The sequence below is a fragment of the Lepidochelys olivacea genome (assembly GCF_965140295.1).
Source record: "Lepidochelys olivacea isolate rLepOli2 genome assembly, chromosome: 14".
Taxonomy (NCBI): Eukaryota; Metazoa; Chordata; order Testudines; family Cheloniidae; genus Lepidochelys; species Lepidochelys olivacea.
In genome coordinates this window covers 10589827-10661915 of record NC_140424.1, presented here as the reverse complement: position 1 = coordinate 10661915, position 72089 = coordinate 10589827, and the positions used below count along the sequence as shown (strand labels likewise).

The window sequence follows — 72089 nt, the reverse complement described above, 5'->3', positions numbered from 1 at the left end:
GTTTTGTTTGTTTAAATGCTTTTGGACCCAACCAAGTTGATAGAATCAGGGAAATTCCTATTGGTCCCCAGGAAAATGACTAAGTTACTTATGTTAAAGAAGGCTCGGTACATTTTCATTAGCTGTCACTTTCTCCCACTCGATTGGACGCGTTTGGCACCGTTGCTGTAGTGCTGCCATGCCTGAGGTCTGCTGACCTAACTGACTAGACCACAGAGGACTTTTCCCACACACGCAGTCTAACAGGCTGACTGTGTTTGGATTCCTTGGGGGTTTATATACAGTAGAGCAGACCTCCCAGCGAGCTGAATGTGGTTCTGCCTCTCCTAGATCAATCGGTGGTGGTGGTGGCGGCAGCTGACCTCTTGTAACACAAGAGTCTAAATAAAATCCTCCTGCTCATTCATTTAACGTAGTAATGAACATGTTCCATTTTCAGAATGTATGCTGCTCAACAGTACAAGACTGACTTATATTTAGGTGGACTAACAACAGTGGGATTCCACTGTGCAACTGAGATGAGACACTCTGGAAAAAATTATCCCAGCTGCTAAGTTCCCATGACTTTTGGTACACTTTCATACACTGTAAGAGACCATTATAATAATCTAGTCTGACCCCTGCATAACAGAGGCCATAAAATCTTACCCAGTAATTTTTGCATCGTGGCAGTGACCTTATGGCTGAGCTAGAGCATATCTCTTAGGCTTCATCTTGTTTATAAGACTTCAAGCGATAGAAAACGCGTCAAATCCAATGCCTTTAAGGGCAAAACATCCATTGACTGAAGTACTCCTCTGTGGGGGTTCTGCTTTTAGTGGAGTGTGACAGGGCGCACTCACCCCGCATTGACCTGGCAAGGGTTAACCCTACATTGTGGGCTGAGGAAGCCATGCCCCCTCAACCCTACTGGGCATGCTCTAAATGCACCAGTATAAAAGGGAGCAGCTCAGCTCAGTTGGGGCTGATCGCCAGAGAGGAAGGACGCACGCTGCTGGCTCCAGCCAAGGATCAGACAAAGCCACAAGCCAGGGGAGCTGGAGACACCACAAGCCAGGCAGATGCCAGGCCACCCACAGAGGCCCCGCAGAGTCTGGAGTCACTGGGGACAGCACAGCCTGGGGAACCTAGAAGCAGCTGAGATGCTCAGACCACAGCAGCGAGAAAGACAGTAGGAAGCAGCTCAGGGAAAACAGATAGTGGCCTGGTTAGTGAACCAGAACATTGAGTCAGCATGTTTCAGTCAGATTCCCCCCGCCCCAGCGCTGACTCAGGGGCACGCACTTCTGCCATACCTGGGCTGGGGCCCGGTGGAGAGAGAGGGCCCAGGCCGCCACTACTCCCACTTTCTGGGCATGGCGGCCCCCTTCCCCGAATGAGGCCACTTGGCTGCAAGGTCTTACTGCCCTGGGAACTGGGACAAATCCAGTGGCTGTGGCCACTGGGCCATACTGCCCTCGAACTGGGACGAATCCAGTGGCTGTGGCCACTGGGCCATACTGGCCTGCGAACTGGGACGGTTCTAATTGACTTCGGCCACGAGACCCTACTGCCCTGCTAAGAAGGGCCAACCTATTGACTCTGGGCCCTGTGCTGCGCTTCCCAGCTAACAGGGGCAGATACAATGCAAGGCCTGGAGACCAAAGTCAGCCCAGCGAACTGGGGTGAATCCATTGACCCTGGCTGCCAGGTATTACTGCCCTGACAAGAGGGGGGATCCACTGACTCTGGCCATTAGGCCATACATTAGTCCCGCAAAGCGAGGCTAATACATTGACTTTGGCCATTAGGCCTCATTACCACACTAACAGAAGCGATTGTATTGACTCTGGTTATGGAGACATAGACTCAGGTGGCATACACTCTGTGCCTACACGCTCAGGGAGACAGGTCCCGCCAACCCTGTCACGCTGAGCTAAACTAAAATTGAAATTAAAAATACAAATTTTTGACCCAGTCTAGCTTTTAGATATATCAAGTAAAGCTATGTACAAGCAAAATAAATAGTACAACTACAAAGCAGAAAAAGTTGTCTCTAAAGTTCAATAGTTCTTCACGATGTGATTACTATTACATATGCAGTTAAATCATCAAAATCTGCCAAAGAGATGTTCTCACACACCGTAGTCAGATGCAGATCATAGCCCTTCGAGAACAGCTGTGTTTTCTGGAAATGACTTCATATTTCTGTGTGTTGTCTACCACACTGAATCTAACACTTTCAACAGCAAATAAAGCTCTTCCTTTCATCCCTGTATTCCATTTCCTCAATGTAGTAAAGGTGGTAGATAATTGTTAACTATGCAGTGAAATATTTTGGCTGCCTTTCCCTAAAACATTCTTTGCAATGGTTCAGTAGCTGCAAATGTCATGCAAGCCTGTGAAGTTTCCCCCCCGGATTGGAACAGAGGCTATGCACACTGGGTCTAATTTGCCTCCAATTTTCACCAGTTGCACTCTGGTGCAAGTCGTTTGATTTCAACAGCGCTATTCCTTCACACTAACAACTGTGGACATGTCTACACTGCACACTAAGTCTGAGCACTGGGTCAAGTTGGAGCCTAAGCCCTGCAGTAATCCAGACACAAATCAGTCTGACTCGGGTCACCAAGCCTCAGGACCCAGGTCCTAGGACCTTGCTAAGGGGAAAGGTCAGAGCCTGATTTCAACTGGGACTCATGTCCAATCCCTGTCATTTTGCAATGTGGATGCAGTTCATGACACAGACATGAGTCAGAAGGTCTGCATAGTGCAATATGGATGCATTAGCATGGCTGGGAGACTCAGGTCCCGCAATTGTAAGCCCATATTTACATTGCAGTGTGGACGTTCAAGTGTGGGCTTGGAAACTCTCTGAGTTCCCAAGCCAGGGTCCCACAGACCTGCGTTCACAGGGCTGAATTTATACCAATTGTGCTTATGACAAAGTGAAAAGGAGAAAATATGGCCTTCTCCACATGACTATGCAGGCTCCACAGGCAAGAGAACAGCTGCTGAGCAGAAGGAAGATTTGGGGATCTCAAAGAGAGGTCCATAACCCTCCCCATTAGAGTCTAGTTTGTGGTTCTGTGGCAGTCATGTGTGCGTGGGCACGCACTTCTGTGACAGGAAGAAGGGCAGAAATTTTACCCTCAGGCTAGGAATTGGCAGCGGGGCTTGGGAAATGGGGTTAGTTGGTTGGAAGAGGGTGCAGGCAGTGCAAAGCATGTGGAAAACTGTCCTGAGCAGAAGTTAGGGATTCCCCTTGAGCTGGGGACACTCTAAGGTGGGTTAGGGTATGTGCCCACTTCCATCAATCCTGGACCAACAAAGTGGCTCCTAGGGAACTATTCCAGTTGATGCAATTGCTTCAAGTTACAGCAGGGGCTGAATTGGCTCTGAAGAGCAAGGATGCAGAAAGTACAGTTGGGCTAGACCTGAGCCTTTGGTCCTTCATGCACAGTTTGCCATCACTGCCCCGAGTGGAGAATAGGTTACACGTCTATACCACGGATGGAGAGGGACTCAGCTGTGCCATTCATCAGAGAGAATGTCTATAGGATAGTAACTGTTTCAAAGTTGGTCCTTCCCTGCTCTTTATTAGTGTTACCTTGAAATTAATGAAGTGCACAGTGCATTCAGCAGCACTAGCTATGTGGATTCATGTATACCACCCGCCATTGTGGCACAGACCAACTGTGTTCTATCTGGAAAGCTGAGGCATCATCAACTTGCTGAAGCCAGGACAAATGCTGCGTTTAATTATACCTGTTCTTTCCCCAGCACCTTAACAGGAGTCAATGAGATTAGCCCCGCTACTTTTACTTCTTGCCAGGTAGCGACAGCTTTAGTATTATTCTGTCTTCCCCTGTCATTAGCTAAGTAGTCCCTCAACAGCTGACATAGCCACTACTTACACAAATGGAATTTGCTAGCTGGGTGGAATCCTCAAGCTTTCACAGCTGTGCACCATCTATGATCTCTACTGACAAGATCACATGGATGTCCTTTCTGCAGGTGTCCATCACAGTTCTAGCATACACTTAAGCAGCCCGTTCAGTCTGACAGATGGAAGTGAACGCGGAATTCCAACGACAAAACATTTCGTCAGTGCGGCTGCGAGAAAAGATATCCATGAGCTGACATTTTGTGGGTACTCAACCTGAAAGGGCCTAAGAAGAAACAGACTGTGATAAAGTGGCAGGAATGCAACGTTCCTTTGCTGAATTACCCTAAATCCAGGACCTAGAAATCAGAAGAGATGCAGAGTAATTACTGCTGACTCAAGCTGGCAGGCTGATCATGCTAGCTCCGAACAGAAGCTAATTGGGGCTGAGCATTGCTCTGGGACAAAGGAGAGCCTACACGGTAATCTTAGGACCAATCATGCTTTGGAAAAAAAGTCTAAATGTGTGGTTTATGTTCTGTTGCTTGAGTTATTAATAAAGCCACACCTCAAGAAGGAAAAAGTGGGGTTGATTCCCCTTTTACTTCCATCAGTGCCTAGGTACTGGAACTTGAGGTGGGGGGTGCTGCAGCCCCTGACTTGAAGTGGTTTCCATTATATGCAGGGTTTACAGTTTGGGTCAATGACACTCCCACTGTAAAAATTGTTCCAGCACCCCTGCATCAGTGTAACTCAGCACCCCTGGACCAACAAAGTGACTTAGTGTGCAGTATAGACCATGTCCACAGTTGTTAGTGTGAAGCACTCTCTGAAGTCAAGGACATAACTTAGCTTTAAGCTCCCTGCATCATTCTTATCATGTCTTGTTTGATGATCTGCTCCTTTTCCACCTCCTAATTGCAAATAGGAACTGCAAATGACTTCTCTGTTCTTTCTGCTAGCTTATGTGGGAGAAATTAATATGAATAAATGTTGCTTTAAATGAGGCTGTCTCCTGAGCATACTGCTGCCTCATACTTGGCATTCTGCCTCCTCTGATGGCCATTAACCAGGAAGGCTGCTGGATCCCTGTGAAAGCCAAATAGATTTGTGGTGAATGGAGATTTTAGAAGAGTTGAAGGAATGTTGTACTGAATACTCAGTAGCTTTATATGCAGGATTTACCCAGGGCTGCTAATAATCATCTACACTGGGTTTTAAACCAATGGATTATTTAGGATTATTTAGTCTGCAGAAGAGAAGAATGAGGGGGGATTTGATAGCTTAACTACTTGAAAGGGAGTTCCAAAGAGAATGGATCTAGATTGTTCTCAGTGGTACCAGATGACAGAACAAGGAGTAACGGTCTTAAGTTGCAGTGGTGGAGGTTTAGGTTGGATATTAGGAAAAACTTTTTCATTAGGAGGGTGATGAAGCACTGAGATGGGTTACCTAGGAAGATGGTGGAATCTCCTTCCTTACAGGTTTGTTAAGGTCAGGCTTGACAAAGCCCTGGCTGGGATGATTTAGTTGGGGATTGGTCCTGCTTTGAGCAGGGGGTTGGACTAGATGACCTCTTGAGGTCCCTTCCAACCCTGATATTCTACGATTCTGAGATCTGTCTTTAGTCCAGTTCAGTGCATGCTGGTCTTTATTCTGTCCCCCGGCCTTTCTAAGAGGACCAATGACCATGAGTTCTCTGCCTGAGTATACTGAAGGATAATTAGTTCTGTGTGATATTCACCTCTACCTGGGAGCAATAGAAGTGCATTCAACATTTTTTTTTTTTTAACCCAGTCACACTGGAACGTTAGGACCTTGAAAAGCTCTCAGCTGATTTAACTCAATTGATTTCTCTCTCCCCTTCCCCCCCACCTCAGACTATTAGATCCAATGGACCTTATGGGGCATATTTTTCAAGGCATTTTCAAGGTAAACTATCAACAGGAGATAGGTGCCTAGTGAGATTTTTCAAAGGTATCTAGGTGCCTATCTGCATCTTTAGGCACCTATGCTTAACAAATCCGGCCCTTTGTGACTTAGGAGCCCAAAGCTCATCAACTTTCAATGTGTTTATGCTCCTAACATTTGCCTTGTGATACCAAAGCATGTACCAATTCTCTACACTGAGAATAATGTCTGAGACTAGTGAGAATGGTGGCCTAGTTAATTATTAAACAACAAATGAATCTGTCCCACATACAATATCAGAGACACGCAGAAAGGACATTACAGAGAACATCTTGTATAAGTATATGTTCTATCTACTTTAAATACTAAGGACAGCAATGGGAAGGAAAGTCTCCACAGAGTAGGAAACACAGGCAGGATGGATAACAGAAAAGACCTACTGATCCTGACACCCTACACTATCGTGATTAGTCTTAAAGAAATAATTTGCAAAAGACTACGGAAGGGTTCGCAGAATGGAGACCCTAGATATTTGTAAGATACTTCATCCCAGTGTGATGTAGTGACCTGATCTCTTGGTAGTGCTGGCCTCCTACTGAAGTCAATAGTTGTGTCCAGACAAAACCTCTGAAAAAGCAGGCTATAAGCACCTCAGTAGAATAAATCACTGTTAAAGAGTGTACTTCCCCAAATATCCAAACTAATCATTGGAAGGTTTGCATTCACAGATGCTATTACAAAGTGGAAATAAAGCTCATGCATCATTTAAATGCTGAGTACTTTAGAAACAGAAAATAAAATATTTATGCTCAAGAGCACAAAGAGTGCAAGTCTTGACATTGTTTCAGATGAGCAAACTCACTTTATTGCTTGAGTTTGCTAAACAGTTGAAAAGTCAGTTGTCCACTGTAATCACTGTAGATGCCCTTCAGCTTGCATCCATAACAACAATATGGGGAGGATGCAGAAGTCCAAGCTCAGACTGTCCTATCAGAGACTGGTGTTCCATTTGGGAGCCTCATGTCTAGTTTTAGTGGCCAAGGGTCGGGTCTTGAATTGAAAAATATACATGTGAAATGCTCCTGGCCAAGAAGCAAGGTAAACAAGGAAGTGGTCAGGAATTGGGGCTGGCTGGGTATATTTTAGTTATCTAAGGTATTAACTAACCCAAAGGGTTTATTTTTCCTGTTTTAAAAAACAGATACAGTAAAATAAAGGTCAGCAGGGGAGTTGATTACATTCACATTTCTCTGATATGATTGCTGTACAAGATCTAGTCCTCTCCAAAACATTTTAAGGATATGTTTTACCTCCAGATACTTCCGCATCAATCCATGATCCTGGCTACACAAGTCTCAGAGAGAGATGTGCATTGTAGACACAAGATTTACAGTGCAAGCTGGAGAGTAGAATTGTGTACTATTTGTGTATTTAAATAATGCAACGTGGAGGTCTAATCCTATAATGTGATGAAAAGGTACTGCAGAGTTACCTATTGACATCAAAGCTGATTGCCTCATACTGTACAATACTCTAGTGCATTTCTAGTGATCGTGGAATGGAAATTCCCTGTTATGAAAAGATCTTATTGATTAGATGTCTTCTGTACCAGGGAACATGCAAACTGGAAAATAATCTAAAATTAAATGGAACAACTGCTCATTGAACATGGGACAAAATTGATTATTGCTTGGACTTAGTAACAAGGAATATTTAATCATACTCAAGTCTTCAGATGAAAGATTCTTGAAGAGACTTCTAATAATGGAATAAAAAAATCAATCTGACTTCCACAGCTATGGGAAGGCTGGGACGCCAAGCATGAAATCTTTCTTTTAAAATCCAAACTGAATGCTCCCTCCTCCCTTTTATCATAAAAACCACATGTTGCAAAATCTTTTTGGGTGGCTTATTCCGGTCCAGGAATTTCAAAACACATATGGAGACTCTCCAAATCTTCCTTGAAGGGCAGGAGATGAGAGTGCACTCTCATTAGCTTGGAAACTATATTTGAATCCTATGCCAATTCCTTTTGTAGCCTATAGGGAATAACACGTTATGGTTCACCCTTGAATTAGAAGGTTTAACTGAAAAATATCTGATCTGTAATTTAGTACATATCTCAGATGTATAACTAAAACTATTTTCTCTTCTCTGCATGACTGGTTGTGGTATCCTATCCCTAAATGATGAAGGTATGAGCATCAAGCAAGTTTTATTTGGGTGTAATATGCACTTGCTTAAGCCTCGATCCAGCAAAGCACTTGCTTAACTTTAAGCATCTGAGTATTGTTGGCTGACTCTGAGATTAAAGCAACATGATTTCTCAAAGTTCAATTCCTATAATGTCTTTTATCGGAACCAAATGCATTCCACAGTTTTCAGACCAAATACATAGACAAGGGAATAAGGGGGTTTGGTGTCAAATTTAATTCTGGTTGTATAAATATTAAAATAAGGTATCACTGTGGTACACCAGAGTGGCCCTCTGATATCTGTATAACAATATAAACCTCTTATGGGAGACAGCTGGATGCATGATAGATATTTTTATTTTTTTTAAATTATGGGTTCAGTTAACAAAATCTCCATGTTGTGCTGATCTATTAGCAATTATCACAGAGGAAGTTTGTCTAGGATCAGGCCCAGCTATCCCAAAACTGGGTTTGTAAACAGTCTGGAAGTTGATTTTCCTATTGGTGATAGAAAGATTGACATTTAACAGCAGGCTTTCCTTCAGCAATGACAAGTGTGATTGTTCTGCAGTTTCACCAAGCGTGTGGTGAGATTAGATTGTGGTTTTACAGGAGGCTGGATTTTTCGATTGATAGGTGGCCAAAACCCAAAGGATTTTCTGCATGGGAACAATCTGTATGGACTGTATTTTTTTAGTCTCTGTATCAAAGGAGCTTCCTATTTTTATATACACTTTGGACCTGATCCAAGTCAAGGGGAAGACTCTTATTTATTTCAGTGGACACTGGATCAGGCACTTGAGTGAATATACGTAAGATCTGTATTGCTAAATAATTTTTCAACTGGTATGTGAGAAACAATTCCTCTACTTTGATAAGGAAATTTGAAAGACTGTTAAAAAATTTCCTTTCCTCAGAGCCATAGAGCAGCCATGAACATCAGATGTCTCTTATAATGATAAAAACCGTTGGTGCCCACAGGGGAAAATATAGTGGATGAAACCTTGGCTCCATGGACGTCAATGTGAGTTTTGCAATTAATGTCAGTGGGGCCAGGATTTCCCCCAGAGAACCTTGTGTGTGATAGAAAGACCAGCCACACCACTTTACATCATACATAATGTAAAGAACAATTCATCTAAGGCATGTTTCCAGACTTCGAGAGTTAAGATGCACAACACATTTAGTTTATTGAAGAAAAGATTGAGGTGACACGATCATGGACTGTGAGCACCTATCAAGAGAGAAGATTATCCTTCATTTAGGAGAAAAGGGCGTTTAAAAAAAGCCAAGAGTTGGAAGCAAAAGTTAGAAATATGCAGACTGGAAATAAGATGCAAGCGTCTAACAAATCCTGTTTTTAATTATGTAAATGTACCCAGAAGCTTGAGCAATAGACACGTTTGGCAAATGCATTAAAATGTTCTATCATCTTGTTATGAAATTGTTATGCAGGGAGGGGGGGAGCCAGCGTGTGAAATGGCTGCCTATGTACGTTTTGTACTGTAAATAAATACAAATAAGGATGAAGGGAAAATACTAAAATGGAAAAAGATCTGGGGAAAAAAGGCACTTTCCAGTGTTCACAAATGCAGGTGACTTGTAGAGGAGACAGATACAGGGAGTGAGCTCCATTCATATACTAAAGAGCAAAAGCTCTGCATTGGAAATGTGATCCAATGTTTTGTCCCTACCTTAACCCCCATTTCTAGCATCTTCGAATGTTCTTCATACAGAATTTTAACTAGAAAAAAACACACTCTGGACGAATGCACAATTTTTATCTATTTATTTATTTTTAGCAGACTTTAAAATCCCTTTAAATATTCTCCACAGTGGAAATGGTAAATGACTTAAAACATTCCTTCTTCATTAGAAGTCTTGATGGTTTCTCTCCAGTTCATGGCCATCAGCTATCAGCTGCCACCTACATTATTACCCTCTTGTAACCCCACTCATTCAGGCATCCCTTAACGAATGCTTGCCAGTACTTTAAGTTACCCCACCCCAAGTGCTTCTCCCAAAGACAATTGTCAGATGGCCATGACTCCTGAGTTGTGATACAGTTCACGTGGCCAAGGAATGTGACTTGCAGGTCTCTGAACTGAAAGTTCCGAGTTTTGACTTCATGGTACTTAATGCTTTCCATATCAAACTTTGCTTCAATGGCATCCTTTATTTTGAGGTCCCCATGCTACGTTAGCCTGAGGGACATAATAGGGTTGCATCTGAGAGCTCGCCTTTAAAATGAACCAAAATTCCGCTTAATTAAAAACATTTATTGTATCCTCTTTATTTACACTTTCGAATGTTGACTTTTTAAAGTCATTCTTCTTCATTAACAGTTGACAAGAGCCTTGGTTTTATGCCTGACTTAAAATCACACTATACTAGATCACTGGACACATGATCTCTTCCTGACGATCAGTTAGATATAAATGAGGATGGCTGCTACTTGTAGGTTTGCAATACTTATCCTCCACTAAATACTTCTAAGGCAAAGAAAATAATATTTTAAATGACAGGTTTCAGAGTAGCAGCCCTGTTAGTCTGTATCCGCCAAAAGAACAGGAGTACCTGTGGCACTCACAAATTTATTAGAGCATAAGCTTTCATGGGCTACAGCCCACTTCATCGGATGCAAAGAATGGAACATATAGTATGAAGATATATATACACATACAGATAAGTTGGAAGTTGCCATACAAACTGTAAGAGGCTAATTAGTTAAGATGAGCTATTATCAGCAGGAGAAAAAAAACTTTTGTAGCGATAATCAAGATGGCCCATTTAGACAGTTGACAAGAAGGTGTGAGGATACTTAACTTTAGGGAACTAGATTCAATATGTGTAATGACCCAGCCACTCCCAGTCTCTATTCAAACCCAAGTTAATGGTATCTAGTTTGCATATTAATTCAAGCTCAGCAGTTTCTCGTTGGAGTCTGTTTTTGAAGCTTTCCTGTTGCAGAATTGCCACCCTTAAGTCTTTTACTGAGTGGCCAGAGAGGTTGAAGTGTTCTCCTACCAGTTTTTGAATGTTATGATTCCTGATGTCAGATTTGTGTCCAGTTATTCTTTGCGTAGAGACTGTCCGGTTTGGCCAATGTACATGGTAGGGGGGCATTGCTGGCACATGATGGCATAGATCACATTGGTAGATAAATTTTAAAAGGTTTGTCTCTCTTACGTTAAATGCCTGGTTGTTAAGTTGATGTAGCATGACTGCACCTAAAGACTCCAGCAGAGAGTTGTGCATGGTACTGTACGTACCTATATTGGAAGAGACTCTCCCTGCCCTGAAGAGTTTGCACAAGACAGACAAAGGGTGGGAGAATGCTATTCCCATTTGCATATGGGCAACTGAGGCAGAGAGAGAAGGGGAATCTATGGCAGAGCCAGGAACTGAACATAAATATCCTGAGTCCCCCTCATCTAGTGTCTTGACCATAAAACCACACTCGTGTTACCAGTGTTCCAGCCGGAGAGACAGCGAAGTACCTGGGATGAGAGGAATGTGACGAGTATCTTGGTAAGCAATATGGCCTTTCAAATTGCTCATACTGCCAGGTCCTTAGGTTTAGAATTGTGATTGAATTATGTCTAGAAACAATTAGCACTACCCAATCAATTAAAACAGGCATGATGGAGCGAGATGGGAGTAATTAATTGTACACAGAGAGGAGATTGGGGCATATCGAGCTTTGGAAGTTGATTAATCTGAATCACTTGGTCTCTCCTTTGTTCTGATAAAAACTGGCTACACTTTAAAAAGGCAAGGCGTGGGCTGGCTGGGGCTGCTGCTGACTGTATCAAATACAACAGTTTCACTGTTGCCTTCTCCCCTCCCCCCAATCTGTTTTATTTGTCTCAATTTGCTGCCTCTCACCATGTGTTTTAAATTGTAAGCTCTCTGGAACAGTTCTATTATGATATATGTACAGTGTGTACATGGGGGTCTGATTGGGGCCTCTAGCTGCTACCAAAATACTAATAAATAGGTCCAAAAATGCATGGTTTTTATTCCTTTCCAAATGACAGCTAAATAGAAGAAAGAGCTCTGTCAAATTAACCGGCAAAACTGCTGCTGGTTATATTTGCAGCATTCTAGTGTTAAACTAGGTGCATGGACCACACCTGGAGACAATACCACAATCCAGCCAAGGACCCGACACAGCCATACTTACAAATCTATATGCCAGATGTCCATGTTGTTACGTTTACGGTTACTGGAGTTCTTTTGTACTCCTTGCCCGATGGCCTGCGATGTGTGTCTCTCTGAAAGGCAGCTGCAGAGGCTCTGCAAGCTTGTAACACCGGTAAAAGAAAACAGACCAAAAGGGAAAAGTACAAAAAACTTGATTCAGCCACAGGAAACTGAAACTGCCAACACTCTACTTCAGCTAAATGAGTGACATAGTCAGAATCAGAGTTTTAGCAAAGTGTCAACAGTGTGTGCATAGATATTGATCAGAGTGGGTCATTTCTTGGGTCAGGTTATTGTCTTTCCTGCCAGGGCAAATTGACTAGGTGAATAGATGCAAAGGAATAACAGTGAGAGCTGTCACCTGTCCTGTGGGAAATTCTGAGATTTTGAAATGTTGCTTCAGCCCAAACTGGGACAAAAGGTTAAAATTTCAGATGTTTTTGCAAAACTAAATATTCTTGATTTTTATGGTTTTGACACAAAACATGACATTAACGTAAAACTCAGACCGATAACACTGAAACATTTCAACTGTCTCTAAATTTCCCATGCTGTTTTTTTTTTTACCAAATCGATTGTGTTTCTACAAAACATCTAGATTTTAATCAAATCACCATTTTCCAATGAAACCTTGGTCAGTCAGAAAACATGTCAACCAGTTCTAATAACGACACTCCGAAAGCTCCTTTCCCCCAAGGATATCCAAGCACTTTAGGAGCGTTTAACTAATACCCTCAACCTCCTGTCTGAGGGCAGGAAATAGTAGTCACTTTATAGTACAATTGGGAAAATTGAGTGTGTCTGTTTGTTTGTCTTCAGAAGTGCACCCTCATTTTTGTGCGCTCCGCTTTTTGGGTGCCCATCTTCAATGCCTAAAATTTGGCATCCAAAATTAATGGAGACTTTTTTTGAAAGTGTAAGACTGGCTTGGCAACGTTGCACAGGGAGTCAACGCATGGGGCGGCGGGGCACGCAGGGTCACGTGCCCACCGGATTTGCTGCTTTGCTTGTACTGAGCATGGTCACACAGACTGAGCATGCTCAGTAACACTACTGAAGCTGGCTGCCCTCATTCTGTTCCCCCCCCCCCACTGCATGATCCTATGGCTGTGCATGTGAGTGACAGACAGCAGAAAAAGACTGACCATATTGGAATTCCTGATCTCCTCCTCCCCATCAAACCCCCCCCCCCACTTGAAATCCTTTGTCCCTGTTGCAGGAGTGCTCTATAAACGAGAGGTGTACATGTATGTATGTAAATAGATGTCACTCAAGAATATACAGCATTGTTCTTGCACTTGGTAGGACCACTAGAACTTCTTGTGTGTAGCTCTTTATGTGCAGCTCTTAATAATACCAGCATTTTTGACATAGATGCTATATTACTTATTTTGTTGAAGGGGAGGGGAAGTGCCTTTGGTTGTGTGCTGGCAGCTCATATAGACTTCACTGAGATTCAGGGGGATGCTGCTAGTCGTAGAACTCAGCCCTATGTACCTTGTGATGAAAATATCTCTCGTCCCAATGTGTATGAAGCAGGCATTGCTAGGGTGATCAAAGTTTTGTGAGCATAGCTGTGTCTGGATACCATGTGTGGGTGTTTAAGGCATTCTAGTGAAACCGGTGGGCAGCTGAAAAAATTCTGTTCTGGACCCCAAAATTAACGACTTCTGATTCAAAGGGGTTCAGCTCATTGCAATGCAGGCTCAGTAGGGATTCTTCAACAGAAAAGCAAAGAGTTAGCAAGGGAATTTTATTTTTATTTTTTATTTAGGCCAGTGAACTGCAAGACTAGATGGAAAGCTGATCCCTCTGAGTCACTGTTTAGTGGCCTGTGCGCCCAGTTCCTATTGGAGAGCTGTCCCCAGCATAAAAGCAACCACCACAATTGGCAGTAGCAAATATGCCCTGTGATTTAGCCAGGCCGCACAAGAAGTCTAGCAAAGCTATGCATAGAAACCAGATCTCCTGACTCAGTCATGTGCTTTATTCAAAAGTAAAACCAAGCCTCTTCTCTATCCATGGATCAGGGACATCTTGAGCCGCAGGGCTGCAGGCCTCTCCAAGCTATCTGCCAACATGTTTCAGGACTTGTCTATAGTACGCTAAGCCATACTCCAGGACTGTCACCGTGCTATAGCAGCGTCCACACAGCAAGTTAGTGCGCCATAATCTGGTGACCTGTAGATTCACACCCTGGCTCGCTGCATGCTAACTCGCCATGCAGACAAACCCTCAATCCTGACCTGCACATTTCATTCATGGGTTAAGAAGATAAGTCTCTGTGCCCATTCATTTTCTGCTGAGACTGAACTATGTCTCATCCCATAGATGAAAATTTCAGGTCAGGACTGAGGCCTTCGTCTACCCTTGATAGCAGTAGGAAAGAGGAGAGCTTCCACCAGGAATGTGTTATTCCATAAGGCTTTAACATGGAAGATATTCCTCTGACTGGAACTTTTAAGTTTCCCCCATTGCTTTAACCATTGGACAACATTCTGTCCCAGTCAGTACATCTTTGCTGTGCATGCCACAAAGAGGTTTGAAAGAAGAACTGCAAAAATTTAGTGTGTTGCATGTTTTTGTTTGTTTGTTTTTTAAAAAAAATGTTGTAAACACCCCATTTGCAGAATTTTAAAACCTGTAAACATGTATTAAAACAAGTAGCTAGGGGAAAAATCTGTCCTTCCTTCTTCTTCTTCTTCTTCTTTTTTTTTTTCCCCCCTGTTAAGTCCTGAGCTCAGGGCTCTGTGCATCTCCTCAGCAGTTCTTCACTTTACAACCACTTGACAATTGAAGTGGATTTTTGAGTGTCCTGGGATATTCCCCTCTATTCCTGTCCAGGATGTTAGAACAACCAAAAAAAGAGGCTGACCGCAAAGATCCTATCTGACACTTTACTCAACTCTCAGAGTGGTAGCCATGTTAGTCTGTATCGGCAAAAACAAGGAGTCCACCTTAGAGACTAACACATGTATTTGGGCATAAGCTTTCGTGGGCTAAAACCCACTTCGTCAGATGCATGGAGTGGAAAATACAGTAAGCAGAATATATATTCTAGCACATGAAAAGATGGGAGTTGCCTTACCACGTGGGGGGGGGTCAGTGCTAACGAGCCAATTCCACCTTAATTGAATAGGCTCGTTAGCACTGACCTCCCCCCACTTGGTAAGGCAACTCTCATCTTTTCATGTGCTGTGTATTTATACCTGCTTCTGTATTTTCCACTCCATGCATCTGATGAAGTGGATTATATCCCACAAAAGCTTATGCCCAAATACGTGTTAGTCTCTAAGATGCCACAAGGACTCCTCCTTGTTTTTACTCAACTCTGTGCACACTGGGCCAGGACTTTAGTCAGCACTGTGTGAATAGCTCCTAGAGTGCCAGAGAGCTTTCAGTTTATGTATCTCACAATCCTTGATTTAAGAGGCTTCTAGTAATCAGGGAACGATAGCTATGGTGTGATCAGCTATTGCAATCAAAGACTGAGCCCTGGACTCAAGTGCTGGCAAATAGAGGGGGAAGTTAATTTTCTAGGATTTTATTTTAAAAGAAAAATCAAGATATTTATCTTCTAAAACTTTGAAGCTGATCAAACAAACAACTGAAATGTTACCAATGATGTGTCTAATCTTACAGTCATTGCAGAGGTTAAACACTCACTGCCTCTAACAGTTTTGCCTGCATAAGGTTGAAGGGTAGGGGGTGATTTGACTGTCTATTTCTAGCATGGATTTTATTAACCCTTTTGCATGTGGTAATCTAGCTGCACCAGTTTCGTTTCCGGATCAGGAAGCAATCGATCCAATTGTTGGAATTTCTTACGAAAACTGTCTATTTATAGTTAAGTGGCTATGACAGCAGGATGTCTATTTACAAACTTATTTCAATGATGACTGAAAGGCCTTTCTGCTTGCGTGATGGATACAGATAACAGATATTTAACTTAGCAGAAAAACTAAGCTTACTTTTCTTTTTAAAGGGCCAGATTCCCATCTGATGTAAATTGGCATAGTTTCACTGATGCCAATGGAACAACATCAGTTTACACCAACGAAGGATCTGGCCCCAGGTATTCTAAAACAATAGGCTCTTCTCTTGAGCGAAGTAATTGGAAATTGTCAGAGATCTTTGCTCTGCCATTAGGTGGGGAGCAGCACTTGCATAACCCTAACGGCAAGATACAGAGCTTGTCAGTTTCAGCTTGTATGGGGTTTTGGGTTAACTTTTTCTCAATCCATTTTGCTTTAGGTTTCAGATTCATTACATCCAGTTTGATGGAACAGACAAGTTTGCTTAAGCGTTGTGAGTTGTAGAGATGGGTAAGCTACTTTCCTGGTTAGAGGCAGCTTATTACACTGGAGCACTGAGAAGTAACAGTGAGGTACCTTGCTATGACAGCCCAGATGCCGCCTCCCACAGAGAAAGTCAGAGGAATGAACTGGATGGGCATAGAAACTCAGTGAGGCATAAGTCCTGGAGATCCCTACACACTGCCTGCACAAGAGGAATATGGGATGGAGGGGCCACGTCTGATCCCTTCTACTCATTTTCCCAGGTCTGCATGGACCAGTCTTGCCTCTGTACTGTTGCAATGGACTGTCACAGGAAATGCAAACCCATCAGATTTCCCGTGACAGTCTGGCAAGGAATTAGTAGGGCTTAACTCCCTCTGGGACCCCTCCTAGTTGTGTGTGGCCTGGGTTCCCAGTGGGAGTTAAGCCCTACTAATTCCTTGCCAGACTGTCACGGGAAATCTGATGGGTTTGCAGGAGAAGGCGCTGCAGATCAGGCCCAGCGCCTGCCTGCCTCTTTCTGCCCTCAACCTTGGTGCCAAAAGGCCATGGAGACCCAAACACAGCAGAGGGGAACCTCTTGGTTGCTAGACAGCACTTCACTGTGGGCATGGAGGAGAGTCCTGCATGGAAGGTGAATCTCCACTGCATCAGAACTTCAGATCTTCTGTAGTGTCTCCCTCTAGTCACGTGACCTTCGCTCATCTCACGATTTAAAGCGATACTAACAATATTTTTAAACTAGCAGACAGTTGCCTTTCCCTCCTTTCTTGGGAGACTGCACTTTTCTGGGGCTATTATGAACCTTGTTTTAAACGAGAAGTAAATCTAGTTGGTTGCACAAGGGATGGGGCGGGCTTGCAAAGATTGGTTCAGCTCGGAAGACCTACAATGTGACTAGCAGTCATAGGTTTTGTTATGAAACTAAGAAACGTAATCTCAGAAATGCCATGCCTGTCAGGAGACGGTAAACAATTTTGCTTTGCTCTTCAAGGAATGTTGTGGAGCGGGAGGTGAGGGGAGTCCATAAAAGACAAGCATGAAACTCTCCTGGGTTAGTTCCAGGTGGTTTGGCAGCTTTGAGATGAGAGGCTGGCACTATTCTAGCAGCACAGGAAAAGCTATGACCACTGGATTCCTTTGGGCAGAAATCTCATTGAAAGTGAACAGGAATTTTGCCAGAGGAGGGACTGTGGGATCAGCCAGGCTAAAAGAGGGAGGATGATTGCTGGCTTACAAACAAAGAGTTTCCTTTCAGCTGCAATCCCAGCGTGCCATTCCAGCGCGTCTTCTGGCTCCCGTCCACCGGCCCCGGAAATGAGGGTTCTTTTTTCTGTAGCACTCTTGTACGTTTCAGTTATTCGACTCCATGCATCGGGCTCCATGACTCCCTGCATCTGAAGAAGTGGTTTTTTTTTACCCACAAAAGCCCAAATAAATCTGTTAGTCTTTTAGGTGCCATCAGACTCCACGTTGTTTCAATTATTAGTTACCCGGCTCAGCTATTTGCTCCTCTGTGCAATCAGGGAAGCATGTTGTTTTTATTCAGCGTCTGAGGGCTCAAGATTTTCAAAAGTGACTTGTGACTTTGGATGTCAGAATGAGATGCCTTTAAAGTGGCCTGATCCTCACAGGGCTGGTGCTCAGAAGACCCTTCAGGCTCCTTCAAGGTATCCGAAGTCAGACACCCGACAACCGTTGTACCTCAAATCGGAAGCCAGTTTGGACCGTTTGGCTGTGTGCTCCAGCTTTATGGTCTTAAGGCTTGGGGATGCCATGATGGGGAGTTGTCACAGAAGAACCTAGATTGTGCCCTGCTCTACACGGGGACAGAGCATAAAGAGAATTCCTGCTGCCTTGTGACAGGGCTCTATCTAAACCTGTTGGGGCACTCGGGCGCTGTTCTCTGTTAGCACCCTGGCCTTATGGATGCTAGCTTGCCAGTGAGGCATGGCAATGCTGGCCAAGCATGGAAGAATGCACACTGCAGTGCACACGCTGAAAGGACCGGAGAGCGGCCACTGCCACAGGCTGTCTCCAGTAGCAATTCCTTCCTTGGCCTCTCCTGTAGCATTTCCTGAACCACTCTCCAGCAACAGCTGCAGCTTCAAAACCACAGTCTGGTCCTAAATCTCTCTTTCAGGGTGGCTTTCATTTCTCCCAGGAAACTGCTAAAGCTACCAATGACACCTGCTGCACTGGTACAGTTTCAGTTACCAGATTGATGACAAACAGCTATAAAATAGAGAATAATGGGTCTGAAAACAATCTCTGGCTGTAAGAGTTTTTTTGTTTTGTTCTGTTTGCTTGTTTTGTTTGTTTGTTTTTTCAACATGTTTGATATATTTCTTCATCTGCTGGAAAACTGGATCTTAATGGTGGAAATTGTTAGCTGCAGTTTTTGGGTTTGTCTTTGAGAATTTCAGCTCATTCAGACACTGATGGACCAGAAATTAGTATTTTTGTTCTTGTTTTAACTAGCCGTTGTATAACTCCCTGCCTTTGAGAGGGCAGGCAAAAGAACAAAGAGCTGCATTACAGTAATAGCCAGAGACAATGCACCACTGTCTCTTCCCATACAGTGCGGTTTCTGCAGCCCAGCCGGCTGGATGTTATTTTAATAGCTGTGCATCCCACCCATACATTTCTGTGGCCCAGAAGCCGATCCGCTGTGACGCCTTGCAAGCTCAAAACTTATTCATGTTCAGGAATGGGAGGGTCAGGGCCACTGACACACACCAGTATCCTGCTGCCTATTATTTCCTGCCAGTGCTGGCGTCGTACCAAGCACTAACATGACAGGTGGATGGAGTTCACAAGGAAATAATGTCATGGGCCAGTTTTCCAGGAAAGCTGTTAACTCAATTCACAAACCTGGGACCTTAGACTGAAGGGTAGCATGGCTGGGCCGAGCACTGGTGGCCTTTAAATAAATAAATAAAGTCTGTTAATTGTTTTACTGTATAAAGTGGCTCTGACTCTTGGAGATTAAATTGCAGTTTAGCTATGGCCATGTGTCTATTTCACTAGAACCTGGGACATTCTTTGTGAGTTTCAAAGAGCCCTGTGCTTGATTGTAATGAATTCACCTAGCCAGGGTGGTTATTACATGATGGTAGCACATTAAACACATTATGATGGGATGACTCTAGTGATTGGGGTGGGGGGCTGTTGGGAAATGGAACAGGGGGAGGAGGGGAGCAGATCTTAATCTGGTGGAAATGGTGAAGCCTCGTTAACTTCTTTGGAGCTGAGCTGATTTACACCAGCTGGTGATCTGGCCCAATGTGTCTTACAAACAAGACTTTATCTTCCATAAACTGTTAAATGTATTTCCTCCAGCTGGGCAATCTACACACACTTTAAAAGCTATGGTATCTTTCCATATTCTTACATATGGTGTAGATATTCTATATAAAATCAGAGTATCAATATAGTCTCTACAGAACCATATTTTTAAGGTGGTTTTACACAGTTTTGGGCTTTTACTGCACAAAGCACTTGGGCGTGAACTGAATTGACAGAAGAAAGGTGCTTTGTGAAACAGAAATGCAAATCTCCCCATAAGAAATATTTCAATGCATTGGCTAGCACACAAGGATTTCAATTTCCCTCACATAAGAGAGGTGATCGGTCCTCACTCGCGTTAATAGTGACATTAATTATCTCAATAAGAGCCTAAAATTCAAATCGATGCTGCAGTTTAAGCAGCAATTTCTGCCCTATGTATTCTTGTCTATAAAGGCTGGTCTACACACACGTTTACTGTCAGTTAGGGATGTGTATGCAGTGGTTGTGTAGCTGAGTTGGTCCCAAGATATTAGAGAGACAAGGTGAGCGAAGTAATATGTTTTATTGGACCAACTTCTGTTGGTGAGAGAGACAAGCTTTCACGCTTACACAAAATTCTTCAGGTCTGGGAACTGTATTCTTGTCACAGCTAAATACAAGGTGGAACAAATTGTTGAGCATAAGTATTTAACACATCTTTCAAAAGACAATTCAAGGTGAAGTAGCCAGTTAACACCTCTCCATTCAGAGGGGGGAAAGGAAAGGGAAAAAAAAAAGTGGGTTGTTTAGTGAGTTATAGATTGTTGTAATAAACCAAAAATCTAGGGTCTTCATTAAGACCACGATTTTTAGTGTCTGGCAAAGTTATGAACTTAAGCTCCCAGGCTTGTCTTTTGAAAGTTTTGTGCAGGTTTCCTTTGAGGATGAAGACTGATAGGTCAGATATAGAGTGGTCACTTCGTGAAAAGTGTTCACCCACTGGCGATATGGTGTTTTTGTCTTTTATCATTTTCCTGTGTGAGTTGATTTGAGAGTGTAGTGATTGTCTCATTTCGCCCACATAGTTGTTGTTAGGGCATTTAGTGCAGCTAGTGAGGTATGCCACATGTTGTGATAGGCATGTGTAGGACCCAGGGATCTTGAAATGTGAGTTGTGGTGGCTGTTGATCATCATAGCAGTGAAGATATGCCTATACATTTTGCATCTGTTGATCTGGTAGTGTCTTGTGCCGCTTCGAGTTGGTGTGTCCTGGTCTGTGGGGAGCTTGTGTCTGATGATGAGCTTGGAGAAGTTGAGGGGTTATTTAAAGGCCAGAAGAGGGGCGCAAGAAAGATATCTTTCAGGATGTGATGTCCATCAAGCATGGGCTGTAATTGTTTGTTTATATGCTGTAGGGGTTCCAGTATCAGATAGTAGGTGACAACTAGGGGTGTGTCGCTGGAGGGGAGTTTTAGTTCCATATTGAAACAGGTTCTCTTGGAGTATTTGGGTGGCCCATTCTATGTTGTGATCTACTTTTCTGGTGGAGTGTCCTTGTATGGTGAAGGTGGTTTTGTGTGTTAAAGCGTATGTCCTGGACTTTCTCATCAGAGCATATTCTATGGCATAGGTGCTGACTTCCACTGTTCCCGCGGGGTGTTTGACCCCACCCTGGCCCCGCCCCTGCACCAGCCTCACCCCGTTGTCATTCCATCTCCTTCTCCCAAGTCCCTGTCCCTGCCGTGCCTCTTCTCCGCCTCCTCACCGCTCCTCCCCTGTCCCTCCTAGAAAGTCCTAAGTACCATGGGAACTCCAGCCCCAAAGCACCCACGGAGTCGGTGCCTATGCTTATCTGACTGCTTGGCTGTAGATAACATTTATTGGTATGTTTGGGGTAGTCACTGGATCTGTGAAGGGAGGGGTGGTGATCCATAGATTTCTTGTATATAGCCTTCTGTAAGGTTACATTGCTGAAGCTGACTGTGGTGTCCAGGAAGTTGATGCTACTGTGGGAATGTTCTATAGAGAGTTGAACAGATGGCGGTGGTTGCTGAAGTTGTGGTGGAAATCTATGAGGTAGTTTAGGTCACCTGTCCAGAGGATGAAAATATCATTGATGTATCTCAGGTACATCATTCATTTCATGGTGCATTTGTCCACATTCAGGGATGTGATTGATTAATTAATTCATTAATTAATTTTTGCCAATATAGTTTTACCTGTAAAGCCCTAGCATGGATGCCATTAAACTGGAATAACGTGATCTTATACCAGTGTCGTTCATTTCAGTTCCCAAACCGGAATAAGCTATAGTATGATAAACACTTGTATTCCAGGGTAATGGCATCCAAATAGGGGGTTGTGCTGCTTTATTTATGGCAACGCTGTTAAAGTGGCAACTTTTAGATAAGTCCTAAGATAACTCCAGGCTATAACAGGCGTTGTGTACAATAGCAACACAGGGTGTAGTTACAGACACAATTTCCTGTACTTAGATTTTTAAATTATTATTTAAGATCCCCACGTTTGCTCTGGTGCACCAGAGCAATTCCCAATTAGATAATTTTCTATCCGTGTGAAGGCAATTTTTTTTTCTTGTGTGATGCTGCCAGAGCTTTCAGGAAGGGAGAGACAAGCAGTGGAGACAATAAAATTTGCATGGACTCCCACACAACCTCACCCAAAACTGAAGTATCATTTGTTGCATTCAATGTCTTTTCATACAAGAAGGGAAGGCATTTTAACTGGAAACTAGTGTTGATCTCTGAGGAGGCTTTATCCTGAGTTCTGGATTTCTAATGAAAAATGCCAAGTGGAATTCAGTGGAAATTGTTGAGTTTCAAATGGTTTTGATGCAAAACCATGGGGACTGCATGACTTTGGCATGACACCATACATCAAATCCTGATTAGCTCAAAGGGCTCACGGGCTTCAGAAAAATTTCTGTCAAACATAGGCAGAGTTTTGTGTGTGCAGCTGCCTCGTTTGGGGGGGGTTCACTGAGTGCAGCTTTGGTTTCGTCACAGAAGTTCAGAGCTACTTGAATGTAGTATCCCCATTTTCTGGTATAGTGAAAGTAATAACAACAACACTGTGGCCTTCTCTAGCCCTTGCCACGGAGGGCCCTTACAGCCCTTTGAACAGCATCAGTTATTTGAGTATTGCAACTTGTGGCAGGTAGGTATTGTCTCCATTTTACAGATGGGGAGCAAGCATAGAGGGAGACTGAGGAAAAGCTTTTCAAAAGTAGTCACATGCTTGTGTGCCTTTATCTTTGGGCGTGCAACGTGTGTTACCGACACGCCTCAAACTGCCCCAAAACTGAGCACCAAAAACGAACAGCCACTTTTTGGCAAAGGGTGGGCTAATCTTTAGGCCAATGGTACACAGTGTCTTAGTGATAAAACAGGGAACAGAACCTAGAACTTCCAGGCAAAGGAAGGAGTCCTCTGACCAATCCCCTGATAAACTCTGTCTCACTTCTGAATGAGACCAGAATAAGGGGCTTGTTTTTCCAGGGTATTATCTTTTTGCTTGCCTAAAGTAAGGAGAAATAGGGAAGAAACCTTTCCCTGTAATCATGTTACAGAGCATTAGATACACTTCCTCTCACCGGGGGAAGTCCAGATGCACCTTCTCAGGCTGCCTGGGTGATGACTGAGTTCTGCAGATGGAGCTGCAGTGGTCCCACGCTCAGATACCTCTTCCGGCCTCAGTGTTTCTCTTCTGAGACACTCCCTTGGTATGAGAACCTATGCTGTACGTGCACTGGTGAATGTCAGAGGGCTTGGTCCTTGTACGCTAAAGGTTTGAAATGCAGTCCACCATTGTCTCCCAGAAGGCTAAGGTCTTACTGCCCCTCTTAGTAGCAATGCAGACACTGGCATAAGCAGCCTGCTCCTGCCCTGCAGGTGCAGATCTCCCATTGACAGCAGTGGGAATTACTCACACAGGAGAGAATAGAATAGGCACTAGAGATTTGCCAGGCTGATCACAAAGGAAAATTCTGCCTCTGTATAAATGCCTACGGTCAATATGTGCCCTCACTTGCCCCCATCCAGCCCCCTTCATTTAACCACCATTGAATTTGGCCTTTTATGGATCCTAGTCTAGTTTGCATTTCTAATTTGCTTTCGTCCCGTGTGTGTCACATGCAAGCTCGCTTGTTGATACTTTAGTGTCTCCAAAGGAGAATCTATACCTTGAAAGACCTCTGCTGCTGAGAGTGAGCAGCCTGGGTGTCTTCTCCCACCAGTTCTATACCTGCGTGTCGCCAGATCTCAGTGCAGAAGCTGCCGAGTTACCCTAATGACACTGAAATCACTCTTGGACTTTCCATCTTGACCCAGACTCCAGCTGAAGCCATTCCCTTCACTGCGGTCCATAAAATTCCACTTTCAAAAAAGGGGCAGAAAAATTTATTTTCTTTCCCATGACACCCACTTGACAGGCCTGTTAGAGTCGTGTTTGACCAGCCCACCCCAGCTGCGCTGATGTCAATCACTTTTCTCATTTTTAACCAGGAAAGACACTTCTTGAATGCACCTGTTCAATTATTTAGCATGCTATAGGTTTCCTGTTAATTGTCAGTCATGCAAAGGCTTTATATTGTAAGGGGACACCCTAATATTTTTTAATGACCTTAAGCAAAGTGATTGACATTGGACACCGGTGTCAGATGTTCTGGTGACGCAACATGTTCTCCCAGTAGCAGGAAAGCTTCCTGCCGTGATTAAGTTGGTGCTATGAAAGTGCTAAAATGCGTTGTCAGCTTTCCTCTGATGGAAGCAGTTTTATTATCGTGTCAAGTAACCACGGAGTGTAGCAACGCAAATACTGACTCCAAACATCCCCTCCCACATGTACAGCCTGCTCTATTTAAAACACAGCGTGCGCTTCACAAGGCCCCAGATAAGTTAGGGAGTTTAGAAGCATAAGCCCTGCTAGGGAGGAGGGGAAGAAAGCTATCCAGGCATGGTCACTCCCAGGCCAGAGAGAGCCTGGGGAGGGATTCCCCTTACCGCACCTGTTCAACAGGTGTGGTCAGTGATCCCATCTATGAAGCCATCCTGGCATGTAGGGAGATGGGGGTATGTGGGAAGGAATGGGATCAGGCCAGGCCCTGGTACAGATGCATTTGAGGGGGAAAGGCCCACCTACAAACTCTCTCCCCTTTAGCATGTAGATGGAGGTGCTAGTTCAGTGACATCCCAATGACTTTAATGGGATTTTAGCATGTGTTTCAATATTTTGTTAAATTGGGGCCTCTGAGGGAAGCAGAATTTAGCCCATTATGTTGATTACGGTGACCAGGGGCTGGGTGAGAAGGGGGGGGGTCACCGTGGCCACCAATGGCTAGGGGTGCCATACTGCTTGGCTGCTGTGAGGCAGGGAGGGGGGCTCTGAAAATATTTTCCACTCTTGCCTTCAAAACACCTAAGGCCATCCCCTGACCCGGCCGTTTCCCCTTCCCAATGTTTGCAGTGTCTGCCTTTGCCTTGAACAACAGTCCAGTCCTAGCTGACTTCTGGTTGTCCTTTTAAAGCCCATTTCAGCCACTTGGGTCTCACAAAAAGAAATGAAAATTCTGCCCATTGAACTGTAAGTGCCTGATACTGCAACCTGTCTTTCAGGCAAACAGATCTGCCACTAGCTTCAAGAGAAGGTGTGGATCAGGGCTCTCACGTTGGTCCTAGATGGAAAGTCACCTGCATTTATCTTTCATGCTATCACTTGAGAATGTTTTGTTTTGCTTTCCTTCTGGACCAACCCACCCAATTAACCAATGGAGCAAGACAGCCTTGGTAGATAAAGCATTTCAGAGCAGAGAGCTGTGCCAGTGGGACAACTGCACCAGACAATGTCTATTGTCTCTGTTCCACCCAGTTTTGAACAGAAAATGATTTTGTGTAACCTGAGCCTGTAGTTGATGGCAGATCTTGCCAGTTATCAGTGATTAAGTTGCCAGTGTTTGCCTGTCATGAATAATGACCAAAAAATTGTTTGCAAGGCTACAGCCTATTCCCTTCTATTAACTCAGAAGGGAATAGGGTGCCAAATAAAAACTGACTGCAGAGTCTTTACTTACTGCTGTAAAAACAGTATGGTCTTCAGTTACAATCCTGTTTTGCTTCAGTCTTTTCAGCAGTGCAAGCTGTTTTGTAAAGCAGTAGATAGAAGTGCAATCTCCTTTCTTTCAAAGGCCTTGGATCTCTTGATGAACATTTAAGGTTAGAGGGCTGACCAAAGGGACTGTAAAAATGGCACCTTCTTAGTCCACAAATCTGCTCGCTATGTGTAGTCAGTCAAATCTTTGTTTTTTCTCATTTTTGAAAGCATTTAAACTCATGCTTAAGTCCAACCCTATTCACTGCAGTATTTAAATGTGTGCTTAAATGCAATACTGAATAGGGGTGCTTTCCTAAATCAGGGCCCTACCCTAATTCTACTAGATGTTGTACATACAATTGTAAAATATAGAGACCTCTTTTTTCCTCTACATTCACATGCACCTGGAGAAATTCAAGATAATGTAAAATGGTATTCTGTTTAAATTCTGAGCCCCATTGCATAGTATCAGGGACTGTGCCTTTAAGGACTGAGCTTCCCAGACAGAGTCTGGGCAGGATTGAGTGAAGCTCCTGTAATGGACAGCCAGTTGGAACCACACACTGAATAAAGCAGAGCACTTGCAAGCACCTTAAGCACTGAGTGACCACAGAATATCACACATCATATGTGCTTGCTACTGTGAGTAGATCCAATGACACCAATGGATCTACTTGTGGTGATGAGCACTACACCGGGTATTGAGTATCTGCAGGATTGGGCCCTACGTATCTAAACAGTGGTAATTGTGAGGCTGATCCTGTATATATTTATGTACATGAGTAACTTGTGAGTAACCTCATCGACTTCACAGTCTGAATGCTATTGCTGACATGCATAAGTCTTTGTAGGACCGAGCCTTATAATTTAGATGTAGCTCCATCTTTACTGAAGATGTAAATAAGGAAAACACATCAAATCAAACATAGGCTTTGTAAGTATAGATGAGACAGGACAGTCTGTGTTCAAAATTATTAACACAGCTATTGGTCTACACAGGGATGTGAAAAGAAATCGTAAAGCACGGGGATTGAAGCTGAAAGGACAAGCAGTCCTGATAACAATGAAAAATGCCAGACTTTCTAAAGCTCTAGCAGCACTGAATGTTTATTATTGTAAATGAACTGTACACTTTTCATCTTTTTTTATATCAAACTCATCAAAAGTGCTAAATCCGACCACTTTAATTTACAAAAAACTCACTTTTGTTTAAGCTATACTCATACCTCGTTATTTATGTTGGACAAATATAATTACAAATAGCGACCTACCTCTATTCAATAGTAAAACAAGTTTAATGTTACTGTTTTGTTTTTTGTTTTTTTTAAAAAAGTACCACCGATAACTCATTGGAACAAACCAAAATGACCTGCCATCCTCACATCAGCTTATTGAGCAATCACAGTTGTTTGTCCCTAGAACAACGTAAGTCAAAGGCAATCTACCACATGGGTTTTTTTTGTCATCTGTTCAAATGCTACAACTCCTCCCTTGGTCAGACCTCACAGTGAGTATTATTTTTAAGCAGGTTTCTGGCACATCAGATCAGGTTAAGTTATTTTCTTGATTGTTCACCGGGCTCCCTTTCCAATAGTATCTGAGTGTTGACTAATTCTCTTGACCGCAGTTATGACAAATTTGTTTTCTGTGAAGGAAAAAAAATAAAATCCACCTCTTTCCCCCCTCTGTCTTGGAAGAAATATCACTTTCTGTAAGTCTGTGAAATGACAGATACTAACAATTCCAAAGATGCTCCTAGAGTCTCTTAATCCAACCCTTTTTCACTCCAATCCAGTCAAAAACCTCCTGCAGTCTGACTTATCAATAAATAGTCAAATTGACTTACAAGGGAGCGCTCTTCTGTTCAATGTTTTCCTGGTAGTCTCTAACCAAACAAGCTTCTCTGATTCGCCACAAGCGCTGTCTGACTCTCACGCCTTTTGGCTTTCTTGTGCCGTTGCCTGATTTTCCAGCACAAGGCACTAGAAGCCAGCAAGAGGAGTCCAGATGACAAGAGGACCAGTCCAAACACTGAGATGATTGAGCCGTGGGAATTGAAGCTATACGCCACGGCGGTAACCACCACTCCAGCTATAAGAATGACCACGCCAAAGGGGATAGTGCAACGGTAACAGGACAGCTCCGCTCCTCCAGTTGCTGCAGTCAGCTGGCACTCACTGACCAAAGGGACAGTGGCTACCACACAGTCATTGTTATTGCTCTTCTCCATCGTTACGGGTTCAGGATACTTTGGAGCTCCCAGAATCTCTTTAATGGGCTCGTCTGTCATCTTGTGCTTCTGGACTTTCTAGGCAAATTCTTAGGCTAGACCAGGTTCTGCTGAATACGCCTTACACTGTGGAAAGAAGATGCAAGCATTCAGCTGACAAGTCTTTAACTATTACACACATTTAGGGTAGCACGGAAAGGTCCCAGTCCGGATCGGGGCCCAATTGTGATAGATGCTGCACAAACATAGCATCTTTGATTGTGCAAAGATATATGTCTGGGCTTAACTTTCAGCATGTGAGTATTTCCTCTTGATTGCAGTGGACTGGAGTTGATTTTAAATAGGGCTACCCCCAGGCCTGAAGTTAAGCACATGCATAAGTCTTTGAAGGAACTGAGCCACAGAGCTTGACAAATGCTTGCCCTGAAGGGTCTTGGGCCAAATCTTGTTTTCAGCTATATCTGTACAATCTAAAGTCAATGAGCTGGTGCAAAATCGGTGCGACTTCTTAGACTTCAGTGGAATTGGACCTGCTTATTGCTGTGGAGTTTGGCCCAGTGAGTTTGCTTGCTTGGTCTACTCTCTTCACCTTTTTAATATATAGGCATTGCTCATCACCACACCATCTACATTTACGCCCGGATTCTGGAAAGACTCGGGCACCCATTTAACTCTAAGCTTCTGAATAGTCCCACTGAGTTCAATGACGTTAGTCACCTACTTCAAGTTAGGCACATTAATAAGGCTTGGGGCATTAAAGGAAGGCGGAAGGTCTGATGCATTTTCACCCAAAATACATGAAGCATCGAGGCAGTTTAAAATAAAAATATAAACATAAACTAGGAAACAGTAATATAACAGCTTGATCCTGGGAGATTGAGGTTTTTTATTTTTATAACAATTATCTGCTCTTCCTTCTATGATTTTATTTATACATATAAATAAAACCAGGAAGCTTTTTACAATAATAAATCTGATCTTTATTAATTGTTTATAAGTTATTAGATTCCACATCCTTCTTGCTTTTCTTGCATCTTTTTTCTCAATATATAAATAGCATGTCACTGACTCTAGATCAACAGATATCACCCATCAGTAGGGAACAGGTCAAATAAGCAATACTACATATTTATTTAGTTTCATAACAGAGTGTTGCAACTTCCATAATTGTACTTAACTTGCATTCCTCCTGAGAGCCTTCTGTGTATTGGCTCTCGGAAATCATTTTATTACAGCTTCTTTGAAAGCAAATCATTACAAGCATACAAAAGGGCCACGTTCTTCCCCCTTTACTCACACTGAGTAATAACTGAGTAGCCCCACTGAGATAAGTAAGACTTTGCAGAATCAGGGCCTAAATGCAGACAAGAAGTCAGTAAGCAGTAATACCATCTGTCAATTTTTAATGGGAGTTGGGCATCCAAATCCCCAGGCGACACTGAAAATCTCAACCTAAATATATCTACAGAATAAACGCACAGTTTTGATCAAACCTATTTTGACAGTTCTAATATCTATTTCAATTTCCAGCCTTGAGTTGGAAGCAGAGTTTGAAGCTGTCCATGTAATGAATGAATAATTCAGAGAATAAATGTCTCATTTGATAGATCAAATATTTTACTTTTTGTTTTTGTTTTTTTAAATGAACGAAAGTTACTCCTTTCCTTCAGGCTCTGCCACTCACGACAAGTAGAACTGCTTGTCTGAGTAATATTAAGTGTATGTGTAAACTGGTGCATGCTCAGGGCCTTATAAATATTTTAACTCATCTGGGATTTTCAAAAGCAAATAAGGGAATTAGGTGCCCAAATCCCATTGAATTTCAATGGCATTTGAGCACCTAACTCCTATAGGCTCAGTTGAAAATCCCAGGCTGTGGGCTCTCTGGAGCAGGAACTGCATTTGTTTTTCATCTGCATGGGACCTAGCACAACAAGGCTCTCATCTCATCCTTGCTCAGGGTTCCTAGTCACTATGGCCATGCAGTAATGTGCAAGGTGCCTAGCACTGTGGAATCAGTGCTGGGAAATACCAACGAGCATCTGGTTTATTTTAAACTATTCCAACTCCTCCGTCATCCAGACTCTCTCAACACCCCAGCCCCAAATCCCTGCTTATTTTGTATATTGACAGCTCACATTTCTCACCCACTGAGGCTGAGTCTGTCCCCTATTGGCATCGAACAATACGTTGTCTCTGAAGTTAAGAGTTATTTAGAGAAAGGGGTTACTGTTGAACGTTTCTAAAAAAAAAACAACTGCAAATGCACCTGTATCGGTGAAGGCTCATTCTATGCCATAATCTTGCAACTTCAATACATCAGGCCTGGGATTGTCAAAGGGATTTAAGTTCCCATTGATTTTCAAACTCCCTTAGGCTTCTTTGAAAACTCCAGCCTAAAACTGTTAAACTGGCCAATTGATCACTACAGCAGTCCTTAATGGGACACAGTCAGCTTGCCTGCAACTTAGCACACTTTAGCTGTGTCTACACTTGCAGCAAGGGGTGTGATTCCCTGCTCCCGTAGACATGCTCACACTAGCGCTTATTGAGCTAATGCGCTAAAAATAGGGTAGCCACCGTAGCATGGGCAGCAGCGAGCAGTGACACGGGCCAGCAGCCTCCTAATTACAAACCTGCCTGACCCCCATGGCTACGTACGTGAGGCTGCCGCTTGCCATGGATCCTGCTACTGTGGCTACATACTATTCATAGTGCACTAGCATGTACATATCACAGTCACACCCCCCAGCTTCAAGCACAGAAGTAGCCTTAAAGGACCCCAGAGATTGTGATGAATCTGGAGTCAGTGTGCTCCAATTAATTAATTGTATCGCATGTACTGAGGCATTTTCAGACCATAAACACCTGGTGTACACATGCCCCTTATTTGTTTAATGAACATGTAGTTTCAGGCCCTATGCCTGTCCCTGTGTGCCCCCTGCCATTTTTGTGGGTTAACAACCAGACTCGCCTGTTTCGATTACAACATGTTTTCTTTCCTGAGGCCACGTGGCAAAACTTTACACGCACACCCCCCTGCCCTGCAGTGAGCAGGGCTTGGGCTGATCCCACTTGCCATCCATGGGCCTCCACACAGTCTTTCTGACCATTCAGGTGAATCTGACTCGACAACATCTGGGACGGTCAAAGGAGGCCATCGGCATTCGGTGCACACATCCCATTTGCTTTGAAGGGCAAGCTGAAGGAATGGAGAAACACCCACCTTTTCCTTTAATCTTGCTGTTCTGATTATCTTAGGCATTACTAAAAATTGCAAGCAAAAAGTCCTCTGTCTGATCCGCTGTTGCTCTACCCTGTGAGCAGTGACTTACGCCCGTGTAAAGATGTGAAATGCTCCTGCGTCAGAATGGTGCCAGTGTATATTCAATATGTACCCATGTAAGTCACTACAGGAGGAGCAGGGCAATGGAGAACACGACTCGGAATGTTATCTTTTAGCTTTGTTAGTGGGTCAAACCCTTTGTGTTATTTAGCTCCATTTCTGTCTTATTAAACTTCCCAGACATTATAAAAAGACATATTATTTACCACATCTCCCACAGTAATGATTTAGCACGTCTGGACTTGATCCATAGCCCACTGACAGCAGCAGGGAAGTTCCCATTCACTTCAAGAGGCTTTTGGATCAGGCCCGTAATAAACTTGTTCATTTTCCAAAACATTCATTGTACCTCTCTTTTAAATGCCTGTTGCTGACTACCTAGCGTCCCTGTCCCTCTGCTCCCGTCCCAGTCTGTTATGTACATTCCTAATAAGCATTGTATCACCCTGGTGCATAGTATCAAACTTCACAAAGTCAGGACAAATATGCAGATTAAAAATATTATGGGAAGAAGCTAATTTGCCTGCCCAGTAAGCAATCTCTGTGTCAAACAACAAAAATGAACAATATGAAACATAAAATCCTCCCTAAAAAGTACCAAAATCACCTACAGCCTAACCCTGACCCCATCCAACTCTTTAGCAAAACTCCCATTGACTTCAAAGGGGCAGGATATGTTTCTACATGAGAGCATAAGTGCACAAATATTCATTTACAAAAATATGGTAAGCCACCTTGAGTTACTGGAACACAAATAAACTGAAACTGTTCCAAATGCATGTAGTAAACGTACACACTCCTGGAAAAGCAAGGACCAGATCCTCAGCCTGTGTAAACTGATGAAGATCAAGTGAAGTCAATCCTGATTGACATCACCTGGTCAACACACCCCGGGTTTATAAAGTAGGAACTTCTAGGAAGGGCACACTAACAATACCAACAGGATTGGGCCATTAGTTTATTTTTAGTGAATACACATTTCTTTGTATTCAGTTTTTTCCCAAGCAGCTATTTTCACTTGGGCAAAGGTGTCACATCAGTTATTCTATAGGAAAAGCTATTAAAGGGGTAGAGGAATGTTTTACTTTAGTATCCACTAATAAATGTAAGAGATTTACTTAAAAGAGCTGAAAACAATATCCAGCTGTGTGCACCTACCATGTTCATCTGAAATCCATCACAGCAAATCACTTGGTAAGGGGCTGGGATGGGGGGGCAGGGGAGTCGGTTTTAAAAAGCCTCCTCTGTCACTCTGAGGTAAAGTCAGGCAGCAGAAAGAGCAGCTCCAGGCTTTGGGGTGCTAGTTGTTGCTGGATGATGAATTGGACATGATATGGCTCTAGCATGGAGGTTTCCTACAAGAACAGAGTTTGGGTAACATCAGCTCTTCAGAATAAGGCTCCTGCAAGGAAATAAGGGTCTGCTCTACACTGGCTTCTGAACAGGCTGGGGGACTTTTTACGACCCCTGCCTCTGCTCTTTAGTGCCTGTTTCCTTGGTGACAGCAGCCTCTTGCTTTTGACCCTGGTATTTTTCCTCTGACAGCGTGTCACCTTCAGTGATGAGCATTGGAACTCAGGACATCCTTGTCCATTAAAGCCTCTGGCAAAAGAGCTCGAGGGGAGCTGGAGTGGAATCTGAATCTTTACTGCCCAATGTAACCCTTAAACCGATATCCATGATGAGGGGTTATCCCACTTAAAGACAGCTTAAAAGATAGAGTTCTGGATGCGACTCAGGCGATGTGGGTTCTAGACTCAGCTTTTCGGCTGGGTGACCTTGGGTATGTCACTTCACAGCTTGGTGCCTCAGTTTCCCTACATGTAAACTGTGGCTAGTGAGACTGACCTCCCTTTGTAAAGCGCTTTAAGCTCTACTGATAGTGCCCTGCTCTTATATAGGTTTATTACACTGAAAACTTCCCCTTTTATTCAGTAAACTGAATCCTATGTCCTAGGCTGATAAATACTGTTCCATTGTATTTAATATCAGGCTGTCATTTTCTTTTCTGAATCCTTTAAATAAGATTTCTAAGGGCTCAGAACCTAGAGCAGTTCAGTGGGACAGTTTTGAGAGCGGCAGAATGAGGGAAACTGTTATCGAGGGCAGTAACAGCTGTGAGATCACCAGGCAGCTGGGTTACCTCCCAAAACGGCAAAGATTTCTGTTATGAGGCTTATTCACCATTGCTTTTCTATAGGCATGGGAAGGTGGTAAAGTGTTAGGATCATTTTAACTCTGCAGCAGGGCCTTTGAGGATGGCAATGAATACATGGAATGATAAAACTGAAGTTGTTTTTAAATATCCCATAAATGTAAGTGTGCATTTACACAGATAACTTCTGTTATTCTCCAGATCCTTAAGATATTACACCCACGAATATCTAAAATACATTTAGCTTATGTCAGTGATCAGCTAAGAAGATCTCCTTTCTTAACCTTTTGAATAAGTTGTTGTGCCTGATGCCTAACAAAGTTACCAGCTGAACTTTAGACACTCCCCCTCCACCCATGAAACCTTTAACTAGGTATAGCATAGTCCTGCTGCAGGAGAAAGAAAGGAATATTCTGAATTAACTACCAACTGTGTACTTGAAGGTATTTTTAAAAAAAGTTTTTGCCATCCACTGTATTCATTTTATAAGGAAGTCTATTCAAAAACCTCTAACTAAGATGTTTGTGCTAAACAAACCATGGTGCCTGTGGCATGCTTAGAAATAGATATGCTGTTCTGTGAGTGATTTGCATTTACCCTTGAATATGTTGCAGTGAAATAGCAGTGCCCCTCAGCAAACCTGAATCCACACAGCAAACTTATCTCCCATCAAAGTAGAAAAGTTGAGATGTGAAATCTATAAATCAAGTCTCATGTTCAAACTATGAAAGGTTCCAATGTGATGCTTTCTCAGGAGATCAGCTCCATGCCAAATACCATTGGAGAAGTGCAAATAGACGGAATGGGCCAGCTGCCACAGCCTTTGCACCTTTTTGCTTTTTATGCAATAGTGGAGGAAGGTGATTAAGACTTTTTGCATAGATGTTCTGGGCCTGATTGTTGTCCTGCACCTTCTGTAGTTCTTTGTAGTCACTCTGTGCTTACTCACAGGAGTAAGCCTGTAGGATCAGGACAAAAAAGGTAGCAGAGGTACATGTAATATACATGCAGGCTGCATCCGAGTGTGGACGGGGGTGCTGATATTGGTTGCTACACAAAATTCCTGTATGCAAGAATTACAAAAAGTTTATTGTAGTTTTTCATTTCTCAGCCATAATCTTAGGGGGCTAGGGATGGGGGAAGAATCTGCACTGTATGCGATTTAGCAATTGAAAATTTTTCAAGAGGGAGACTTTACAACATACCATGCACCCCTATGGTCCTGTAAACTAATAACCTGTCCTGTCTATAGTCAAATATAAGAGAGTGGGCATGACCAGGCACAAAACGGTGGTCATACACTCCCCTATGAGAGAAAAGAAGCAACTCTCTCCAAATACAAGAGTATTGGTATCAGAAATTCATACATCACCTTAAAGTTAAGAAGGATATGCGCTACACATTGTACCTTTATGGGGGAAAGTCCTCCTGAATGTAACAAGGATTAAACCAACAGACATTGAATAGGGTTCTGTAGAAGTTACTCTACATCTAAACAACTCCAGGGTTTATTAGCGAACGAAATCCTTTTCTTGGGGTCGCTCCCCCCCACCCCTGGCTTGACCAACCCCATAGAAGGTTACACCAGGTAGACACGTCCTCGATGAACCGCAGCTGACTGGATCAAACCCACCTCTCCCAAGTGGAGCGCGGTCGCTTACATTCGGGCGGACCTTCCTACCGGGCACGGCGCGGGTTTGTTCCAGCGGCGCTCCCAACAGTTGTGCCCAAGGAAAGAATTCCTGGACCTGCAGGACAGTGACCGCTCACCTGTACCGGCGCAGCAAAGACCCGCATCCCTCGTGATTCCCTTTACACCCAGAAAATCCCCCTCAACAGCGCCGCAGCTCTGGGTCCCATTCAACAAAGCGCACATGCTCCCGCTCCTCCAGGAACGCGCCTGAGCCAGCCGCGGGCTGGTGCACAAAACCCCGGCTCAGTACCCAGCGGGCGTGAACTTTGGGCCCGCAGATGCCGCTGGGTGCCCGGGCGGTCGGAGCCCAGAGCCTGGGCGCGCCGCTTACCTTCGCCTCGGCCGGAGTGGAACTGGGGCAGCCAGCCCCTCGCACCGCGCACACAGCGGAGGGGGGGGCGCACATCGCAGCGCAAGGGAGTGTAAGCAAAGTGCGGAGCCAGGCTGGAAGACCATTAAGGGACCGGGGGAAATTCGGCGGAAGGGAGCGTGGCTGGGAAGGGCTGAGCCGCTTTGGAGCAGGCGGGCGGGCCGGAGGTTTGGAAAGCTGCTTGGCTGGTTTCTTCTCTGGGGTCCGACTCTCCGCTGGGCAGGAGGGGAGCAGGCTCGGCCGTCCAGCCCCCAGCCTGGGCAAACGTGCCCCTGCGGAGATCCCAACCTGGCCCCTGGGTGCTCGGATAACAGAAATAATAACAACAATACTCCCTCCTCATCCACCCACCCGCTCCAGCACGGAACCCCCCTTTCAGGTCCTCTGAAATGCACTCAAAGACCATGGTGATGGGCGCCCTATATGAACGTAGATCCAGCAAGTCTGGGGAAACAGGTGCATTTTACAGCAGCTCCGGATATCTGACAAACCCAAATCAAAACACACACACACACACACACTCTCTTGTATGAAGTTTAATTGAAAAGTGGTGTAAGGCTCTGATCCAAGTGGCAGGACTGCTGAGGCAGTGCTGAGCCCTAGAGACTTCAGTGGGGCACGGAGGAGGGGGGGGTGTTTGGGGGGTGGGGGTCTGCTCAAGTGGAGTTCGTTGCAGGATCAGTGTCTTATGGTTGTTTAAAAGCTCTGCCGGAGCACAGTGCGCTTTGAAATCCAGAGGGGCTCCCAACTGGCTTCTACTTGCTCAAAAATCACGTTGGAAGGAATGCAGCTTGCATCAGGTTTAGAACGATGTTCTTAGTGCAATAAAGTTTGAGGCTGTTTATCAATCTTATTTAAAAACTTTTAAAGGGAATTTCTAGCCTTCAATCTGTCAGTCAATATAATATCAAGAATTTAGTTATTTTTAATCTTGTGGCTTCCTTTGTTTCCTTAGATATAAGCGGGAAATTTTGCCTTAAATGTTGGGGGAAGGGTCTGTTTGATTTTTGTGGTTAAGTTTAGCCACAGCTTACATTTAAAAGGCACTATTTAATCAATGCTTGATAGACCAGCAATGCACCGGAGGTATTTAATCAGTCTCTGTCGCTGAGAATGTACATGTACTTTTGACTCCCCTTTCTGGGGTGAAATCCTGAGCCCAGTGAAGTCAATGGAAATTTTGCCATTAATGTTTCTGGGGCCAGGATTTCACCCTCTTCCTGTTGTGTTAACTTCTTTCTGGTGGTGGAGATGCAATCCCTTAAATTATCCCACCATGGGTTGTGTCTCATTCAGTCAAAGTCAGGTCAGAGGTGTTCTGGAGAACTGCCACCAATTTATACAAGAAGTCTGCTATTTTCACCTTTTGTCCAGCACTCCTTTCTGATTCTTATGTTTGCAGCACCTTTCATCCACCCCAAAAGACAGGCCAGCTCCCTCAGAATGGAATCTAATGTAAGTGGAGCTTAGTGTATGAGACGTGGGGTGTATTTCACCCCAATGTTTTAGGCCAACGCTTTCATAGCCCTGTATGAATATATCACAAAGCAACGGTAGTTCTACCTAACCTTGTCACTGGTAGAATGCCTTGATGACGTGACTTCAGGACAGTCACTGGAGTCCTGGACAGACCTCAGGACCCCTGTCCTCTTCTCCAGATCTCAGGTATTTCATCCCATCACTCATCTCACCCGAGCTGTCTCTCTTTAGCAGAGCTGTCTGGTGTGAGCAAGATTTCCCCTGTAGCTTCTCCTCCCACCTACAGGGGACTACTTGGGTTGAGCAGGCAACCAAGGCTGCTTCCTCTTCCTCCATCCCCTTCTCCCAGCTTACTATCACAGTGAGTTAGAGATGGGGGAGAAGAAGATAGTAGACACTGTTTGCCCCACGCACTTTCTCTCATCACCCCCTTCGCTCATCATAGGGAGGGCTGATGGGAGTTCCATATGCTTATGAGGTAAAGAGAATTAAGACCTGAGGAGGGAACAATGGTAGATGGAGATGAGTGGGGAAAAAGGATCTAGGATGCAGAGATTTGGGGAAGGAGACAGAGCAGAGAGAGAAACGCAGGGCTGGCAGAGAACTGCAGTGGGCGAGGACCAGTGAAGTAGGGGAAAGAAAGACCAGGTGTCAGGCAGAGAAAGAGAGACAATGGCAGAGAATAAAAAGTGACAGGAGAGACTGGGACAGAGATAAAGAGGAGGAATCGCTGTAGGTAAATATAAAGGAAAGGTGGTTTTGTGGTTAATATAAAGGAGTTGGTGCCAGAACTCCTGGTTTCTATTCCTGGCTCTACTAGAGATTCACTGGACAACCTTGGGTGAGTTACTTCACCTTTTTGTGCCTCAGTTTCCCTAGCAGTGAGATACTTACCAACCTCACTGATCCTTGGATGGAAGGTATTAAGTAAATGCCTGGTGCAGGCATTCCTATATTATTATTAGACAAGGGGAGACCAGCTGAATCAGAAAAACCTAGTCGCAGCTATGAACAGGTTACTGGAGGAAGGAGTTCGGCTCCCATTCTGGTAGCCAGGGGTACTGCAGAGCCACGCTGACAACAGACTGAATTGTTCATGGACAACTCCTCTCCACACTTTTCCAGAAGATGACTTCAGCCTAGGCTGTCTCTGCAGCGGCTGACAGGAAACTAGAGGGGATTAGAAATGAAATGGCTGGGAAATGACAAGCCCCTGTCTGGCCTACCTTTGCACTCACGCAGCTGCTTTGGGGAGGTGCAGCCCACTGTTGCTGGAACAACAGGCGAGGAAACATCATGCATGAGTGTTTGAAGTCCTCCCAGTGTAAACTCTCATGGGCTTTTAAAAAAGTAGAGGGTGGTACCCCTAAATTGAGCAGCACTGTTGCTCCACTTATTAAATGACACACTTGCAATGCTTTGTGGCTGCCTTTGAGATTCTGACTGCATATTAACAGCCTCCCAGGCTCTACATCACAGCAAAGCAGAAAGTGATTCATTGGTCTAGCGAAGTATGACCATGATGGGTTCCATATTCAATTATCTCTTCTTCCCTTTTCCCCACCCTCTACTGCTTTTTTCCTTTTGTGGGTCTCCACCCTCCTCTGCCCCAGTTGATTTTGCTTTCTGGAACTTTTGGAGAATGATCTGTGATTTTAATATATTTAAATATGTTTTAAGTTGTCCTTATGCTGTTGTGGAATGTGAGTGCTGAGGGATGGAAAAGTAGCGATTAATAAAGTCCATTAATACTATGGGCTGGATCCTCACGGGGGACAAATCAGCACAGCTCCACTGATGTTAAAGCCGCTACATCAGTTTGCACCAGCTGAGAATCTGGCCTTGTTCATTAATATTTGCACCTATTTTATATGTCATCACACCAACAGTGAAATTGATGAGCTGCTAATTATAAAAGGATGCACCCTGGGATGACAGCAATATGTTAAGGGCTTTTCTTCATCTCCCTTAGATGAGTTATTCCATTGACTTCAATATACACAAGTGCTTTGCAGGACTGGGGCATTCATTTCTGCCTTTTTTGACTTTCACTTGCTCCTCTTGATGCGCTGGGAAGCACAGGACCCTTCATCTGTAACTGCACGTGATCATTCTTATGTCCAGCTACTTTTATAATGACACACATTTGCATTGGAAGAGCTGCATTCCTTGTGTGTACAGTTTTAATTAGCAAGGGCTGCATGAGGGTGACCAGAAGCTAAATCCAAAACCTGATAGAAGTAGGTTGCAGAACGTTCTGACTCTTTCACTTCCATTGCCGCTCTCCAGTTGGTGGCGTTAATTGAGCACAAGTATTATGACAGACAAGCAGATTACATGATTTCAGTGCATTTTCGATGCTGCTGTAAATTATTTTATTGCACTACAGCACAGCCTAGAGGTTTCAGGTGAGATTAGGGCCTCACCGTGCCATTGTTGTAAAAAAACAAACCAAAAAAGCCACATAGCAAGAGACAGTGCCCGCCCTGAAGAGTTTACAAGACCAGGGCCAGCTCTACAGTTTTTGCTGCCTCAAGCAGTGAAAAAAAACTGCCACCGTGGATGGCGAAAGGAAGAAGCTGCCGCCGAATTGCCGCCCCGACCGGAGGAACTGCCGACCCAAGCACCTGCTTGGAACGCTGGTGCCTGGAGCCGGCCCTGTACAAGACAGCCAAAAGTAGGAAGGGAACAGAGGCACAAGGAGGTGAAGTGCGTTGCCCAAGGTCACACAGCAGGTCAGTGACAGTCTGGGACTAGAACCCATGTACCTTAGCTCCCAGGCTGCTGCCCTGTCCAATATGAATAATAAGATTGGTCCCACTAGTTAACACTAAATAATAAAAATGTGCAAGTGATGTTATACTCACGCTTCTTCAGGACATAATCCAATCACTAATTACCTGGATTAAGGAAGAAACTTCCCCGCCAGACATTATATTACAAAATTGCCCATAATAGAGGCTTTACATTTTTCTTTGAAGCATCTGGCCACTGTCAGAGACTAAATGGATAAACTCTGGCTGTTCCTATGTTCCTAGAGGCTGGCAGAAGCTCTGCTGTAGAAACCCTGTGTGCTAAGTAACAGCATTTTGGTGGTGTGTGAGAGCAGCAGCAAGGGCTATTGATACATAGATTCATAGATTTAAGGCCAGAAGGGACGATTTTATCATTTAGTCTGACCTCTTCTATAACACAAGCCATAGAATTTCATCTGATTACTCCTGTGTTGATCTCAGTAACTTCTGTTTGGCTAAAGGTATCTAGTCTTGATTTGTAGAATCCAGCACTTCCCTGGTAGTTCATCCTAATGGTTAGTCAACCCACACTGTTAAAAAATATGTGCCTTATTTCTAATTTGAATATGTCTGGCTTTAACTTCCTCCCATTGGTTCCCATTATGGCTTTCTCCTGTAGTTCCACTGGTGAACACAACCCCAGACAGGATCTGTCAGAACGAACAGGCACACTTTCTATAGTTCAAAAGGAGACTTTTCCTGTACTTAATATGTGTTTTCTATGTAAACAGTCAAATGCTCAACACAAGGAAAGCCTTTTAGAGCAGAAAGAATTGTTTTAGCAGAACACAGGACTTCACATATGTTTGTTCAGAACCCTATCACATGCTATAGGAAATGTTTAGAAATCTTTCTCCATCCATTTCAGAGTCTTTGATAGTTATAGGATGTGGAGCGGGAAAGAGAAGCATCTGCCAAACCAAATCAAGATCTAAATCGACTTGTTTATCTTTTGGCTAGATGGCTTTGGACAAGAGAGAATACTTTTAACCCTTTCTTTCCTTGCCCTAACTTTTTAAGTGACCCTCCTCTCTACCAAGCGGCTTGCGCCTCATAGGCTCCTGTTTATTTACCCAATAAGGGAAGCACACAGGAAGTGGACATTATTTTCTTTAGAGTCTTTGAAAAAGCACGTCACAGATTAGCACCCACAGTGAAAGAGAGAAACCCTACACACACAGTTCAGCCAACTAAAGCCTCCAGGAGAGACAGAAATACTTAGTACTTAGAGGCAGCAGCTAGTCAGTTACAGCTAGAGTGCAGGCCCTGATTCTGCACTGAGCTCTGTGCAGGAGGATTCTCTATCTCTATGTTTAACCCCATTGAAGCTAGATACTTGCATATGGATTTAGGATGATATTCACTCCTGTGTAGTCTTATGCATCACTTAAGTTCCACTTAAAACCTATTTTGAGGGCTTAAATGGTACATACGCTTTCTGCTGGCTCTCTACAAAGAAGTGAAATTCACACTCAGGTGCCTAAATGTAGGTGACCTCTCTGTCTGTGTGAAATGGAGATGGCCTCAATCCAATAGGCATCTGCATCACATCTGGCACTACTCGCTTCTCTTGATGACAATCCCAGCAGAGAAGCCAGTGACTGAATGGGCCGTGGGGACCGAATGACCCATTCACTCTTAGAAGTGGAACCTTGGGAGCAGGGTGTAGTCAGTGTGGGGAAGGTTGCACTACAGACTTTTCTGCAGGACTTTGGTCTTTATGGTAATTTGCAAGAAGTCATAAAAGAGTCCACAAAGCTATTTTCTATAAAAGTCCTGAAAAAACACCCCCAAAGTCCCAACCACCCCCAAAACTCTTGGACATGGGAATCTCATGTGTTTCAGTGGATGGCAATGTCTTCAATTATTCTGCTTATGGATCTAGAAATGGCTCTGCTTTTCATTGCACAGCAAACCCCATTTTATCTTTACAAACATTTGCTTATTATTATAAATGATTAAATTGCTACATATGGGAACACACTTCCATCAATAATTATTTTACCCAAGGGAATCATGCACTTAAATAATGATGAAGGTTTTCACTAATTTTAATACCTTTCCTTTGAGGAGCTCATCAAAGTGTCTTAACAATTAATTAAGTGCATTAATTGAAAGAGCAATTACCATAGTAGGGTAAACTGTGGGCAGCAAATTCATTTGGTGGGAATTACCACTGCAAACTAGGTGTACCCTTTGCCTAACATGGGGACAGATTCCCAACTTGTTTAACAAGTATAGCTCAGCTGAAATCAATGGAGTTGTGACATTTTACACCAGCTGAGGATCTGGCCCATTAGTTGGGTACTGATTCACCATTGAAATCAAAGGAGCATAAGTCCCAAGTCAATGGGATCTGTGCTCCTAAATCAGTTAGGCACTATTGAAACCCCATCCACAACTCACATAATAGTGACCCACTGTTTTTAATTAGTTAGTTCTTTGCAGATGGATTTGTTTCTTGTTGTAACATTAAGAAAATAAACTCCTCTCTGAACAGCGCCTAGCACGGTAGGGCCTGATCCATGACTGGTACAGGTCCACACCTAGTGTCAAAATCACATGTTGGAGGAGGGATGTAAGATACCAGTCTGCCATCAGCCACAAGGCTCTCTCTAGAGCTCTTACAAACTTATTGCTCAGCGATCGCACCCAGCCGAGATGTCCAACACAATGGCAGACAGAAAGCCTCACAGCCTGATTATGGAGCAATTAGCTATAACTGGGAGGGATATCTGACATCACTGGACTCTGTCAAAGAAGCCAGCAATCAGGCAGGGAAACTAGAGAGAAATAACATTTGCTAAGCTTGCGTTTAGTTACCCATCCATGGGATGGTGATGATAATGGTGTTGTGAGACTGATTCTTTGCCCACCGCTAGTAGCTCAGGGATGCTTGAATCTTTCTTAACCAAGGGATACTGTGTGCAAGCAGGGGAATCTAGGAGGAGCTGTGTGAGCAGAACAATATTTCATATAGCAGTACGGCCTACGGAGACTATTCTACATGCACTGCCCCACTTTGCTCTACTGGCTGCTGTGGCTGTCTGTGTGAGGCTGCCATAGCAACACATCAATTGTACTTATATTGGTTTTCATCCCGAGAGACCCCAAAGCACTTTACAAACTGGGGGTCAAATTCAGAGGAGACTCTGTGCTGGTGTCACATACAGCCCCCTCTGCCCCACTCGGTATGTAAGCTACATAAACTTTTACCTAGGGCCACACCAAACTCACAGCCAAGAAAAACGTGTCATGGACCATGAAATCTGGTCTCCCACTGGGAAATCTGGTCTTTTGTGTGTTTTATCGTATACTGTATGGATTTCACAGGGGAGAGCAGCATTTCTCAAATTGGGGGTCCTGACCCAAAAGGGAGTTGCAGGGGGTCACAAGGTTATTTTAGGGGAGCCACAGTATTGCAACCCTTACTTCTGCGCTGCCTTCAGAGCTGGGTGGCCGGAGAGCTGTGGCTGTTGGCCAGGTGCCCAGCTCTGAAGGCAGCACCCTACCAGCAGCAGCACAGACGTAAGGGTGGAAATACCAATCCATGCCACCCTTACTTCTGCTTGTGGTGGCTCTGCCTTCAGAGCTGGGCTCCTGGCCAGCAGCCCTGCTCTCCAGTTGCCCAGCTCTGAAGGCAGTGCCGCTGCCAGCAACAGTGCAGAAGTAAGGGGAGCAGTACCGCAAACCCCCCCCCCCAAATAACTTAGCAACCTCCAAAACTCCTTTTTGGGTCAAAATCCTTGTAATTACAACACTGTTAAATTTCAGATTTAAATAGCGGAAATCATGACATTTACTATTTTTTAAATCCTGTGACCGTGAAATTGACCAACATGGACTGTGAATTTGGTAGGGTTCTACTTATACCCCTTTGATTTCTACACCTTAGCTCTGCCTTGACACCATTTGCACTTATTCCTAGAAATTGCACCAAAGACAGAATGCAATAGGTGTTTAACAGACAAAGCAATGCTACAGTGTCCCTGCTATACATGTGGAGGGAGACAGTTCCCATACAAATGGCCCATGAGGGAGACTGCGCCTATACATAGAATCATAGAATATCAGGGTTGGACGGGACCTCAGGAAGTCATCTAGTCCAAACCCCTGCTCAAAGCAGGACCAATCCCCAGTTTTTGCCCCAGATCCCTAAATGGCCCCCTCAAGGATTGAACTCACAACCCTGGGTTTAGCAGGCCAATGCTCAAACCACTGACCTATCCCTCCCCCCCATGTGGGGTGGCAGTATCATACGTGGGGTGGGGAGGGCGTGACCCTATACACAAACTGGGGAGGGGGCAGGACCTATATGGCAGGGAGGAAGAGCATGCCCCACAATACATTGGATGGGGGAAGAGATAATATCCCCTATATATATGTGAGTGAGTGCCTCCCTATATATGTTGAGGGACGTGGTCCCTCTACACATGGGCAGGGAGTGTCCCCTATGTATGTAGGAGGAAGTGCCCGGAAGGAGGGGGGTGTTCCCCTATGTACCTTGGGGGAGGTGTCCCGTATGAATGCTGGAGGAAGTGCCCGGAAGGAGGGGTTGTTCCCCTATATCCCTTACAAGGGCAGGGAATGCCCCCTCTCTGCCGGCCTAGAGGCACAGGGCAGGCGGAGAGTCTCACGCACGGCGGGGAAAGGCCCCGCTGTACACGGGGGGGATCCCGCCTCCCCGCCCCACACCGCCGCAGGCCGGGGCTCGGCACTTCCCCCTCCCGGAACGAGCCGAGCGCCGGGTGCCCGCGATTGGCCGCCTGTGGCCCGGCCGGGGATATCACATGGCGCGCCGGGCCCGGCCCCGCAGAGCCGGGGGATGGAGGCGCAGCCGGGCTTCTCCGAGGAGCAGTTCCAGGCCGCCTGCCGGGAGCTGAGCCAGCCGGCCCCGGCCCCGGCCCCAGCCCCAGCCCCAGGGGGAGCCTGGCAGCTCCTGGTGGAGACCATGGGCATCAGTATCTACCGGCTCTACGACGAGGTACCCTGGAGAGGGCTCACCTGGCCGGCGGCCCCTATAGGATTGAGGGGTCCCTGATGTACGCGGGGGCGGGGCATGCCGTGTCTATGAGAGGCATTCATTCATTCAGTGTGGTATCCTCGGGGGGAGGGGCAGAGGCAGGGCCCCTCTTTTGGGGGCATTCCCTGGAGACATGGGGAGGTGGGGGCACCCCCTGTATCCTGGAGGAAGGGGGGCATACTTGATATCAGTGGGGAAGTGCTCCCTGTGTACGGGAGCAAAGGGCAAAAGTCCATAAAGGAGAGAGTATTCACACTGTGCCTGGGGAACTGGGCATGCTCTGTACAGGTGGTTAGTTGCCTATATATGTGGGGCAAGGTGGGATGCCCTGTGTAGTGGGCATTCTCATTACATGAGGGAAAGGGGGAAGGACTCCATTATTTGGGGGAGGGGAGCACTATATATATATATAAAAACTTGGGCATTTCCTTTATATGGGGAACATTCACAACACATAGGCTATACCCAGTTCCCGTATCTATGCTGGATAGGGGCATTCCCTATATAAATGGAGAAGGCATCTATATATCGGGTGATGGCTCCCCCATATTCAGTGGAGGAGGGGGGAAGTGCTCATCCCTTATCTATGGGTGCATATCTATAGCTACAGCAGGTGAATACTGGGTATCCCCTACATCTAGGGAGAAACAGCACCCCTATATATTGATGGGAGGCAGAAATGATTGTCATCAGTATAACTGAATGGAAGTAGAACTAATTGTTAGCTGGAGACAGTTTACCACCTAGAAACTTTTATGTGGGGTTGCTCTCTGTAGAAGAGTATCCATGTTCATGAGTGGAAGAGGCTTGTGTATTTAACTAGATATTAAAAAGTGGGAACATGTTCTGCTGATTAGCTAGACAGGCTGAACTGCTCCCCTGTGCCAGGCACCTCTCTGTCATCTGTTTGAGCTCTAACACCCCTAGCTCAGTGTCTCCTGAGTCACAGAAAGCAGCTTTCAGGCTAATGCCATTAACTGCTGATGGGGAAAGCTGTTGCAGCTGCAAACACTGCCTGTTTCCCTAAAAGCTGTGGCAGGGCCTGCAGATTACTGAGAGTTTAAGGTTTAGTCAAACTTGGTAATTTGGAAACTCCTGATGGAGGGCTCTGCTTGGTGAGAGGAAGCCTTTTAGTCTGAAGGAAGTAGTTTACTGATTTCAGTGGGAAATACCCGTCTCCCCCTTCTTCCTCCCTCCAATAAAAATCTATCTCAGGGGAGAATGACAGTGGATCCCTTAAGGAGGAAGGCTAGGGAACTTATTACTCCACCTTCAAATACCATCTGTTCCTAATCTTAGAATCTTCAGTAATTTTCCAGGTACATGTCCTGTCTCCATCTCCTTCTCTTTTTAGCTGATGATGTTGTTCACTGCTGGCCACATCATCAAGATCCTGGCCCCAAATCAAGCAGAGCTTCAGAAAATATTGTAATAAATCCCCCATCAGCATTAAAATCTTCACTTCTTGGTTTTGAGGGAAGATTATGGCTGAGATGTCCAAAACTGCCTGAGTTGGTTTTGATACAGTTCAATGGTTATAAATGTTTTAAATATTCAAGGCTAGAATCTATCTTTAAAATTAGCTTGCAGTTGAATATAGATATTTTCTATCAGTGGCAGCTGATACTTTATTGTTACTTGGTAACTAATCCATTTTCTTGACTTATTCAAACATTTAGGTATAAATATGGTTCCAAAATGTCTTCATTTTTGTAGTTTTAGTTACTCTTCTTATCACATACTTAACAGGTCAGTGCTATTGTTGCATTGGAATTAAATTATATGATACCATGTAGGGCAAAGCTTTACAGAATCTAGTATTGTCATAAAATTGTTCATCAACTTATTTTTAAAAAGTCTGTGGAAGCAGTTTTGTTTCCTGCTGTCTCTGCAATCTGAACATTGCAATATTTTGGTAGTGCACAAGAATGGGAAAGAGAACTTGGCTTGAAACTGACCAAAATGAAGCCAACTAGCCTGTTTTCTCTTTCAGAGCTCAATAAAATAAAAAAAGCAAATGGCATAAATAATCAAAAGTAAATGACACTTTAAAAGTTAAATTCATTTTAATAATCTATGGTATCTTTACCTGAATTAGAGATAGCTTTTACATATGATTTTCTAGCTTCAGTGGCCTCTTAATTGCAATTTATATCATTCAGCTATTGAAAATGCAGAATTAATCAAATTGTATGTCACTTTCCAGCTAGATCAAATGTGGACTAATTCTCAAAACAAATTTTCTTGAACTATGAAAGGTAGACTTAGCTAAACTGAATTAGGAAATATATTTCCATTAGCAGTTACACTTACTCATCATCCGATTTAAAACAGACAAGATTTGGTTAGATCCAAATAGCTTGCTAGGAGTGGGTAAGTTGAATTGAAATGGAAGGACTAGAAATATGGCTACTGTCACAACAGTAACACGGAGACTGATTACTGACTATCTACCCATGTATAATGTTTATACTTTCTCAGTGAGCTGCTTTGTAGCATGATTCCCTGAACACTGCTGGCAGTGAAGGCCTCTTCCCCATTTCTCCCCTTTCCTGGCTCCTACGGCTATGAAACTTGGTATATTTTTGTTATTAAATTGGGCTTTAAAAACCCACTAGTCTAAGAGTGGCAGCCTGGTGGTCATATCAGGCTGGGTCAGTTTGAGGTTCCAGCAGGCCTTCTTCCTAAATTGTCTGGGCTGACCTGCTGAGGACCAGCGTTAATTTTCTGTATAAAGAGCCATCATCTGCACTCTTGCAATCTCCACTTCAGGATTGGGTTGAAAGCCCTTTAGAGGATCACTTTGGTCTCCACTCACAGCCACTCCAGTCTTCTCGTGTTTCTCGCTGCTTATTGTAGAAGGGTGCTGATGAATGTTGCTGATAAAGCTGTTCCAACTGTTCTGTGCTGCTGTCCTTGGAGCTCTGGTGTTCTCAGCACTAGCAGAGAGCGTAGCCTGCTAATTCAGCAGCCCTTGCTGTTGCTCATAAAAAAAGACCACTGGCACAGTTCAGTGACAAAGGCACTTGGCCAGCTTTATGGCCCTCAAGGTACAGTGCTAGTGTCCCACAGGAGCTACAGGTACACTAACACATGAGTGCCCAGTGGCAAAGAGCAGCTCAGTCAGCAGCGGGAGTTTCTGCTGTCCCCTTGGCCACACAAAGGGTTAAGGTGAAGTACCGGCACATTTATAGACTGAGACAAACAACTGGGATAAACAATTTATGTACCATGTTACATGTTTCACGATATATAATTTTTTTTTCCTCCCCTTGCTCCTGATATTTCAGACAAAACATCCCTATTCATTATTCTGTCAAACCATCTTCTCTTGTACTAGATTGGGGTGTATCTGTACTAGCCTTCTGGAATGAATTTACATAAATATCTAGTCCCTAGTATGCTAGCAACAACTTTGCCAAGTTAACGTACCACAAAGTGAATTTGTAAGATCTGTTTAATACACAGCCTGACTTTGGTTCATAGCCTCTGGTTCAGGCCTCAAATCTTGCACCAGGCCCAGTGCTCCAGGCTCTCTTTCTCTCCTACACTTGTGGCAGGCACTTATTTATTTGGGAATAAATATGTTCCACAACAGATGGTACTAGAGAGCAACTCCTGGCCACAGCTATAAAGGGTTCCAGGCAATGAGGTCTAGTATTGGAGGAAATCTCTCTGTATTTGGCATACACAACATCCTTAGCCAGGCATGAGGGTTGGGTATAGTATTACAGTCAACAACAGCTGGAGTCAGTGGAAGCCTCCCTGATTTGTTCATGAGTCCCTTGGTCCTTCTCCCTTTCAAACTCCCGCTGGGCAGTCTCTCACTTGGGGATGGCTGCCGGTCCCCTGCAACATTAAATATCTTCTGCTGGTCTGTCTTTTTCCATGAACAGACCTCTCTGATGTGCAAATTCAACTCATCCTTCCTGCCTCTGCACCTGAGTGGAGGCTGCCAAGCACAGCACAGTGGGGAAGAACCTGGGAAACCGCTTATGGAGACCTCCTGCTAACAGCCTGTCATGCAAGTTGACCTTGAGTCCCCTGCAGTGTGCTGAGTACCAAAAGCCACCATTCACGGACCCTTCTTAGGAATGATGCGATGGAACTTTTGATTCGTTCTTTTTCTTTTTTCTTTTTCTCTCCTCCCCCCCCCCCCCCCCCCCATGTGAGTGCTGCAAAAACTTCACTTGAGCTGCAGGAAGAAGTGATGAGTGTGCTATGGTAGCAAAGTTGGCAGTTGGGGTGCGGGGGAGGAAACCGAGCCTGATCAGCTGGGACAGTGTGGGAATATCCAATGACCATGTGATCAGTAGCTGGGCAGGATGCTTTTGAAGCACTCCGCTAGATGGTGGAGATCTTTGCACTACCTGTTAGTAAGGCCTGAGGAAGGGGCAGTGATAGGGCTCCCATGTTGTGAGCATCCTTAGGAAGGAGAGCCGAGGACTTCTGAAATAGTTAATGTGCCTCTTGGTTCTGGCAGGTTTTCAGCAGGGGGAGCTGCGCACGTTCTGTCTCCCGCCGGAGGTTGTGATTGATCAACCTCTTGACCTCCCAGAGAGAGAGGTGGATAGTTGGTCAAGATCCCATTGTAGAATCTCATTGATTTCAGTGCAGCATGGCAGAGCTTCCAGAATCTGCCTGTTGGATCTCCTTGCGTGATCAGGGCCTAAGAAATTGATCAGTTCCTTAGTTCACCAGTCTACGAAATGGGGATCATATTTGTACCACTGGTGTCCCCAAATTAATTTGTTTTGGAGGCATGGCAGATGAAAGATCGTTTAGGGTTAGACAAACAAAATATTCCAGTTATAGGTTCAAACATAGTGTCCTCCGCATTGGAACATCCTGCTCAGCTACCCATAAATATACATGTTTTCCCCTAAATTCTGAAAGGTATCTCTAAGGAATAGTGAGATCAAAACGTGGAAGTCTTGTAATTACTTTTTAAGAAGCAAAAAATACATATTAAGGGATTAAACGTGGGTTCAGGAAACACCACCTCTTGACTCTGGTGGTTTAGGTGCCCTGTTTCTTGGGATGTTCTTTCCTAAAAGGAAAACATAAAGGAGAAAGCAAACAAATAGGTCATCCAGGTCCCTGTGAAAGGGGAAGGGTGGCTGGGGAAAGTCTGATTCATTCCCATTACAAGAAATAGAATTGTCACTTCAGGGTAATCTGTTTTTCTTCTGTCACTGTGTGGTAATGTATTCCCCTATTTATAGTATGGGAGTGGTAACCTGTAGTATTGAAATGAAAGCATGTTAGTGTGTGGAATACACACAGTAAATAGCTAGCTAATGAGGTTTGTCAGGTACTTGAAAGAAGTATAAAATAGGCAATTTTTTGGTGGAATCTATGAGGAGGGTACAAGTGTGCAGAACCGCATTGTCTGAGTAACTGGGTACCGCACAGTAGCTGCCAGTAAAGTTGGTCATAAAATAATAGTTGTTTTTGAGGAGAAACTTTAAATTTGCTCTTGAAATTTTGTTTGTTTCATCCTTCTCCCCCTGAAAACATCTGTCTTTCTCTTTCTCTCTCCTCACACTTTCCCTTCCCCCTCCCTGATAATTGCCAATTGAAAAAGGGGAAGGAGAGAGGGTGGGGGAACCCCCAAAAGCTTGGTTTTTGTTGAAAAAAAGGGAAAATTCTTAAATGTTTTTAGAAAAAATGTCATTTCCCATTTTATACGATTTTATATATCTTTTATAATAGGAAAAATATACCACTTCGAATTGCCAGTAAAATCAATTATAGTGCAATGGTGCAGTATTTCCGCGTAGTCTGATAACTGTGGGCGGATAATCTCTCTTAACCGGGTGTTATAAGTTACTAAAAATGGACGCTTTCAAACAAATTCAATAGAACTCCTGCTGACTATTGTCTAACTTGACCCTCACCAGTAGACTATTTTTAAGTCCTGACTCAACAGGCTGTACCCTGTGCTATGCTATGAAGCTTGCTAAACTTCCCCCTGATGAACCCTGGATGGAACTAGGCCTGCATTCAATCTACTATCTCACTAGGCATGCACTCCTGCAGAAACATCAAGAGCACTGGGCCTTTGACTTACTTCTGGAGAAATCATATGGGACTAAAAAATATTTTCCCTTTGAAAAATATTTTTAAGATGGAAATTCTTAAATATTCAAAATGGGGTCTCGGGTATATCTTTGATCAGCAGGACCCTCACCTTGACTTTAAGGGTCTGATCTAAAGTAGTTTGATTTCTCTTGTACCTCAGTTCCCCATCTGCAAAATAGGGAACTTTTATTATCCCCACCTTGTCGGGCTGATTATGAGGATAAATTCGTGTGTGGGCATGAGAGAGAAAGAGAGAGAATCATTCAGTAAAATTCTACAGACTGTCATGCAGAAGATCAGACTATTCTAGTGGTCTCATCTGACCCTAAAATGTATGAAGGGGGAAAAAAAAAAAGTACTTGGGAATTCTTTCATAATCTTGCATTTCATACTGGCATTTGTTATAGTTGCAAGAATGACCCTCAAATATTAAACTGAAATTGAGGTGTGAATCGGGGGGTTATTGGGGATGGATGACTAGGATTCTCCATGTTCATCCAGAAATGGATAAATTCTGAGGGTGGGTGGAAATATAGGATGTACTTAAAGGAATTCAGGGTGCACATCAACAAAATGATGATCGTCACACAGATCTCTTGCACCTGCGAATTCTCTCCTTTTGGATTTTATTGTAGGATTGTGCTGAGTGCCTAAAACTTATGAAAAGGATGATTGGTCAAAATCCATTTCCACTCTGCAGATGAAAGTTTGTAACGTTTTCTGGCAGATGTGGCATCAGTTTAGCTCTCTAACTAGCTCTTGCTAATGGCTGCAGTTCTGTGAAGATGCCTGATCTCGCTAACTGTAGGCAAAATAATAGAACTTGTACCCGGGTATAATGTTGCAGTGTGGATAGAATGTCTCATAGGTTACATCAGAAGAAGCAGAACTGGGAACACAATGTAAACTGTCCAAACTACTGAGGATCGCATAACTGGGGGAAACAGGCTCAGCAGGCATTAAGTCTGTGCTGGGCTAAGACTGGGCCAAATTTGGCTGTTACCCTGGATTTCAGCTGATCACCTCCAGTGATTCCAATGGACTAAAGCTGAAACTGAATTGGCGTACCTGAGAGAGCAGGCTTCAAAGCCTGCTGAGTTGGTTCCCTTGAATGTAGACATCTTGGTATTCTGCTTTAGTACATTAACTGTCTGCTATCCTACTGGCCAGATGGGAAGCTGGCTGGCCCTGCCTGTTCAGGGGCAGCACGGTTCAAGTAGTTGGCAGTGAATCCTGGGAGAAGGGACAAGTGCAGCCACAATTATCTAAATGTAGCTTCTCTGATTCTCTGGGGAGACGTGACAAGAGTTTGGATAGTTGAGGTTGGATTGTATACAAAGGTCATGTTTTGAAAAAGGGTAATAAAGATGCTAAGTTTAGTCTGGTTGTACAGTGTACCATCTCTAAATGTTTAGCTGGCACGTGACTCTGAAATCTTGAGAATTTCTGTCTTCAGGCTCTGTTAGCCTTGAACTCATTTTAAATTCCTGTCTCTCAACATGTCTCTTGCTACAGTAGATGTGTATGCATAGAGTGATCCTCCATTCCCCTTGCAAAGCCTGATCTAATAGTTTAAACCTTGGTAAGCAACTTGAGAAAATCCAATAATTTGGCAAGTACCCTTGATTATTGTAGTGTAGAGCTCTGTGAATGTTTGTTGCTTGCTGGCGGTTGCAAAAAGTTAAAAAAAAAAAAAAAAAAAAAAAAGAGAGAGAGAATTTTTAGACTTTTTGATTCACTGAAAATTCAAAATTTTGTTTTGTGCTGAATGAAATGTTTTGTTTGGACACTGCTTTTATGTTTTAAAGTTAGAAAATGAAATAAAGAGCTTGAATCATAGAATGGAGGAGGTGGTGGTGGGGTTATCCCCACTTACCCTCAGTGGCTGAGTGGTTAGAACTCTCGCCTGGGATGTGGGAGATCTATGTTTGAACCCAGGTGTCCCTCCCTCCCAGGCAAGTGCTGCTGTGGCTACTGGGCCTAAACATTTGCCCCAATTGTAGCTCGTATGTAAAACAAGATGTGCAAGTTCATAACAGGTCACACTAACCTATAACATTTTGCCTGCTTGAAAACTTATCTCGGAAAATAGGTCAAGTTGTTTGTCAATAATGAATTTTATGAACAAGTGCAAGAGAACCAGACACACAAACTGGGTTAGTCCAGACAAAACGGGCCTCCTGATAAGGTTCAAGAACTGTTGATATCGTGCTTAGTAAAAATGGAAGATGTGGAGCCAGAAATGAATGAAACAAAATTGGTGTGGTGGCTATTAGGTGGACAAAATAATGAGGGGATTAACTCTGCTGCACATGTTTCCCTTTTTGGGGTTTAAAAAGAGACTTTGGGGGAAAAAAATCACAACCATCTTCCCAGCGTGTCTTCCACTCACCTAATCTTCCCTGAGCCTGAGACAGCAGGAGCAGACCAGATCAAAATATTTTTTCTGAGAGGGAGGCCATTAAGCCTTGTTCTTGTTCAAGGAGCTTTCTCACTTGAGTTCTTAAAATCACCATGCCATCCTGTCCTTACCCATCGGGGGGATACGTAACAGCCAGCATAGCAGAGACGTACAAGATGCTGTTCCGACCCCCCCCCCTCACCTCTCTCTCTTGGCTTTTCATAAAATCATAAAATCACCTGCCCTGCATCTGCACAGCAAGATGAGATGACCACAGCCCTGCCCTGTCTAAGGAGAAAAGACTCAAGCAGGTGACATCCCTGACTGGAATGTGAACCAGGATCCGAGCAACAGGTGCTGTAGTTGACCTAACAGCCAAAGCATCGATTTGTGACTGACCAGCTGTCCAGCATTCCAAAAACATCAACAAAAGCCATATTTCCCTCACCTTTTCTATCCCATCTCTCCTCCATATTCAGCCTGCTTGTCCATTAGAAACAGGTGAAATGAGTACCCTTTACACATCTGGACTGAGGGTAAAATTAACCCTTCACATCAAAAAGTTTGTTTTGAAAATAAGACTGATCTCCAAAGGGGGAGAGACTTTAAAGCAGGGGTGAGCAAACTACGGCCCACGGGACCATCCTGCCTGGCCCCTGAGCTCCTGGCCGGGGAGGCTGGCCGCTGTCCCCCCTCTCCCGCAGTTGCGCTGCCGAGCAGGCAGCACTCTGGGCAGCAGAGCTGCGTGCTCCTGCAGGGCAGAGCAGCAGCATGTGTAGCTCTGGCCAGGCAGCATGGCTCCCAGACATGCTGCTCTGAGCAGCATGGTAAGGGGGCCGGGGGGTTGGATAAGGGGCAGGGGATCCTGGGGGGCAGTCAGGGGACAGGGAGTAGGGGGCGGTTGGATGGGGTGGAGGTTCGGGGGGAGAGGGGGATAGATAGGGGGTGGGGTCCTGGGGGGGCGGTTAGGGGACAAGGAGCAGGAGGGGTTGGATGGGTCGGGGGTTCTGAGGGGGGCAGTCAGGGGGTGGGAAGTGGGAGGGGGTCTGATGGGGCAGGGGCCAGGCTGTTTGGGGAGGCACAGCCTTCCCTACCCGGCCCTCCATGCAGTTTTGCACCCCGATGTGGCCCTCAGGCCAAAAAGTTTGCCCACCCCTGCTTTCAAGGCTTTAAGTTTGTTTTGCATAATCACTCAATTCCAGGTTTCAGAGTAACAGCCGTGTTAGTCTGTATTCGCAAAAAGAAAAGGAGTACTTGTGGCACCTTAGAGACTAACCAATTTATTTGAGCATAAGCTTTCATGAGCTACAGCTCACTTCATCGGATGCAGCTTATGCTCAAATAAATTGGTTAAAGCTGCATCCGATGAAGTGAGCTGTAGCTCACGAAAGCTTATGCTCAAATAAATTGGTTAGTCTCTGAGGTGCCACAAGTACTCCTTTTCTTTTCACTCAATTCCAGTAAAAATGCTTGTTTTTAATTTCTTGTGTTTGATCAATAAACTTTCAACTTGAGAAAGAACGTGTTCGCTGAGGAGCGAAATAAAACCAAGGCCTCTGTAGAAGAAAACTCCTGAACCTAAGTATCACTGTTTTTTAATGTTGGACAGTGAAAGCGCGTATAAACACCTTGAAATCAACACAACCTCGCCCTAGTCCAGAGGCTATGGGATATTCTGTGGTGGGACTCTGTCTGCCCTGCGGAAGCTGTTCCATGGGGGGAGAGCAGGGGAGAGAGCGAACACGGCTTTCTAGCCCTCAGGTAGGCCACTGAACCTGGGCTTCCCATGTTCCAGGTGAGTGCCCTAACTGCTGGACTACTAGACATAAGGGGAGGGCAGTGTTTTGTGAATGGTGCCTAAATCCCTTGTGCGTCTAGCCTGAAATATCAAAATGTTTTACGTTGGTAATATCCGAATGATTCATTTCAACACATCTGCAGTTTTTTTTTTCATTTTGACTGAAGCGGTCAGTCGAAATCCACGTTAATTCACAAAATGTTTTGGTTGACCTGGATCTGCATCTTCGGTGGGAGGAACAATATCGAATCAATTGGTCTCTCCACTTTCTGCCCTTACATAGCAGCATTTTGAACCTTCATACGGCATCTTAACCAGTGATGCTATATTTTTGGGAAGCCCAGATTGTCCTCTTGCACAGTGAATGCAGTTGAAGGCTTTGATGAAATCTCTCTGATGTTTAAGGCTAATCTTCTCTGGCACGCAAGCTCTTTCTCAGTCAAGCTATTAATGCAAGGGGGGTACAGCTACTCTGCTACTAACGGCACATTGGCTACCCTGTGCTGCTTGAATGGTATTTTGCAGTGTAGTCCCTCTCAAGCTCCTTCACGCTTGCTAATTGACCCAGATCCTTGTCTGGGGGTTGTTTTCGTAACTATGACATCTTTTACGTGGACATGTAGCTAGTCTGACTCTCAACCATAGACCCATAGCTCCTTATTTGTTATATGCAGATCAGGCCGTGCTATGTATCGGGTTTTCTCATCAGCCACCCAGGGGGCACATCTGGTAGTTTAGGGTGGCTCCGCAGTGAAATAACACTCAGTCAGCGCTGAGTGACTTCCTTAGCATCACAAAGTAGCTCTGTCCCCATTGTAGTATTAGTTCAAGCATTAGCAGCACTTGAGGTTCGACCCACCTCCAGAATAGGCCAGCTGGTTCCTGTTTAAAGCACCACCAAATTCAAGCTAGAGAGCTGTGTCAATGGGAGTCAGGTTGGGGCAACACTTGGGTTGTACCTCAAGATAACCCACTAATGAAGACAAGCTCCGAGAGAGGGAAGAAGTGTAAAAACACAGCGCTGGATTTAGAATGTGTGGATGCTGCCATTGTAAGCTTAAATGAGAAGGAAGTGCCGTGTGGCATTTGTTTTCCCAAGCAGATAAACGGTAGGGGGATAAAGGGTTCAGTGAGATAAACTTTTTGCTTCTGTCCTTTTAACTTGCTCTACTACGTCCTAGCTTAAGTTATGGATGTTGACGGCAGGATTATAGTTTTCAGCAGGCTCAGTTTGTGGCTTTTCAAGAGACATGAAGAAACTGGAAGGGATCCAGCAAAAGAATAATAAAGATGATTCTTTTCCTGCGACAGCGTAGCAATGAGCTATTATATGAGAGACAAAGGGAATACAATTAATGTTTCCTAGCCCATTAGTGGGATTAGGGAAATGTGAGTGATTATCCTGCCTTGTATTATTTTTATAATGTAAATGCAGATAAACTGTTGAAATGGAAGAAAATCTTGAACCCCACACTGCATTTGACAGTGGATAGTTACCTCTCAAAACTGTAAATTTGAAAGTCTGTCCAACAAAGCAGTGCATACGCTTGTTACGGTGAAAGTTAGGGTCCGTTCTGCACTGGATAGACATGCCTATAACTCTGATCCACAGCCTCTTGACGTCAATGAGATTCTTTCGACTGTTGTCAGTTGCCTTTGCGTCACGCCCTGGATGAGGAGTTGTCAGCAAGCTTTCAGCTTTTCATCGTTGCTAAAGGCCCATTGGCAAGTCGAGATCTTTCATTGCATACCTTGGGCACAATGAGGGAAAGAGCAGTTACAGGGCATCTACTTGCTTTTGTAAGTTTGTCATAAACTTAGCATGATCGTGGAGTTTAACTGTATTACTTGTGGAACTATAGTTGTTAATTGGAGGGGCATTTACTTAACTTTTGGGATTTGTCTCGTTTAAAGTAATTTGTACTAATATAGCTACTACAGTGTAAATGCTTAACACAGACACACTCTGCTGGTGCAACGTGCTCCAGTAGCTTACTGGGTAAGTTAGAGTGGTACAAGCCTCATCTGGGGCCAATGCTGCTCACATTGGCAGTTTGCACTCCCTCATTGTAAATTAAACAGGTGCGGGGGGGGGGGGGGACAGAACAACCCAGTGTAGACAGAGCCTTAGTGGTGTGTGCTTTAAAATAACGGTGGCGATTATATATTCTCTCTCTCTTTATAGGTATTTCTCCCTACCACCATTCTTCGTAATGTAATATTATTTCATGTGATCAGGATCAGATACAGAAGATTCCATTACGAGTTCAGTAGCATTGATCATCTTTGGTAGTGTGTTTTCAGGGAATCCTAATCCTGTTAAAGTATCCCTACATTTTTATTTGCTCTTATGAGTAATAGAGGAACCAAATTAATGAGAGGGGGGAAATAGCAGAAAAATATACTGTGCTGTCGGAATGTGTCAAATGTTGGCTTCCTCTTGTGTATAAAAAGGAGTTGCCAAATTTTTGGTGACCTAATAAGGGAGGCTTGTGCTGCCATCTTACCTGGATTGGAAAAACACACGTCAGACTCTAAGGGTGTAGACTGGTTATTTTGTTGTCTCTTGTCAATGGAAATACAGGGTAAGGCTCAGGAATGTCTTTGTTATATGTGTTCTGTTGTTTTGTTTTTTAATATTTAACAGTACGGACAGCTCCTGAATCCTGTGTTTTTTTTCATGACCTTTTATGAACACAATGGAACCTGTCACGTAAGAAGCCATTCTAACGTCCAAAAGTTACATAAAACGCTCCCAAAGGGTGGGGTGGGGTGGGGGTGGAGAGGAAGTTACTGGTAAAATTTAAAATTAGGGAGAGTGTTTGGAATCCTTGTAGGAATAAGGAAAAATATCCTCTTACCTGATACTAATCCCTTTATTTATTAAAAAATCCTTTTAATATCCAAAGTAGGATATATATATATATATATTAGACTCAATCATTAAAACCTCTTTCAGTGCTCCTCTTGTAAAGCTAGCTACTGTACATTTACAGGATGTATCTCTGAGGACCAGATGGTCCCTAAATTTGCACATTAAGCTGAACGCACCAAATTGCATGTTAAGCTGAATACACCAAACTGGACACTCCAGTCCCGATCCTGCAGACTCTTACACATGTGACTGACATTTACAGGTGTCCATGATCCCACTAAGTACAATGCCACTGCTTACATTTGTAAAACTACACACACGCATAGGTATTCTAGCAAGGCTGGGACAGTAAATTTATTTCAGGAAGATCTATCTATCTATCTAAAATATGCACGGTTGGAAAAACCTGAAATAACTGACAAGGTCTACCGCAAGGTCTTCCATAGAGGAATGGGATACTTTGAAACACCATGATAATCACAAAATTACATGTCACCAGCTTCCAAACTTCCTTCTTTTTAGGCTTAAAAGCTATTTCTAAAGCTGCTGCCATTGGATAACTATAGATTCAGTGCATCATTCCTCTTAGCTGTCTGGAAGGGACTTACTTGGATATTGGCTCGGTGAAGTGTACCATTTTGCCAAAATTACCCCGAAGTGGTCTCATAAAAATGGAAATATATTAGTAATGCCTTATTACAAATGTGGTATGAATCATGCTGTATCTTTTTTTAAATATTTCCTTTTCTTTAAATATTGTGCATGTAAAAGGCTGAGTTGATGACACTGGCACCCAGGAATGAAGTGTTACCCTGAATGTACCCTATTCTGTGGATAACCGAAGTAAGACTACCCGAGTGGGCTCTGATTCACTTTGTCCAACTCCATTAAAGTCAATGGGATTACACCGGCTGTAAGGCAGTTCAGGATTGGAACTAATGGGCCAGATTGTGATCTCAGTTACGCTCTTCAGGGAATAGGCAACTCTCAGGATGAAGGTGCTGAAACTACATACCCATCCATTATTTGTCTCTTGATGTATTGGGTGTTCTAGTTCCAGTGGTGGATTTGTGGTGTGGACAGGTAGGCCCCGAACAAAGACCAACAATTCTGTTCACACAGACCATTGAATAGCTATAATATTCCCCACCCCCCTTGGGATTGCTCGCTCTTATAGTTGACACTTAAAAATCTTATTCTCATTGTTTTAATTAGTACTGACGTAGTAGTAACAATAGTGTAAACACTGCTCCATATGCACAGATGGAATTTCCATATGTTATGTGAAACTTTAAAAGCATTAACACATGAAATTGTGTGCTAGGGGAATTGAGGGCTGGGATTTCAGGATGCTTGCAGAAGGAAAACAGCTAATATCCAAGACTCTCAAAATATGACTCTCTCTCTCTCCCTTACTTATAGGTATAACCTGTGTTACAACTATACATCAAAATTAGGAATAAGATTCCCACTGTGCTTAACATTTTACAGCAGTAGTGATTACTGTGGGTCATGCATTACCTTGTCATGTTTCACAACAAAAAATGCCTATTTATAGGTCAGATTGTGATACCTTGATACTGTGCCACTGAAGTCAATGGGAACAGGATCAGTCCTATCCTTTATACTGCCATTTACCCCAAGCAGTCCCACTGAGTTCCTGGGAACTAGTTGATGTGAGGCACTAGTTGATGTGAGTAAGGGAACTGTGAAGTGGCTCTGTGTGAGGGAGTCTGATTGTTACACTTCCATATACAAACATAAAAACAAGGCCATATTGCAAATAGATTGCATTGGGGATTGTTTTTAAAAGGATTTGCTTTCCCAGCTTACGTAGGTTTGCAATAAGTGCCCCACCTTGCTTCCTTCAGCTGCTTTTCATGCAATAGAATGTTTCCCTTTCCTGTGTGATGCCTTTTTTCGTCTGTTCCATTTCCACAGCAATCAGGACTTTATGAGTATAAAATCTTCGGTGGCCTTGCCGATTGTCCCCCAGAGTTGCTTGCAGATGTCTATATGGATTTAGACTACAGAAAACAATGGGATCAATATGTTAAAGGTTAGTAAATAATCAAATTACTTTTTAAAAGTTAAAAAATAAGTTTTATCTTTAACTCTCCCCCCCCCCCCCCCCCGGAAGGCTTTCTAAAATTTCTCTCTTCTCTTAGGGCCACGTTCCCCAAAGGACTTGAGGTCACATTTTCAGGTGCTCAGCATTTACAATTGAGGCCAGATTATCAAAAGCACTCGTCACCCAACAGGCACCCAATGTTATACCAATAAGTAAAAATGTGGCGTATAACAGATACATTCTTGCCTAGTCATGGCCAAACTTCAAATATCAAGGGAAAGCACCCCACAGCATCAGTCCTTGCCACTCCGAAGTACTTACGTGGCCCTCATTACCACAGGATCCAAGTTCCTAACCATTGCAAGTGTCTTTATCCTTGCATCGCCCAGGGAGGTGGAAGTGGTATTATTTCCATTTTACAGATGGGCAAAACTCAGGCATGAAGAGGCTAAGTGACTTGCCTGAGGAGGCAGAAGAAGTCTCAGAGTTGAACCCAGGTCTCCCAAGGAGGAGGTTGGCACCTAAACCATTACTCTGTTCTGGCAATGGGGGAACATCTTCCTTTGAAGTGCTCTTTACCTGGTGATACCGTACCCAGAAGGCCTGAATGACAGTGCTGGTGCTCACGTTCTCATCCATCCGTGTTGTCTCTTGGAGGCTGGGTCAGCACAAGCTTTGTACTATAATTTTTAATTTACAATCTTTAGAAACATTAGATGGCCTAATTGACATCAAATGCTCAGAATAGCTGTCAATTCGATGGTAGTTTTGGGGGCCTGTTTGGCAGTGGTGAGGTCAGGATTAGCGGTCATATGCCCCACTTTTGTCTTTTTTTGAGGGGGGAAGGAGGGATTGGCAACCATCCTACCTTCCTGGGTGCTTTACAAAAATAGTGACTGTCCAACTGAAAAACCTAGAACACCTACGGTGGCCTCCCCAGAAAATAACAGTACACCTGACCACCTCCAGAACAATAACACTTCAGCCATTATTATCCACACAACAAATTCCCATGCCATCAACACCTCTATTTCTGCAAACACCTGGAGGGGGGGTGGAATTTGCAGGTTGTCTAGAAGACTAACAGACCTGGACTTTAGAGGGGCAAGGACTCAAGCATATGCTTACACTGAAGTCAATAGAACTTAAGCACATGCATGAAGTATTTTCCTGAATAGGGGCCCAAAGAAGCAAGTTTGAAAGCCAAGGAAAATGCTGCCAGATGCCTTCCCTTGGTTTTGAACCATGGGGGCTCTAGCCTGCATAGTTCTGTTGATTGCACCTTGGGCAGTATTGTGGAGAGCTACTTAACCTATGGAAAATGAGATGTTGATCTAAGTCCGCCTGTAGCTTCACTAGTAGAATAGGTGTGAGCTAACACACAAGAACTTTTTCACTATAAAAGGCACTCACCTTTTCTACTAGCAAAGACATATCCAAAAGAAGCTTCAAGTGGAACCTTAATTCATGCACAGTATCGTACACCAAGACACAGCAATCTGTCTTTCTAATTTTCCGTTTAAATGACTTTATCAGATTCTGGTTTGTAAAACACTTAGCTAAGGCAACTACAACCTATAGTGGCTGAAGCCAACGTGCTGATATCTTTTTATAATGCCTTTTCTATTCTAAGAGAATAGAAAGGAAGCAGTTGGGAAGTTACACCCTTTAAATTCTAAAATGTAGATAATGTTGCAGGGTTGGCTTCTACACCCTCATTGACTAGGGAAATAGTCTGGCTCCCTGAACTGTATCCAGAACTTGTGTATGTTTGAAACAACGATTTGATACAAGTTTGAGAATTGCTGGCTTAATGGTAAAAAGAAAAGGAGTACTTGTGGCACCTTAGAGACTAACCAATTTATTTGAGCATGAGCTTCGTGAGCTACAGCTCACTTCATCGGATGCATGCCGTGGAAACTGTAGCAGACTTTATATATACACAGAGAATATGAAAAAATACCTCCTCCCACCCCACTATCCAGCTGGTAATAGCTTATCTAAAGTGATCATCATGTGGGCCATTTCCAGCACAAATCCAGGTTTTCTCACCCTCCACCCCCCCACACACAAATTCACTCTCCTGCTGGTGATAGCCCATCCAAAGTGACAACTCTTTACACAATGTGCATGATAATAAAGTTGGGCCATTTCCTGTACAAATCCAGGTTCTCTCACCCCCTCACCCCCCTCCCAAAAACCACACACACAAACTCACTATCCTGCTGGTAATAGCTCATCCAAAGTGACCATTCTCCCTACAATGTGCATAATTAAGGTGGGCCATTTCCAGCACAAATCCAGGTTTTCTCACATCCCCCCCACCCCCATACACACACAAACTCACTCTCCTGCTGGTAAAACCCCTTCAAAACTGACCACTCTCCAAGTTTAAATCCAAGTTAAACCAGAACATCTGGGGGGAGGGGGGGTAGGAAAAAACAAGAGGAAATAGGCTACCTTGCATAATGACTTAGCCACTCCCAGTCTCTATTTAAGCCTAAATTAATAGTATCCAATTTGCAAATGAATTCCAATTCAGCAGTTTCTCGCTGGAGTCTGGATTTGAAGTTTTTTTGTTTTAAGATAGCGACCTTCATGTCTGTGATTGCGTGACCAGAGAGATTGAAGTGTTCTCCGACTGGCTTATGAATGTTATAATTCTTGACATCTGATTTGTGTCCATTTATTCTTTTACGTAGAGACTGTCCAGTTTGACCAATGTACATGGCAGAGGGGCATTGCTGGCACATGATGGCATATATCACATTGGTGGATGTGCAGGTATACGAGCCTCTGATAGTGTGGCTGATGTTATTAGGCCCTGTGATGGTGTCCCCTGAATAGATATGTGGGCACAATTGGCAACGGGCTTTGTTGCAAGGATAAGTTCCTGGATAAGTAACTTGGATTTAAACTTGGAGAGTGGTCAGTTTTGAAGGGGTTTTACCAGCAGGAGAGTGAGTTTGTGTGTGTATGGGGGTGGGGGGGATGTGAGACAACCTGGATTTGTGCTGGAAATGGCCCACCTTAATTATGTACATTGTAGGGAGAATGGTCACTTTTGATGAGCTATTACCAGCAGGATAGTGAGTTTGTGTGTGTGGTTTTTGGGAGGGGGGTGAGGGGGTGAGAGAACCTGGATTTGTGCAGGAAATGGCCCACCTTAATTATGCACATTGTAGGGAGAATGGTCACTTTGGATGAGCTATTACCAGCAGGATAGTGAGTTTGTGTGTGTGGTTTTTGGGAGGGGGGTGAGGGGGTGAGAGAACCTGGATTTGTGCAGGAAATGGCCCAACTTTATTATCATGCACATTGTGTAAAGAGTTGTCACTTTGGATGGGCTATCACCAGCAGGAGAGTGAATTTGTGTGTGGGGGGGTGGAGGGTGAGAAAATCTGGATTTGTGCTGGAAATGGCCCACCTGATGATCACTTTAGATAAGCTATTACCAGCTGGATAGTGGGGTGGGAGGAGGTATTTTTTCATATTCTCTGTGTATATATAAAGTCTGCTACAGTTTCCACAGCATGCATCCGATGAAGTGAGCTGTAGCTCACGAAAGCTCATGCTCAAATAAATTGGTTAGTCTCTAAGGTGCCACAAGTACTCCTTTTCTTTTTGCGAATACAGACTAACACGGCTGTTACTCTGAAACCTGGCTTAATGGTATTTCATACTCCAAGGTTGGACGAGTTAACTCCCTGATGGCAGAAGGCTTACTCTAGTACTTCTTTTTAAAATACTCTGGGTAGGTAGCAGAAATCTGGAGCCATTGAATATGCCCATTGTTTCAAGGGGTGGTAACGCTGATATCAGTGAAGCTTTAAATGTTGACACTCTGAACAACTTTACTGCTCATCAAAGCATGTAAGAAAGCAAGCGCCATATTATGAAGACTTATGCAATCTATTCTGAGTGATAGCTCATTTTTTGGCTAGGCCCATAACAACACATGGCAGAGTGGAAGGTGGTTTTGCTTTCCTGAAAAGTGGACTGAGCTTTCAAAAGACGGGCATACGCAGAGCATGCCTTGCTACATTGGGTCTGATTTGTGGTTTCATCCTACAGTGATCTCCATCTCAATGTCAAAGCTTTGGACTATAAGCTGTAGATTTGCCTTTGTCTATAAAGCACCAAACACTCCTATGGCGCAGTATAATAATTCACATGTTCATGGCTCATATACAAAAATCAGCCATTCTTCACTGCAGCACTTCATTAAAATTTTGCAGTGAAATAAGCATGTCCCTGCTTTAACAAGCTGAACTACCCAATGCTTACATTCTGTATTATAAACAAAACTGAACAGTGCTGTGGACTAAGTGAAGTACATTTTGTAATATAGCCTTGGGGGTTTGTTTTGTTTTTTTAAAAAAATTGAATGCTGCATTTTAGCAAGTGTGCAATTTTCAGTATAATATGTATCTCTTGGGCTCTTCAGAATGGATTATTGAAGTTCTGTTTGGTCATTCTGTCCAATGCATATTGGCATGGCACTCTCAAATTGACCTCTCTTTTGAAAAGGAGGAAGACTCACTTCTTAGCATTTTAGCTAAGAAGAATTAAATGAAAGCAATAGTTAAAAGGCAACAAATTAATACTCCAGTGACCTCTGGTGGAAAACACGATACTGTGTGGTTTGTCGTTGCATTGCAGGGACTGCAGCATACTGTGTGCACATCTTAAATGTTAGCGAAATTGCAAGTGGGCTGGGGAAAGGAAATGGGATTTTTTTTTGTGTGTGTGGGACACCTGGTACATACATATGCACTGGGTATAATGGTAACTCTCTTTTTAGATGCACCATTTTCCCCCTCCCTCTTTCATTTTCTTTCCCACATGAAAGCCACTCTCCCCATCCTCTGTGGCATCGTTCTTTGTTCATTTGGAAGGGTAAATGCATGGTGTTTCCTCCTGTGCTACTTTCAAAGCCATTTTGTAAACACGCCCAAGAAGCTGTGAATGAGGATGACACTACAGTCTTGCAATATCTGTATGTATCGTTCAAACACTACCTTGGGTTGGGAGTGGGAGTTCCTAGGAGACAGCTGAATGGTTCCAGCATGAAAAATTATAGTGGATGCTTCCTTTGATATGAGCACACACAAGTGTCTTAACGCTGTTGGTACTAACTCACTGGTACTGTTAACATCCTTGGGCACAATCCGACCACATGCAACTAACACTGATGGCTCTTTGTGTGTCCTTCATCTTGGTTTTTTCAGGGGCATCAGCGGACATGGTTGCCTTCCTGGTCAGATAGGAAATGCCATCCTGGCTCAGACCCAGGATCATCCTAGTCCAGTGTCCTGCCTTTGACAATGGCCAGTATTGGCTGCATCAGAAGAAAACCCTGCAGTGGACCGTTAGGGGGGGATAACTTACTCCACGGAAAGCTTCCTTCTAACCTCCAATGATTTAGTTTGGCTTAAGCTCCCTCACTCTCTCCTTCCTGCTGCTTTCTTCCCATCTGATCTCCTTAGTGAGTCATCTTGTCTCTTGAACTCTGATTCTGTTCCCAGGCGCTCCCACTCAGACTGCCTCCTATTTCAGCTTCTAGTATGCAGAGCAAACATTGGTGCCTGCTGGTAACTCTGGAACAGAGTTAACTTATCACTTGCCAATGAATGACAAAAATGGAATTTTTAAAAAAGGGTAACCTTCCCCCACCACACACCCCAAATTCTGCTCATCGCTCGCTTTAATTGGGAGCCTCTCTTTTTCATACTTGCCACATGTTCTAATTCCATGTTAGATTGGACTGGCTGTCAAGGATATAAAGTGATTACCTGTTTTGTTTCAAATGCATGTTCAGCAACAGAGCTGTTCTGAACTTCTAGCTACAGGATGTGCATTAAAAGGAACATATTCTTATGCACAGGTTTACACAAGAGGTGGGACAGGCTTTGAATGAGTTAATTCTCTGGGTGGGAGTTTGACTTGGGCGCCTCAAAGACTATTGTTCTCTTCTTTAATAGATGAAATCAGTAGAAATGGAGATATGATTCTTCCTGCAATTTCTGGTACAATTGTTTTACTTAATTCCTGAATGGAACGGTCTACAGTAGAAACAAACTTCTCTCTTGACCTGGCTTTACTAGACCTAGCATATCCTGGTACAACTGTGCTGCGATGCAAACAGATTTTTAAATTCTTGCCACTGCTAATCTAAGTGGTGTTTTGGTATTACATATGTATAAATGTTGCAGCTGGAATTAACTCAGCGATGGCCAACACTGTTTTCCCCTCTGCCAATTGTAGAGTTGTGTGAGAAGATTTATGATGAGAAGAGAATAATCTACTGGGAAGTGAAGTACCCTTTCCCTTTGTCAAATAGAGATGTATCCTTTCAAATCTTTGTCTTGGTGGCAAAGCAACTTATTCAAGAGTCCATGCAGGCAGCTCTAAGAGTTTCGCTTGTCTCTTACTGTGGGAGTTGAAGAAGAGCCAAACCTGAGATGAGAATGAAGAGTTTAAAAGCTTGATCCTGCCATCCTTATTTGCGCTTGTGCAATGTGAATCACTCACCTGGGTATCCCGTTGATTTCAATTAAATGCATGTTCAAATGCGAGAGTCTGCAGGATCAGACCTACAATAATGCAAACGCTAAGATTCATTTAATAGACCGAGGTGAAACATAGATTGAAACAGGTCAGAGACTGCACACAACATAAAGGCAGTGTCTGTCATGATGGGGCTGCTGGGTGCTACTGTAATACAAGTTGATGATGATGATAATAATATTGTGAAACTGATCATAGTTGTATAAGAACAGCCACACTGTGTCAGACCAATGGTCCATTAGCCCAGTATCCTGTCTCCTGACAGTGGCTAGTGCCAGATGTTTGAGGGAGTGAAAAGAACAGGGCAACTTATTGTGTGATCAACCCCATGTCATTCAATCCCAGCCCCTTGCAGTCAGGGGTTTAGGGACACCCAGAGTATGGAGTTGCATATCTGACCATCTTGGCTAATAACCATTGATGGACCTATCCTCCATGGATTTATCTACTTCTTTTTTGAACCCAGTTATACTTTTGTGTGTGTGCATGCATCTTTCTTCAACTTGCAGGCATCTTTCTTAACTTGCAATACAGTATGTGTATATTCGTGAACGTCGTGATATGGAGGTTGATGGGCGGAAGATCTGGGTTATGCTGGCTAAAAGCATGTCTCTTCCTCAGTGTCCAGAAAAACCTGGGATTATCAGAGTAAATAGTTATGTGCAAAGTCTGGTGCTTGAGAGTGATGGCAAGACTGGATCCAAAGGTAAGAAATATCACTTATTACAGCTAAGTAAAGTAGAGCAAGTTTTCAAATTTTATTCTACATTTATTAAGGAAATGAAATGTAAAATCTCAGATACCATCAAAGCAGGAGAGGCTAAGGACTTGAAGATACATGCAAAGGATATGGTAAAGATGTATATCAAGAGTTTTATAATCTCTGAAAATCCATGCTGAAAGAAGCATGTCTGGGAATGTTACATTGGACTTCATCTGTTAGGTAACTCTAACTGGACTTGCACAATTAAGAACAGTCCAATTAGTCATTTCCCTCCACTAAATGGAGAACAGATGTCATTCATTTGAACTTATTGGATATTGGTTATTCTATTTTGATCACTGATAGCAAATGGAAAGTGGGTAACCCAGTGAAGACTCCATTAATTGAAAAGTCACTTATTAATCTCTGTGGAACCAATCTTGAAGTTCTTCTAAATAGACTGAAGGATATTTTGGGACAAAGTTGATCTTTAAGAAAAAATGTTTTATTTGGTAACAATGTGTGTATGTAACATTACTTACATAGGGCTAAATCCTGCATTCCATAGTAAGGCAAAAACTATGGTTGTAATCAATATAGCTGCAGGCAAGAAGTAAACTGCTAATGATTTTGTTATAATAAACTCTATTCCCTTTGATGTCTGTCTCTTTAAGTTTACATGTATTACTTCGATAATCCTGGTGGCATGATTCCGTCATGGCTCATTAACTGGGCAGCCAAGGTAAGCAGGAAGCTGGGGGCAATATCTTTCTTTGTGTTGTCTAACTTGTTCCTGTGGATCCAGGATCCAAATCTGGCCTCCATAAATCAGACAAGATAAGCCAATCTTTATCTGAAGTCTTCTTCCCTCTTGGCCACTCTGTCTTGTCTTTCAGGCCTCCCTTCTGATAGCTGTCTCTTTTTAACTGTTCCTTCCCCCACACCTCAAGAAAGCTCACTCTTGATACTAAAACTCATCAGAGTTGTTTCTGCACCACTGTGGCCAGAAAAACTCATGTTCCAAAATACGAGCAGACAGATTTAGTAGTTTTCAAACTCCTGAAATACAATGTGATGTTCTAGGAACAAATACAGAATTTACTGCTTTGTAGTAAATTTAATACTTTTGTTAGAAGCACTGTCTTCTGTTATCTCTTGGAATATTTGTAGTGTAAAATAGTGTCTATATATAGCTTTTCTCTGCGGTGTCTTTTTTACCAGCATCAGAGAATAACCACTGCATACTTTTTTTTTTTTTTAAAACAGAGTGGAGTACCTGCTTTCCTCAAAGACCTGCAGAAGGCTTGCTTTAATTATTGCAAGAAAACTTGAATTGCTGCTTCGATTCTCTCTCTGAACTTGTTTCTTGATTTGATTCCCAAAATTGGATGCTTCCAAGGACAACTATTGTGAAACATTGTTGGATAAAATCTACCTCCTGAGATCTTCTACTCATTATAGTTAGGTTCCATTGGCATATGCCTTCAAAGTGGTCGAGCCTTTATTTTTTCATTTGCCATCTCTTGTGCACTTTAGCTAGATAGCTGCGCATCCTTGCTTCAACTGCTGATGCAATTACTCCCTGCTTTTCAAATAGTTTCCTTCCTTTTTATCCCATCCTTCCTCCACCACCCCCAATTCTGTATGCTTTCTACCATAGGTTCATTAGCGAAGTTATTTTAAATCCTCAACAGAGTAGAGCCCGTTACTGCTTGTTGGAGAAGAATACTGTAAAATGGCAGCTTTTTAAAGTAAATTTTGATTCTTGTGATAAATCAGGTCTCTGTACCCATTAGGTAACCAGTTCTGGCAGGTGTTGCCTTGCTAATAAAGTCCTTCTGCCAAAACTGGCTGCCCCTTGAAGGCACACTCAGGTCTAATGCACTGGATACTTTCCATGATCCTAAGTATGTTTCTTTATCCCGTCTTTTCCTAAATTTTATCCTGTATTTATTGGGAGCTGAGATTCATTGATCAGAAATACACATCCTGCTTGCTGACCATCCAGGTGGAGGATATTTGCTATATGTGCAGCCCGCACTGGGACTCATGCTATTACAGGGTATAATTAAGAGTTTTGCTATGATCATGTCTAAGTCCCAATACTGGCATTTTTGTATCTGTCAAATCTAATAGTTTGTACCTACCATGCTTTTGCCACATCCAGTTAGTTGAGGAGAGGATGGAAGAGACCTACATGTAATAAGTAAAATTGTGATGAAATAAGACAGAATGAGTCAGTTCCTTTTTCTGCTCTAATGAAAACCAATTAGCATATTAAAAGTCTATCAAGCCCTTACCTGGAAGAGTTCTGTGAGAAACACAGCTCAGATATCAACTATAACTTGAAATCCTTTTAGGACTGTCCCAGTATCAGACATTATCAGGGGATTTCCTAACTGTCATGCTAGGGACTAATTTTAAGGTTCTGCTTCCTCATTCTTGATCCTGACATGGCTTGATCCTGCCATGGGGATCAATGGCTGTCTTAAGGATAGCTCATGTTTCCAAGTCTGATACAAGGAGAGAAGGCCAAGAACCAAACTTTCCAGCTGATACTATAACTTAAGAAATCCCAGTAAAAGAGGGGGAAAAAATCACATGTAGAACCTCCATGTGGGTGTGTCTGTGTGGGGAGAATATTGAGGGAAAACACTTTCACAAAGGTGATGATCTCAGGGACATAGCCCATGCTGTTAATCTAGCCAGATGCACAGCCTTCAGTGGAATGGCAGATCTTCTCTGTAACTAACGACCTATAAGCATTTCTGTATATAAAAGTAATGATGTAAGTTATTTGCCTTTATACCGTATGTGCTCTGAATGGTAGTTGATGAATTAAAAACAAAACCTTGAAATTACAGATTTGTACGAGTAGCTTTTTTAAAAAAAAAATCTTTGCTATAAAGTTTTTGCTCCTTAATCATTTCCACATGTAGCCATAGTAATGCTGACTAATGGACATGGCAGATCATCAATTGCACTTCAACATGAACACTGAGATTGTGTGACTTTTTTTTTGAAAGGTGAGTAAACTGATTAATCTGCTTGTTTTTTTTAAAGTTGTAAACAGTAATCATTGTCAGTTATGAGTTCAGATAGCTTCTCCACTAGAAGAAGCTGAAAATACCATAATATAAAATATATTGGAACTGATTCTCAAGTGCTGTAAAGCAGCAAATTTATCCCAGCTGAGACTCTGTCCCTGGTTTTGTAAACAGTTACTCCATCAGTCTAACTGGTGCCTTTGATACATTTTGTTTTGCAAGGCTTGAAGGCTATTCAAACACACGTGGCATCATATCATGAAGTCTACTGCTCTCTAGACTTAAGTCAGTGCAGATACACTAGTGATTAATTTGACCCACTGATAGGAATATTGATCCCACTTTGACTGGGCTTTCTCTGCCCTGTGCTGATTGGCTGCTTTGCCCTAATCCTCTCCCTCCATCTCCCTCAGTCTCTTCACCTCCGCTTCATTTCACACCGGCCCCTCTCACCCCCTATTTCTCCTACCCTGGCCCCTTCAGCCTCCTTCCCTTTTTTCCATTCAGCTTATCCCTGCCCAAGTGAACCCACCCAAAAATAAAACTAGCATGATGTTTTCTGCCCTCCTATTGTTCACTCAGCTTGTTCGTTCTGCCCAATTCTCTCCCACCCTGCATTTGTCTTGTCTATTTAGAGTGTAAGTTTTTCACAGCAGGGACTGTCTGCTATGTGTCTGTAAAGTGCTGAGCACAATGGGGTCCCGTTCTTGGTTGGTGCTTAGGCCCCACCATAATAAACATGCTGTTGCATGGCTGAAATTCTGCGCTGTGCCTCTCAGAGGCAAGGCACCGGGACATGGACAAAGGTGCTGTAAACTACCTTTATGCCCTCGATGGAGTGTATGGAAGCTCTGGAGGCCACAAGTTAATGTTTTCCACCTTTTTGGTAACTATAACGTAGGTAAAATGCAGCATTCTGATCTCCTTAAAACCTCATTTGCTTTGCATTCTATTACTCAAACTATCTGAGTCAGGCACATGATTATAGGAGAGCATCAGCCTTATTTTCATTTACAGATACAATTTGCTGCATATAATGACATATACCCCAGAATTAATTTTTGCAAAAAAATATTTGCATACAGTGCTATGACTATTTAAAAAAAAAATCACAAGATAAGGGCTTGAGGCAGGAATTCCTTCGTAACTGTATAAGAAATAATTCGGAGAATTATTAAGAATAGATGAGAAATCCCCTCTAGTTCTTCTGGCTGTATCTCCGTGTGCTTCATGCATACTGCAGTAGGCTTTGAGATAAACAATTTCCTCACAGCACTGGTGTAAGGAGAAAACCTAGCATTGTACGAGTTTTGCTTTAGGTTTTTACAGAATGGGGTGGGTTTTGGGTTTGTGGGTGTTTGGTTTTTTTTTTGTTTGTTTTGTGTTTTTGTGTGTGTGTGTGTGTGTGTGTGTGTGTGGCGGGGAGGGTGTTAATTTAAAATGCTGCTGCCTTCAAAACCCTATGTGTGGTAGTCAGGGGTGTGTTTTGTTACTGTGTGCCTTACTTGTGAAGTGCACATAACATAGCACCATGGTTAAGACATTTAAAGGGTCTATGCTGTTGTGTGCATAACTTTTTTGGAATATTCAATTTA

The 72089-nt window shown here is 43.6% G+C and overlaps 2 protein-coding genes across 6 annotated transcripts; one reads left to right on the top strand and one right to left on the bottom strand.

Annotated features, from left to right (window-relative positions):
• Window positions 1-27018: 27018 nt before the first annotated feature.
• TMEM100 (transmembrane protein 100) lies at window positions 27019-35812 on the bottom strand. Of its 5 annotated transcripts, none has more exons than XM_084648306.1 (2): window positions 35610-35812; window positions 27019-28210 (listed from the first exon to the last, which is right to left on the bottom strand). In XM_084648306.1, exon 2 carries the CDS (start codon window positions 28142-28144, stop codon window positions 27740-27742), a length of 405 nt encoding a protein of 134 aa, XP_084504432.1. In that variant the 5' UTR covers window positions 28145-28210; window positions 35610-35812; the 3' UTR covers window positions 27019-27739. The 5 variants fall into 5 exon arrangements, with proteins under 5 accessions (XP_084504432.1, XP_084504434.1, XP_084504433.1 ...); XM_084648308.1 differs by lacking the exon at window positions 35610-35812 and adding an exon at window positions 35356-35601; XM_084648307.1 differs by lacking the exon at window positions 35610-35812 and adding an exon at window positions 35219-35323.
• Window positions 35813-44471: 8659 nt separating this feature from the next.
• On the top strand, window positions 44472-70308 carry PCTP (phosphatidylcholine transfer protein). The gene is made up of 6 exons (XM_084646896.1): window positions 44472-44906; window positions 60045-60162; window positions 66442-66521; window positions 67279-67450; window positions 68122-68189; window positions 68714-70308. Exons 1-6 carry the CDS (start codon window positions 44748-44750, stop codon window positions 68777-68779), a joined length of 663 nt encoding a protein of 220 aa, XP_084503022.1. The 5' UTR covers window positions 44472-44747; the 3' UTR covers window positions 68780-70308.
• Window positions 70309-72089: the final 1781 nt, after the last annotated feature.

Coding starts and splice junctions, on each gene's coding strand:
- TMEM100 (XM_084648306.1), bottom strand. CDS start 28,144: ATGACAGACGAGCCCATTAAAGAGATTCTGGGAGCTCCAAAGTATCCT.
- PCTP (XM_084646896.1), top strand. CDS start 44,748: ATGGAGGCGCAGCCGGGCTTCTCCGAGGAGCAGTTCCAGGCCGCCTGC. Junction 67,451..68,121: donor TGGCAAGACTGGATCCAAAG/GTAAGAAATATC, acceptor TGTCTCTTTAAG/TTTACATGTATTACTTCGAT. Junction 68,190..68,713: donor TCATTAACTGGGCAGCCAAG/GTAAGCAGGAAG, acceptor TTTTTAAAACAG/AGTGGAGTACCTGCTTTCCT.